The following is a 72,089-nucleotide window of genomic DNA, read 5'->3' on the forward strand; positions in this document are numbered from 1 at the left end:
CAACTCCAGAGGTACTCTTAACTCTGTGGCAGACCCAGTTGAGATTTGAAATCAGAGTTGTCTCCAATGCTAGTCCTACTCAGAGTTGTTGTTGTTCAGTCGTTCAGTCGTGTCATGACCCCATGGACCAGAGCACGCCAGGCACGCCTATCCTTCACTGCCTCTCGCAGTTTGGCCAAACTCATGTTAGTAGCTTCGAGAATACTGTCCAACCATCTCATCCTCTGTCGTCCCCTTCTCCTTGTGCCCTCCATCTTTCCCAACATCAGGGTCTTTTCCAGGGAGTCTTCTCTTGGCATGAGGTGGCCAAAGTACTGGAGCCTCAACTTCAGGATCTGTCCTTCTAGTGAGCACTCAGGGCTGATTTCTTTAAGAATGGATAGGTTCGATCTTCTTGCAGTCCATGGGACTCTCAAGAGTCTCCTCCAGCACCAGAGTAGCACCTACTCAGAGTAGACCCATGGAAATGAATGACTTGACATTGGTCAAGTCCATTAATGTCAGTGGGACTACTCTAAGTAATGCTGGCATTGGATACAACTCATAGAATACCTCCCTACCCACTGCCACAAATCTTAATTCTACCTTTACTACATTTCCTTCCAAAGGGGTGGAGGTCGAAATCTCTAGGTCTCTTAGTTCTTAGACTACTTGGCAATCGCTCACCACCCAGGAAAATCCAACTGCTTTCCACACTGGCTGGAACTCTTGTCTTTAAGCCACAAGTAGGTGGAAAGACAAACATAGTGGTCTGTTTCCTTCAGTTTCTGCATGCAAATTGGCTTGCTCACCTCTCTCTTAAAAAAAGAAAAAAAGAAATAGCAGAGTTTTATTGCTTTACCGGGAAGGATGGGTTGGATGGGTTGGAAAGCCTGAAGGTGCACACCTCAATTAAAAAAAGCATTTTTTTATAGCCTGGTAGTATGAAGCTGAGGTAATCTGAGGTAAAAGGTGCAAACTCAAGAATCTTGCTTCCGTTCCCAACTTGATAAAGGGAATAAAGTTGTGAAGAAATCCTACATGTCCCTCTGAATTAGTGTTGTCCCTGTCCCTGTTGTTAGTCATGATAGCTCAATGGAGCTTCCAGAGACATCAACCTCCTCTTGGTAGTAGTTCGCTTACTCTGTTCTTCCCCCTCACTGATCGCAGTTCCAACTGTGAGAAGGTTATCTAATCACTGAAATATGAGCTGGTGTCTGTTTGCCACATGGAAACAGCTTGGCAAACAGTATTACCGTACAAAGGTTTTGGAAATTACTTTTACGTTTTGCCTTGAGCTACCCTTGAGCTTAGAGGCCTCTGCCCCTCTTTTGGTTGCCCAGATGCTGATATTTGATTCTGCACACATCGGGTAGATACAGAGTAAAACAAGATGACCAAAGTACACACACCCCACTACACTTACAAAATACATTTTACGGAAAAGGGTGCTTTCTCTATGGATGAAGTACGGGGCTATATATTCACATAGTTTTAGACCCAATGGTCTTATGCCTCTGGACTTTGTGATTTCAGGGGTGGGAGTTTCTCAGATGGGCTTCACTTACTGCAAACGATCCTACAGATTCCTCCCTCTTTAGATGGCAAAGTGAGATGCCCTACCTAATCATGTGGTTGCTTGTTCTGCTGTGTAGGGCCCTAGGCGTCCTTCCCCCAGATTCTTCCCTGCCAGCCCCACTGGCAAATAAAGAGTTACACATTGGGCTGAGCACTGATATCATTCATATAGTGCCTCCCCTAGAGACAATGGCTACATTTTACACATAATAATAATAAATAATAATAAATTTTTATTTGTACCCCGCCCTTCCCAGCCAAAAACCGGGCTCAGGGCGGCTAACACTAATTAAAATCACAGCAAAAACATAAACACAATCAATTTAAAATAACAGATTAAAATACAAATTTAAAAATTCAATATTAAAACTGCAGTCTCATTTTCAAATAACCCACCAATAAAAGAATGAAGCATAAGTATCAAACAGAAAACAACCCAAAGGCCAGGTGGAACAGTTCCATCTTGCAGGCCCTGCGGAAAGATGCCAAATCCCGCAGGGCCCTGGTCTCTTGTGATAGACTGTTCCACCAAGTCGGGGCCAATACTGAGAAGGCCCTGGCCCTAGTTGAGGCCAATACCCATTCTACGCATGAAAGGAACGACTCATAGCCACTTTTTACAGTAGCATTGACCATGGAGGGGCAGCGAGTAACAAAACAATCACTTTGTTCATGACTTTTAAATTTCTGGATCAGACTTGCCAATTACCAGGGGTGCTGAGTGAGGGGGATGGACAGAGGGCTAGGCTCCCCATTTCTGTTGAAAGGGCCCCTGAAAAAGTTCTGCGGTGGCCACGCACACACGCCACACACACAGCACGCAAGCTGCGGGGCATATGCCACGACATGGCAGCATGCTCCATGGCATGCGCGAGTGATGTTGCGCGGCCCCGTGGCCCCTCCAATTGCGGGGGCAAAGCGGCACGTGTGCTAATTACAAAGGAATCTGCTGATAAGTGCTGTGCCTTGGCTGTGCAATTAAGTCCAGGGTGATTAATCCCAGCTGGTTTCATAACACAGTGACACAATTCCTTGAATAAGTAAAAGAGAATTCAAACACTCCCCAAATCGCATGCGGGAGCCCGCAACACATCGCTATTATGATGCCCAGTGTACCTCATTCAGGCAAGCTCTCGGTTCAGGAATGTTTCCAAATTCATGCATAAACGGATGTGAAATGTATACATTTGCAGCAAAGAGTTGGAAGAGCAAGGAAGCCAAGACCACACTGGAAGGGAGAACAGCTTCCCGGGGGTCTTAAGGAATTTGCTGTAATTATTGGCTATAATTAAGGTTGGGACACAGTACTGTCAAGCCAACACATGCATTTAAGATAATACATTATGACTACACTGCAGATGTAGTAATGACAGATTGGGAGGGCAATTTGGATCAGGAAAATTGTGGTGCTGGGAAAGGCATTAAATGCCCCCCCCGGCTAGACTGTTTCATTTTATTATTTTTCAAAATAAATGTCTAGAGATCATTTCTGGCTTTCCTGATGTATTTTGTAGACTGGCCCTAAAACACCTCCAGGTGTGTTCTCTCATACTCCTCTCACACGGGGATAGATGGATGAATCTGTCAATTTCACCCCCCCCCCCCAGTTTCTCATTTTTCTAATCTTAAATTCTGTTCTTCACGTTTCCAAATAAGTTTGCATTTTTTTTAAAACGTCTTTTGGATGTTCAGCAGATAATTTATCCTTATATGCACACTTTGTCTTGTACATTTTTGCACACATTGCTTGGAGGGACAACCGCACTGCACAATTCAGAGAAGTGTTAATTTCGAAGGATAGTTGTGTTTAAGTTTGCTTATTGTTTCCAAAAGTGCAAATTTTGATAGATTCGGCATTCAATGCATAATGAACTGCATTTCTTCTCCATCACAATACTTGATTTCTCTTAGATACGTGCAATATGTAATGAAGAGTTCTGTGGTCAATAATTTTAATCAGCTCATTGTTATATATGCCTCAAACCACCAGCATGTTTTTCAGGACACTGAAGCTGCAATTCCAAGCACACTTACTTGGCAGTAAATCTTTTTGCGTGGACAGGCGGAGTCCCCCAACCCCCAGGCGACCCCAAGTGGAATAATGACACAAGACAACGTGCTATGGGATTAAAATTGGCCACAACTTTATTAAGATTCAGATGTAGGGAGACCTTGGCTCAGGCATGGGCGTTTATCCTTCCCAGCCCCCAGCCAGGGATCTGGGAAACTGCAGGGTTATCCAGAATGTGTGGGGATTGGGCTAGCTCTGGAGAACATATGTTCAAGCAGATAGCCCACCCCCCGTTCACCGCCACTGGTGGGGGAGAGCAATGACAACCTCTCGGCGTATGGCCAATGCCTCCCCCCAATGCCCCTTTAACGGGGAACCCTGGTATCGCCGCCTCACTGGGGGCGTGGAGTCACCCCCCCCCCCCCCCCATTTAGGAAGATGACTAAAGGATTCCGCCCAAGGCCTGAAATTGCCAAAGTTGTGACGAATTGCTACGGTAAAGGTGAAACCTGCCAATGCAGGGAAATTCCTTTCCGGCCCTTCAACAGTGAGCTTGACATAGCAGTGCCTGCGTACCTGTGGAGAACAGATTAACCTGCAAAAATTAAGTGTTAATTGAGAGAGTGGAGGGTGGGAGAAGCTCTGGAGCCCGACTGCTGCTTCCTGGTAAGCTACACCTTCTATTGTGTGGGCTAGGTAGTCCCTTCCCTTACCTGGCCAATTCCCTGGCAACGCCTCCCCCAGGCGGGATTGGGTGCTTACTGGGGTAGGCGGAGACCCCAGGTATCCCTCCTGGGGGAAGGTGCAGCCAGTCCGAACTACCAGGTGTCTCCTAGGAGCTCAAGGGGCTGAGTGCGACCACGCAAACGTTGCCCCCCATTTGATGAGGGGAGGGATCATTCCAAGCACACTTAAAGGTAAAGGGACCCCTGACCATCAGGTCCAGTCATGTCCGACTCTGTAGTTGCGACGCTCATCTCGCTCTATAGGCCGAGGGAGCCGGCGTTTGTCCGCAGACAGCTTTCAGGTCATGTGGCCAGCATGACAAAGCCGCTTCTGGCGAACCAGAGCAGCACATGGAAACGCCGTTTACCTTCCCGCTGGAGCGGTCCCTATTTATCTACTTGCACTTTGACGTGCTTTCGAATTGCTAGGTGGACACGGAGCTGGGACTGAGCAACGGGAGCTCACCCCGTGGCAGGGATTCGAACCGCCGACCTTCTGATCAGCAAGCCCTAGACTCTATGGTTTAACCCACAGCGCCACCTTGCACACTTACTTGCCAGTAAATCTTTTTCTCCTCCATGAAGCATACTTCTGAACAGAGATACATAATGTTGTGCTGCCAGGAGAACAACAGTTCCCACATCATGCACATACACTACGCAAGATTTCCACAACACCCTGCCGTGTCATCAGTTTACCTAAATCCTGCAAGCCACACCCATCTCGCAAGTTGCAGCACTGTCCAGTTTCATATAAGCTCCAAGAGGTGGCGAATTGCTTGATGCCCAGTCTGTCGCAAAACCTCAGGAGCTTCTCCTGGTGATGGCAGTGTAGCTTCTGAGTCTAGACGGATGCTTTGGCTCTTTCCAGACCCTGCCCCCCCCACATTTCATGACAACTCTGGATGCATTGTCATCAAAGACATTTGAAAATTCACAGAGGCCCAAATCCTGAGCAATGCTGGATTTTTTTTTAAATAAAGTTTTTTTTTTTAATTTTACATTTAATGTTTACATTCAGACATAAGTCATCATCAGAAAAATATAGGATTCCCTGAATCCTTGGACTTAATTCCACCCCTCTGTGAGTTCCATTGTTAGTCCCTTTCTGCTGCATCTTATATTGTCCTCCATTTTTTTTAACCTTACAAGTGTTATTACAGTCCTGCTAATGTTTTAAATCGTTTACAGTGTTCTCCAAGGTAAATTATAAATTTCCCCCCATTCCTTATCTTCCTGGTTTCTGATCTTTCCAGTCATTTTTGCCAATTCGGCATAATCCATCAACTTGATTAGTCACTCTTCTCTGGTAGGGATTTTGTCATCCTTCCTGAGCAATGCGGGATTCAGTGGGAGTCTAAGATCAGTGCAGGCAAGATGAAGCCAAGAGCTTAAGTAGCCTCAATATGTAACAATCAATTCAATCAAGATGGTTTAATCCTTCTTTGCCAGTTTCAAATTGGGCTGGCAATAGGTCCTCTATCTTCTGATGGCACTCCTGTCCTGCTTATAGGTTTCACATAACCATCTGGTTGGCCAATGTAAGAGCAGAATGCAGGACCTGATGGGTTTTTGGTCTGATCCAGCAGGCCTCCTATGTTATGTTCTGACCTTGAGCCAGTCAGAGGCGGTTTTAGGGTAGTGTGACCCACTAGTCACAGTGGGCGCCATACTACAATGCTATAGAACAGAATGCAAGAGGTGGGGAGATTGTAGCATTGCACAGGGCACCACTGAAATTTCAGAGCCCAAAGTAAATCCTGCCAGTAGAACATTGCCCACCCCTGTACTTCCATGTCAGGAAAAAGCTTCCATTGCTTTATTTCTGCTTGTCAGGTTGCTGTTACAGACCCAGGAGCATGGCCCAGTAAACAAGACAGCCAGAAAACGAACAAACCAAAAACAATGCTGGCAACCCTTAGGAATCCTAATTTCTGATGACCTCCTCCCCAGTCAACTGCATCCGATTCACAAGATTATAAAAAGCTGACTTAAAGGTAAAGGGACCCCTGACCGTTAGGTCCAGTAGCGGACAACTCTGGGGTTGTGGTGCTCATCTCGCTTTACTGGCCGAGGGAGCCGGCGTACAGCTTCCAGGTCATGTGGCCAGCATGACTAAGCCGCTTCTGGAGAACCAGAGCAGTGCATGGAAACGCCGTTTACCTTCCCGCCAGAGCGGTACCTATTTATCTACTTGCACTTGACATGCTTTAGAACTGCTAGGTTGGCAGGAGCTGGGACCGAACAATGGGAGCTCACGTCTCGCAGGGATTCAAACTGCCGACCTTCTGATCGGCAAACCCTAGGCTCTGTGGTTTAGACCACAGTGCCACCTGCGCTTACATTGGTCCATTTAACCCAAAAATGTTCACAATGACTGGCAGCAGTTCTCCAGGATTTCACCAGCCCTAACTGGAGATGCTGGGGTTTGAAGACCTTCTGCAGGAAAGCAGATGCTGTACCACTGAGCTACAGTCTTTCCCCATGTCCAGATTCCCTGCCCAGATCTGGAGGAGGAAACCACTGCATCTCCCATTCACCTTAACTTTCGTGTAACCCCCTAGTCCTCTCTTGCTTCCCAAATCTGGCAACAAAACCCAGACATTTTGCCTCATGTTGCCAGACCCCACATCTTCCAACAATGAAAACTGGGGATCTTATGTTCCAAGAAATCCTACGTTCCTATTAGCTGGGTTGTACTGGAAGTGTCTGAGTTAAATCTCCTTGGTGTGCAATAACAGCAACTATGCTTGCTTAGCACCTCCGAGCTGTTTTATGAACGTTAGCTAATGAGCTCCACCACACCCTAGATTAAGAAATGATTGTTATCTTCATGTGACAAGGCTGAGAAAAGCAGGCAATTGAAAACACTGTGACTTCCCTACAGGCAAATCTCTCTAATATGGAAAGGGTCCCTTCCCTAAAACAGGTAAATGCTACAACATATGCACCCTTACTTGGGAGGGAGAGTGATTTACTTCTGGGTAAATGTGCATAAAATCACTATGCCTCCGTGTCCCTTGCTCCTCACCCCATTCTCTCTCTCCCCCCTTTTGGAACCTGCAGTTAATGCAGCAGACAATGATGACCTTTTAAAATGAAGGATAAATCTTAAACTATGGAATTCACGGCCACAAGATGTGGTGATGGCTGCTGATTTAGATGGCTTTAGAAGGAGCTTAAACAAATTCACGGGGGATAAGGCTAGCCATTAGCCACTATCATAATATTTTGCCTCCGGTGCACCTCTAAATAGCAGTCATTGGGGAACAACATAAGGAGGGTGAAATTGTTTGTGGGCATCTGGCTTGGCCCTATGTGGGGAACAGCATGCTGGTCTAGACAGGGCTTTGGTTGGAGCCAACAGGGCTCTCATTGTTCTTACCTCCCTCCCTTTCAGTGCAACGGCTCCACTCAGATTCAGCACCCCACACCCACCCCTATGCACATAGCTGTCAACTTTTCCCTTTTCTTGCGAGGAATCCTATTCGGAATAAGGGAATTTCCCTTTAAAAAAGGGAAAAGTTGACAGCTATGCCTATGCAGTTGTCCTTAATCAAAACCACAGAAGATTCAATCCCAAAAATATTCTCTGAATAGTTTCTGAACTGATTGCACGGATCTTCTGAGAGTTATGCTTTTATTTACGTCTTACATTTATGCCTGGCCTTTCTGCCATCATGGAACTGAATGCAGTGTGTGCGCAGTTCCTTGGGTGGTCTTGCTTAACTTCAACACGCTCCTGTGCCTTTAGACTGTGCTCTGGAATTTTAAGTAATAGGGCTGAGTCTGGTTGTTGTCTAAAATTTCTGGGGGGCACCAAGTTGGTGAAGGCTGCCCTAGAGAAACACTACCAGTCCTAGTAAAGCAGTCCTGGTCTAGATAGCCCTATAGATAGATTCAGTGCTTTTTCTGGGCGTACGTAGGGGTACGCATACCCCTAAACATTATGTGAATCTAAGATTGGCCTCATTGAGGGGGCAGTATTTCAATATGAGTAGGAAAATGAGAGTACCCCTAACCTTTTTTTTTAAATAGAAAAAAAGCACTGGAATGATTCAGTATATGGGCAGAGTTCATATAGAAGCGTGTGTGGAGATGAAAGGACAACTTCCTTTATGCCTGCTGAGAAAGCAGAAGCTTGAAATTCTACTTTGGCTGATCCACCTAGATCAGAGTTGGCCAACCTGCAGCCTTAGGCCTAATTTCAAAAACCTTCTGCAAGATATCACATCAGACCTCTGGCTAGCAAGAAGGATGCTCCACCCACCTCTGGCTGCAGTCTTGCCCCTTATTGGCAAGAGGCCACTGGCAGATTACCCCTGAGGGAATGTGGCCATTGACAGACAAATGGTTGCCTACCCCTGATATAGAACATCTCAAGTGGCCCGACTTGCTAGTTGGTTGATGTGCTGGGAAAGTACATGACTATGCTTTCAGCATAGCATAGACAGACTTTTTTGTTTAACATTTCAGGCATGTTAATTTAGGATGAGAAATGAGTCCTGCCAGATAGAGATCCATCAAGGCAATGCCATTGATTCCAATCTTTGTAACCCCACGGTAAAAGCTAAACCTCATTCCCTGGAGAGTCAGATTTCTTAAGGGATAAGGAAACATCACACGCATTTTCTTTTTTTCTTTTACGTCTTAGTTCCTGTTAGGGAAACCACAGATAGAGAGATACTTCTGTCTCCCCGTCTCATATATACAGTAGACGCAATATAGCCAGACATATTAATTAGAACATTGCAATAATCCAACCGATACATGATAACAAAACCATGATGTTGAATATTTATCGCCGGGCAGATCATGGAGAAACAAAGGCAGCACGCCGTAACGGTTCGCCCACATGCCGTGCACCTGATAGCGGATCTCGGAGGCTTTCAACTAAGCAACGGCTTATTTGCAAAACTCAATGGGAGAATGGCAGCAGCCACAGCAGAGCAAAAAATCAACAGCTCTACCTCCATAAGACTACAGAAAACACCACAGAAAACCACAAAGCTGATGGGTCGGCTAACTCTCAGTCTATGGAATGTACTTCCCTTGGACCCCAACTGTGTTTAGCATCAGGGGCCAGCTAAAAACCTGCCTGTTCTGTCAGGATTATTATTTTCATTTTTAATGTAGAAGGATGGCTGGGTGGCTGGAAAACTGACCAATGCTCTGTTTTACTATATTGTTGATTTTCTTTTCTTTTTATTACTGATTGTTGCATGTGCACATTTAAAGCATTTACGAATCCACTATAAGCATAGATCTCTAAGCAATTTGCAACAAGAACAAAAAACAACAACAGAATAGCTTGCCTCATAAATGAAACAGTATAGTACTAAAAGTGACCAGATAAGTTAACATTTCAGAAATGATTTTTTTTTTTTTTGCATCCCATCAAAATCCGTTCGATGTTGGCATCTGCCTCGCCTCCACTGGGCAGGTGTTCCATCATGCAGGAGCTAGTGCGCTGAATTCTGATTATAGAGATTTGATTTCTGGAGCCAGAAACACCTCCTAAAGCTCAGCCCCTGTCAATCTCTGTGATCTAGCTAGCCTATAGGCAACAAGGCACTATGTGTTTATTCTTGCAAGTCACCCTAGGATGAAGGGCGGAATATACAAATCATGTCCCCGAAGTTCAACTGGCCTTTACCAGAGACCAAGCTTTCAGTGAGGCAGGCTCGTGGTTGTGGAACTCCTTGATAATAGAGGTTCAGCAGGAGTCATTTACCTCCCACATATAATTTCTAATCTACTAACCTCACCCTCCCATTCCCCAACACATGGAAGTATTGAAGGCTAATTGACCCATATGATCAGCCCCATCTTTTCCAAGAGCTGCGGTTTGGATTAAGCAGCCTCTTATATCTTCCTGGCTTTGCCATTTCTCCACCTCTTATATCTTCCCGGATGCCATTTCTCCACCAGGTACTGGCACATCCTTCAGGGATGCAGGAGCACAGCTGGCTGGATTCTCCGGATGGATATCTTAGGCTTCATCAGCCGGCTTCCCCACTTGGCTGCCAGACGCCACACTCGCAACCCGGCACATCAGTCAAACCAGTTTGGTGACATTGTGCCCGCCCTTCTGAGGGCTAGGTATTAAAGCATCTGCATCTTGGAGAGAAACAAGCCCTGTCACCCCAGAGGGCATCCCTCTTGCCGCTCTCTCTCAGTCCGGGGAGGATTGAGTGACAGCAGATCCGAAAACATAAGAAAAAAGAAAAACGGAATCATGGCAAGACAGCAAGGGGCACCCAGATTTGGCAACGCGGGAGCTCTGCTGCTGGTTTTGGCTACCCTGATGATGCAAAGAGGGATCTGCAAGCAGTGGCATTATGGATATAATTCTTGTGATGATGACCAGCAGATGATACCCGACAGAGGTAAGCGTTAGAAGTTCCCATTGCATTCATTTAGGCCACTTTTATTTCAACAATTTATATACTGTTTAAACAGCATACAACAAGCTCAACAAATGCAAGAAAGATAAAAAAAACACCAGGTAATAACTATCAGATCAGAAATGCCTTAAAGTGCTCTATGGGGAAGGACCATAGCTCAGTGGTAGAGCACCTGCCTTGCGAGCAGAAGGTCCCGGGTTCAATCCTCCACATCTCCAGGTGGGGCTGGCAAGAGACCTGCCTGAAATCCTGGATAGCTGCTGCCAGTCAGTGTAAACAGTACTGAGCTAGGTGGATCAATGGTCTGACTTGGTGTGAGGTAGTCTTCTATTTGCCTATGCTTGCTGAAATAAAAGAAAGCCTTCAGTAGGTGCCAGAAGTTTAACAGAGAGGGTCCCCCTGTCTGATCCCATTTGGAAGAGAGCTCCACCAAAGACTGTGGGAGCGAGACAGCTAAGAGTGGGTCTAGGATCCAGGATTCCTGAATCCTTTCACCAGAGCTGGGGGGGGGGGGAAGTGGTACGTTGGGTCGGGTGTGGTGAGTTTGGGAGGCAAAACACCTGAGGCTTGTAGGGGCAAACATTCAAGATCTGTGGAACAGTGATCCTTTAGCCAGCTCCGTTTTTATTATTGTTAATGAACAGAGTGATTAAATGATCATGAAAAATGGTATTTCTGTCCTTCCAGTGCATGGTTAGGGCCAAAGAATGAATTCTAAGCTATGATTTTTAGTACAGAACCAGTGGTTGCCAAATGATTCTGGAATAAGTACAGTAGGTTAGTGTGGCCAAGCTGTGTGTGTTTTTTTTTTTTGGGGGGGGAGTGTGGGATACAGGAGAAAGGTCTCTTTTGACCCACTGTGGAAAGGCTCCTGCTTTACCCAATTCGACTCTATGGTAGTGATACCGAGTGGGTGTGTTGATTAGTTTTCTTTTTATTTATATTTCACTTTTCTATTAAAATAATAACCAAAGCACATTACAAAAAAGAATACACACACGCGCGCGCAAACACACACACACACACATACATAGTAAAAGTGTGCAATGGTACAACATTAAAATAAAACAACAGTAGAAGACCACGGAGGAAAACATCAAGAGGCAGAAAAGCTAAAATTAGACTTAACAATTAACAATAATTATACATTTAGTTTTTCTGCCTCTTGATGTTAATTGCTGCTTGAAATATTATTGCTAGACACTGGACAGATTTACTAGGGGCCACTCTTCCAGTGTGGCATAGCAAGGTATGAGAAGCAGATTTACTAGGAAACTCACTCACAAGCTAAGTAGCAAGAGGACAAAGCAAGACATCCCCCCCCAACATGGTATGGTTTTATTCAATATGTAAAAGAAGACTCTTGCAATCTGAGTCCACATCCAACTTTTCAAAGTATATGGCTATCCTGGGACAATGCAATAGACCATTCTGTACCTCTCTCCTCTCCCACACACTCTCAATGCACATTGCTGTATGGGTTTGTAATGTGACTTTTTTTTAGCTTTTATCATCTTGAGAATTCTGTAAAGATACTCCTGACAGTATCCTCTTTCTCCTCCCCTCCCCACCCAATTATTCTTTTTATTGATAGTTCCTTGTTTATGCTTGCATTTATCTTTGTTACTTATCTCTGTATCCTATTTTGAAACAAAGTGCCTCCTCGAGATATGCAAGCCTGTAAAAATATGTTTTTTTAAAATAAATTTCTATTTTTTAAACAACCAATAAAAACTATTGATATAAAAACTAAACTAAACTAAAACTATATTGAGAATAGGGAACGCCTTTCAACATTTTAGTGCTAATTTATGCTACCATAACACACTTTTGTGTGCAATTTTGCCTAATACACACATTTCTTTGCAAAGCAACTTTGCCCCATATGCATTGTGTATGTTATTTGCACTAATATTTGCATTCATATGCACACCTGCATTTCTGTGCACATTACTGGGCTTGAGAACTGCATTGTAAAAAAATAAAAATAAAAGATGGGGAAATGCTAATTTAAAAGTATGGCTGTTCTCCAGTCCATATATTGCTTCAGAAAGTGCAAACTGGGTAGACATGCCTTTAAATACAAACTGAATCAAACCCCCCCCCCCCATTCCATCATAAAACTATCAAGTTACTGATTATGGAAGAATATAATGAAGGGGATGGTAGTCATATGGTCTTTGGAAATTCCACTGCTAGGTGAGTTGGGTGTACATGGATCGTAAGGTCCAGTCTAGTCCGACTCTGGGGTTGCGGCGCCCATCTTGTGTTACTGGCCAAGGGAGCCGGTGTACAGCTTCCGGGTCATGTGGCCAGCATGACAAAACCACTTCTGGAAAACCAGAGCAGTGCACGGAAACGCCGTTTACCTTCCCGCCGGAGCGGTACCTATTTATCTACTTGCACTTTGACATGCTTTCGAACTGCTAGGTTGGCAGGAGCTGGGACCGAGCAACAGGAGCTCACCCCATCTCACGGATTCGAACCACCGACCTTCTGATCAGCAAGCCCTAGGCTCTGTGGTTTAACCCACAGTGCCGATCATATAACAACCCTTATAATTTCCCACTGAGCATCATTCAACTACCAGATATTTAGAGGACATCTGAAGGCAGCCCTGTTTAGGGAAGCTTTTAATGTGTGATATTTTAATGTATTTGATTTTTGTTGGAAGCCGCCCAGAGTGGCTGGGGAAATCCAGCCAGATGGGAGGGGTACAAATAATAAATAAATAAATAAATAAATAAATAAATAAATAAATAAATAATTATCATCATTCTGAAGCATTGTGGGTGATTAAAAAGGGTGGCTAGACACAGCTGCCCAGTCCTGTTTGGGTCACTGCTACTGCAGCCAGGTAAGCCCACTAACAGAGGAAGGGGCCCACTAGAGGACACTTTTCCCAGGGAGTCCATCTCAAACTTTGAGCTAACCCTCTCTCCCACCCTGTGCCATCTTGCATATGGAAGGGATCTGGGACCATCGATGTCCTAACAACTGCAGTGTTTATATCTGGATGCACAGAAAGAAGAAGAGAGTGAGAAAGGGAGGTTGATACCCGAGAGCATTTCTCACAGACTAAACTCCTTTTGGTCACCATGTCTCTTTCTCCTGCAACACACCATTTAATATGTGGCTAAGCCTGCCTAGTGCTTCCTCCTTTGTTAGAAGTGGGCAGAAAGTATGTTGCCAAGTTCTGAACTGGATCCAAGAGCATCACTCCAGGAGCAGGCTTGATCAACCCCAGCTAATAGCTGATAATGCTTATCTCTACAGCCTGGGAAAGAAACAAACACCAGTTGTTGATTTCGGCATATCAAACATAAGATATGTTTCCAGGCATAGGAGCAAGCTAGGCTGGATTGGTTTCCTCATCTCTTGGCCAGTTGCCATCCTGATGTACAAATGCGAAGCTTAAGAAGGGGCCCATCCTGCCGATCCTAAAAGATGGCTGAGACGAGGAAAAGTGCTGTAGCTCAGTGGGAGATCATCAGCTTTGTGTGCAGAAGGTCCAAGATTCAACCCCTGGCATTTTCAGGTAGGGCTGTGAATGCCACCATTCCTTATTAGGTTGTCCCTAGCATCTGGTGAGAAGTGAAGAAGGCTGATCGCCGAAGAATTCATGCTTTTGAATTATGGTGCTGGAGGAGACTCTTGAGAGTCCCATGGACTGCAAGAAGATCAAACCTATCCATTCTCAAAGAAATCAGCCCTGAGTGCTCACTAGAAGGACAGATCCTGAAGTTGAGGCTCTAGTACTTTGGCCACCTCATGAGAAGAGAAGACTCCCTAGAAAAGACCCTGATGTTGGGAAAGATGGAGGGCACAAGGAGAAGGGGACGACAGAGGATGAGATGGTTGGAAAGTGTTCTCGAAGCTACTAACATGAGTTTGGCCAAACTGCGAGAGGCAGTGAAGGATAGGCGTGCCTGGTGTGCTCTGGTCCATGGGGTCACGAAGAATTGGACACAACTGAACAACAACAAAGCATCTGGTGTCCAGATTTTGCTGCTACAGAACATGGAATTTCCATGACTTTGGAGCCAGTGATAGGCCTATTTCTTACCCCTCAGAGCAAATGTTTGGAGTCACTGATGATGTGGCTGAGTTAGGGGTGGGTGGCATCACTTTGCAATAGTTCTGGTCCTACTTGGAGGGTCATTTCCAGAGGGTGATGCTTGGTCAGTGCTCTTCAGCCACATGGGGCCTTCAATATGGGTTCCCTCAGGGTTCAGTTTTATCCCCTGTGCTATTTAACATCTACATGAAACTGCTAAGAGGGACTATCTGGAGTTTTGGAGTCCATTGTCAGCAATATGCTGATGACACATGTGTAGCTTGTGAGTACTTTTGGATCCTTTGCTGTCACTTGAGGCTCAGATGGTCTTAGTGGCACAGAGTACCTTCCATCAACTTCGGTTGGTGGCCCAGCTGTGCCCCTATCTGGACAGGGTTAGCATAACTTCTGTTATCTATGCTCTGGTAACCTGTAGGCTAGATTACTGCAATGCATTATACGTTGGGCCGTATAAGATGGTTCGGAAACTTCAGCTGCTGAAGAATTCAGTGGCCAGATGGCTCACTGGGGCAGGGCAGTTTGAGAATATTACACCAATCCTGGCCGAATTGCACTTGCTGCCAATTAGTTTCTAGGCCCAATTAAAAGTGCTGGCTTTGATGTTAAATGGCTCAGGACTGCAATACCTGAAAGAACGCTTCTCCCCATATGAGATGATCCGGACCCTGCGATCATCAGCTGAGGCTCTTCATGTGCCTCCTTCATGAGCGGTCTGGAGGGTGGCAACACGAGATCAGGCCTTTTCTGGAGTGGTTCCCATTTGTGGAATACTCTCTCCAGGGGGATTCATCTGGCGCCTTCATTATACATCTTTTGGTGTTTCTCTTCTGCCAGGCCTTGGGCTGATTAGCATTCTATGTCCTTTTAAATGTATGTGTGTGAGAGAGGGGGGGGGAGATTATGGGTTTGTTTTGTTCTGGTTTTAATATGTATTTTGTGTTTTTATTTTGTATTTTTATGCTGTGAACCACCCTGAGATCTTCAGATGAAGAGCAGTGTATAAGTTGTTATAATAATAATAATTATAATAAATAATAAATAAAATATTTAGACCTGCCTAGCGCTAAAATAGAGAATTTGCTACTCTTGGTGACCCTTGCTTTCATGAATTCCCAGCTGCACACATATGGGTGGAGCTATTTGGAAAAAGAAGGGTGTGTGAGGTATCTGGGAATGTTACATGATATTCCAAAAGATTATGGGATAAGCTGTTTGAGGACTTCTTGAGTGTGCTGTGTGCCAATCTGGGTGGTGTGGCTGATTGGATTAATTATGTATGGATTGTGTGCATATGGGGTGCGGATAATGTGTCTGTGATTCTTGTCCTGAATGACTTATGCAGTGCGCTCTCTCTCTCTCTTTCTTTTTTGGTAAAAAATGAGGTGTCGGTACTCGTATCTTGATAAAAGTGTCATGGGTGTCAAAACAATATAGTTGCCATGGGCACCAAATAACAATAATAAGGAGGTGATAGTACTCTCTACTGGTGGATATCATCACCCTTTGATCTAGGACAGAATGGTTGTTGAAGAAGCTTCCAGGATAATCCTACATCCACAAATATTTTCCTGCAAAAGTTGTAGTTTGACGAGTCTGCCACTGGAGTCCCCTGGTTTCTTTCATAGAATTGTAGTTCCCAGGATTTCCCCTGGGAATGACTATCAAACCAGTTCACATATGTAGCATCAATAGGCCCACATGGAAGTGGGAGGGAGCAATAAATAAATACTTGGGAATAAAATTTTCATTGTATTTATTGCTACAGTTGTCTGCAAATTATCATATGATGCAGGCTTCCTTGTTGTGAAACTCCACTACGAAGTCTTCAAGCTAAAACCTTTATGCTGAATAAATGGATGGTTAATTAGCTAATCATGATTTCCATAATTAGATCTGATATAACTTTATTTGTTAGCTTGCTCCTCTATGGCAGGTTAAATAGCTCCGTGACCACATGATTGACAAGCTGTAATTTAATCCTGAGGTTGGGAGCGTGGTTTTTAAACATTCCATGGCATCAGTTTAATGAATTCAAAGTCTGGCACTAATTGAACTAATGAATATTGAACACCAAGCTAATTGCACTAGATACATTTGCTCTTCAACTCATCTGACATAATGGTGCCAAAGTTCAAGTGAAGATTCCACTTTGCTCGAGTTTAGTTTAAATATAGTGTTTAAATAATTTGCTCCCACTTAGCACATCTTATGCTTTCTTTCTTCTTCTGTTGTCCTCCTCATGAGAAAAATGAAACTGTAAGCTCCTTGGGGGAGGGATCAGTCATTCTGACTTGTGTTATTCTACTACAATGTGTTGCATTTGTGTGGTATGCATATACCATATAAATAATAAAGGGTTTGAAGTTTGCTTTTTCTAGACAAATCAAAGTTAAAGCTAAGCATGGTTTATTCTTGGATGAGTGAAATGTCAAACTGTGATTACATTTGCAGATGGTTTTGCTCTTGTGCTTGTGACCATGCCAGAGGAGGAGCAGGGGAGTGGGAAAGGGGAGATCTGGGAGCCTGAGACTCATTTATGTAGCACTAATCTATCTGTGGCTTTGCCATGGGTTGGGAAATCACTAATTTCACAGAACGACACACCCTCATTTCTCCCACTGTAACAAAGCAAAGAAAGCAAATAAAGATTGGGAAAGATGGAGGGCACAAGGAGAAGGGGACAACAGAGGATGAGATGGTTGGACAGTGCTCTCGAAGTGACTAGCATGAGTTTGGCCAAGCTGCGGGAGGCAGTGAAAGATAGGCGTGCCTGGCATGGTCTGGTCCATGGGGTCACGAAGAGTCGGACACGACTGAACGGCTGAACAAGAAAAATCCAGGGGTAGCCAATGTTGTAATCTCCAGAGGCTGTTGGACTACATCTCCCACAAGCCGCTGTCAGCATGGCCAATGGACAGGGATGATGGGAGTTGCAGTCCAAACACAGCTGGACTGCCCCTGTACAAAGCAATTGATAAAGGTGTATGCACATATCCACCCTCTTTCACCCCTTCTTCTCTCCCCGCCCCCCGCCTGAAGGAATTGCATGCTAGTGCATGCCACAGCCCAAACCTCCAAGGGATGTGGCGCTCCCAAGTTCTATATATGGTAACCTTCCAACTTTTCTGTTGCTTGGGAGATTTTGTTAGCAGCTTGTGAATCACCTTAGTCATCCTTTCTTTGGATGTGACTGCACGCCTCACCCTTTCCCATCTTGTATCTGTGGCTTTGCCATGGGTTGGGAAATCACTAATCTCACAGAACGGCACACCCTCATTTCTCCCACTGTAACAAAGCAAAAAAAGCAAACTGGAAAACAAAAAACCTAAATCAAGATTCAATTTGTATTGAGAAAGATAGTTCTGGCTGACGAATGGATTAGGATGACGTGAAATCAGGAATATTAAGATTGTGGGTTTTGACTCTGCATGTGTGAGATATATTAGAGCTGCTGTCTGGTTAGGAATCTCAGTCAATTAATTACATGGCTTTTAGTTTACTAATCTTAACTGAATGAAGCTGCATATATTGCACATCAGAAAAAAAATATGCGTATACTACTGAGAATAGCATACAAAACTACATAATATTCTGGAAAGCTGTGCAAAACTATGTTTATCGGGCAGAATTACATATAAAACTGTGTATAGTAGGATAAATTTGCACTAAAATGCTGATGAATTTTCACAAACTGTTGCAGAAATTTGGAGTACTGAACAATGAAAAAATGAGAAACTGAATCTGACAAATTTGCAGTGCTCATTCAAAACATTGTCTCTAAAGGAGTCCTGTTCAAAGTAGATCCCTGCGATTCATGTGCCTCAGTTAGCAATGTACAACTTAAATCTTTTTCCTAGCTTCAGGCATCCTACCTGTAATTTATTTGTCAGATTTGGCATTCATGTAGCCTGGCAGAATTTGACATGGAAGTAGGCTTACTTGATGGTTATGGGCAAACTGCGCACATCTTTCCTGGGCCTGACTGTGGGTTAGTAGCCAAGCCTTAGAAATGCATATTCTTGCTAGTTAGCATGAGATGGGGATAAGTCCATGGAGCTGTATTGCTGATAGGAAGATACTCAGACCATAGAAATGCAATTGGCAGAGAGGGCTCTGTGTAGGGCTGCCATATTTCAAAAAGTAAAAATCCAGACACAAAGGTTTTTGACCTTTTTTTCAGCAAAGTTGTTGAACTTTTCTTTTTGAGTTTTTTTTTTAGTTTTTGATAAAATCTCAACAATATATATATATAGAGAGAGAGAGAGAGCGCAAATTTTTAAATGAAAATCACCAACATCTACCCTACTGACTTGGGCTGCCATATGTCGGAATTTCCCAGACATTTCAGTGATTTTCACCTGGATGCTGCCTAAGGGGGCTGAATACCAGCTATGTCTGGAAAATTCTGGACGTATTGCAACTCTAGCTCTGTGCATATAGTATTTTGCCTGTATAGTTTTTACTGCTACTGTTTCTGCGAACTGAAACTGAGAAACTGTAAACTGTCCTGGTGGTAAAGTAAAGGACCCCTGACCATTAGGTCCAGTCGTGTCCGACTCTGGGGTTGCAGCGCTCATCTCGCGTTAATGGCTGAGGGAGCCGGCGTACAGCTTCTGGGTCATGTGGCCAGCATGACTAAGCTGCTTCTGGTGAACCAGAGCAGCACACGGAAATACCATTTACCTTCCCGCCAGAGCGGTCCCTATTTATCTACTTGCACTTTGACATGCTTTCGAACTGCTAGGTGGGCTGGAGCAGGGACCGAGCAACGGGAGCTCACCCCATCACGGGGATTCAAACCGCCGACCTTCTGATCAGCAAGCCCTAGGCTCTGTGGTTTAACCCACAGCGCCACCCGCGTCCCTGTCCTGGTGGTAGAAGGAGTAAAGCACATAACTCTCCTACCTGAATCCTTGGCTTCCTTTCTAATGTAAAACAAAATACATTATACCAGACAATCAATGGTGATTACATGTTATAATAAATTGATTAGGATTGATTACATTTTTGGTTATGTCAGACATATGAGATTAGTTAAGATATGTTATATAAATACTGTATATTCTGGCATATAAGACTACTTTTTAATCCAGAAAATCTTCTCAAAAGTTGGGGGTCGTCTTATACGCCAGGTGGAGAAACTGCAGTTGAGTATATCTCAAACTCTATTTTAACTGGAAAAGTTGGGGGTCGTCTTATACGCCCAGTCGTCTTATACGCCGAAAAATACAGTATATATATATATATTTTAAAAGCAATTACATTTGATTTGGAATGAATTAGATTGTGTGCATTTCTTGTAATCAGAAATTACCACAATGATTGGATGTAACTGGGATATATGTATTTAGAGAGAGAAAGGTTGTACATGCTATACTGAAAATGAAAGGTTTTCTAGCACTGGATTTTTTTTTAGCTTGAAATGTGTACAATTGATTGGCGTATTTCAGATCCCTAATGGAAATCAGGTAAGTGCCTAATTTTCTGGGAGAGGAAGATCTCCAAACCAGCTATTGTTTCAGGAATTCCAAGAATAAACTTCGAGGCAAAGATTTGCAATTCAAATCTATTGTGATGTCATCAGACTCACTGTGTGATCCCTGACAGGGTGGACTAATTCAGGGTGACTAATTCAGGAAACACTGCCCTGCACCTCAGTTGTCCTCATTTGCCCTCAGTGATGTCAGTGCATAGCTAAATCTGTTTAGCTATGTAATTGTGCTGCGCCTCAGTCAAACCAAATTTAATATCCTATATACTGCTTGATGTAACAAAAACTCTAAGTGGTTCACACAAGTTGCAATCATAAAACTGCAAGCAAAAAAAATAAAGTCAGTACACAATATTGAAATGCAATAAATATCCAGTAAAGCATTGATCAAAACGTTAAAACAAAAACACTGAAATTGCATGTGCACTGTTACCGTGCTTTGGAAAAAGACATGGTGACCCACAACCCTGAAGCATCTCTGACAGTGAAGGAAAAACTGGGCAAGATGGACAAAGCATCTTCTGTCAAGGCAGCGCCATGTGTTCCTTTTGTGACATCATTAGATGACATTGATATATCCACAAACTTAAGGAGTGCCCTCCTTTCTTTTAGTAGGAAACTCTTCCCATGAAATACTGTGCAGCAAAAAAACAGTTCAGTTATTAGATCAGCTGTGCTCTCCTCCAACAGTGCATTGGTCGATGCCATTCACATTCAATTGACATCTTATTGGCCAGCATCTTCTGCTCCCATTGCTTGTCCTTGTCTGAGAGCTGCAAGATGGAGATCCTGTCTCCTCCTGTCCATTTCACACCAAGGCTTAGGTACAAGGTTTAAGCACAGTGCCTGGGGAGGTGGGAGAGATTTTAAAAAGCAGTCTCAGCATCAGGAGCTGGGGAGAATATTTGGGGCAATCCAATCCTTCCCCCAATTAATTTCTTCTTCTTGGAATAAAAATCCTGTGATTACTTCTGGTTTTTGATTGTGTATCTTTAGCTTTGAATCTTGGGTCACAGTTGTCCCTGTTGATTCCTCCTCTTTCTGCTGCAGGTTATCAGATGACCCGTTCCCATTGGGGTAAGTTTTTATCATCAGACTTTTATGCTGGGTTCTGGGGATAAGCAACCTGTGGCCCTCCAGATGTTGCCGGTGTGGGCAATGGTCAGGTATCATGGGAACTGGAATCCAACAACTGGAATCCAACAATGGCAACAGGTTGTCCATCCATGTCTTATGCATTCCTGGGGACCCCACTAAGCAACACAAATATGGACACCCACATCCTGCTTCGGTAATACAGATGCATAACTTAGACCCTGGGTTTAGAGCTCACCTATGACAAGGATAAAAGTGCAGCTCTTTCCAGTGGGATGCAACAAATTCCCTATGAACACAGGCAACCCAGGACTCAGCTATACAGCTACAAATAAAATGTTTTAAGTGTTCTGTAAAGTGCATTATACAAATGTGACACTAGATGGCGATGGTGAGCTATGGCAAATTCAATATATTTTTCAAAACGTTAAAAAAGTATTTTCACATTTTTTTTTGTATATGTGTCTAGATTCCACCCCCATTACTTCTTAAAAGTTGCTTTAGCATGGAATTTGGTCTCCGTAGTTGGGGTAGATGGTTTCAATACCTTTCATCTCTTAGTATAAGGCAGCTTCCTATGTTCAAAACATGGGAGAGGTCTTGGTCTCCCCCTTGTTGTTCCCACCAAGGTTGTCTTTTCAGTTAGGGCAACATCAGTCCCTTACACCTGTTAAATTTGAAGTTTGATGCAAAATTCAGAAAGCTGAGAATCTTGTTGTGTCTTTAAAAGCAAGCTTACGAGGTCTCACGGATGAAACAAAATGAATCTGAAAATGAAACATAGTAAGGTGACATAGTTCAGTGCTCTGTGTTATCCTTTCTCCCTCTTTGTGCCTATAAGAAATAGAATAAGACTCCAATCCCTTTACACACTTGCCTGTGTTTAAGCCCTCTTGTCAGTGGAACTTGCTTTCCAGTTCATAGGCTGCACCACACATTAGACACGTGCCAAATCTACTTCCTTTGCAAAATGCATTGTCTAGGCTTTGGAAAAACTGGAAATAAAACCAGTATCCCTCTACAAATTTTCCATTCCCCACTCCTCCATGAGTGATTTTACACTTCTGGTCACACAAGAAGGCTTCCATTGAAAATATCACCATTCCAATCTCTGAAAGGCTTTCAGTATCATCACCAGCACTTGAATTAGGCTCAGAAACAAACTGGAACCCAGTGCCATTGCCTTAGCAAGAGAAGGGCATGTACCCAGCAGGTGGGCCCCTACTAACAATTGGCCCGCTGCAATTCTAGACCTTTTGGAGTTCTTGGAAACTTTTCAAAGGCAACCCCAAATGGAACACGACAGTAATCTAGGCATGATGCAACTAAGGCATCAGATGATCACACGGAGAACAGGATGCTGGGCCAGATTTGGCCTATTGTCGGATCCAGCACGGCTGCTCCCCTGTTCTTAAGGACTGTGTTGACTTTGCCAGATGTGCAGTGTGCAGAACAGATCGCTCCCAGTGTTGAGTCTAACCCCATCCACCTCTTTCGTTTCCTAGTATGTGGGCGACAATTTGCCCTGAATAGAAATGTCGGGGGTGAGGACTCTGTGGAAGGTGAATGGCCATGGCAGGTCAGTGTGAAGAAGATGGGCAAGCATATCTGTGGAGGGGCTTTGATAACCCATGACTGGATTGTGACCGCAGCACATTGCTTCCCACCGTGAGTAACCTAGAAATGGATCTTTCCCTCCCACCTGCAGTCCACTGAGCCAAAGACTCTTTACAAGTCATGTGGGAGACTATCCTATAAATGCACACCCCCCCACTGAAAAGGCCCTGTTCTCTGTGTCATCCATGGCATCTCAGATGTTGTTGGAACTTTAAGGAAAGCCCAGAAGATATAGGCTGTTCTCAATATATAGATAGGTTCACCTGAAGAAGTGTCATCCTTTGGATATCCTGGCCTAAGCCCTGCAGGTCTATGTGTTAGACTACAGTCTTGGGGGTAATGCAGATTATGTCCAAGGCAAAGAATCCAGTTGTCTATACACTACAACCCTGGTCATCTATCTTTCAAAATAATCTCTGCTGAATTTCTCTCCTGACCATTGTAATTCCCCACTCAGCATTCTCATTCTTTGGAAACCAGGTTGCGTATTTTAATTTATACATCCATTGCAATCCTGTTTCTAAAAATAAACTGAAGGCAAAGATTATGAAGCAGTTTCATATTGCTTTAATGTTTCACAGTATGTTAAAGCTTATAAGGTTCTGCAAATTCTGCTTTCCAGACCCAGGTTTAAGAATCAAGTATTCAATTTCAGCACCAGTTATTTTGATTAGTTTGCAAAAGAGCTGAGATATGGACACATGTTTCTATTAAAGTGCCTTAATAAAAGGTATTTTCAGGGTTTTTTTTCCAGCTGGAACTCATCGCAACTCAGTTCCAGCATCTCTCAGGTGGGTGCCATTGCCATTCTAAGAGAATGAGGGAGGTGTTCATGATTAGTTCCAGCACCTCTTTTTTTTGAGAAACATAGCACTGGGTATCTTAATGAACTTCCCAAGGACATGAAATTAACAAGGAGCTCTGATCCAATCTGTTAGTTCAACTGCTGCAAGGCTTATTTTAATTAGCTAAAATAACTGTTTGGCAAGATGATTTGTTTTGCTCTGGTAAACTTTGCTCTTGGCAAACTTCCCAGCTGTAAAACGCTTCAGATAAAGTGTACCCAGAACAAAGGCAGAATGGGAAATCAGAATTGGAATGCCCATGGGACCATCTCAGGCTTAACGTGCAGGTTTGCCCAATGTTGACTCTATCTATCTATCTATCTATCTATCTATCTGCAATGTCCCCCCCCCCTTTTTTTGCAAATTTGAGATAGTCTGAATGCTTCCATGGGTCTAATAGCATTCCAAAGCCTCCTTATCCCAGCCAAGTAAATTGTATGCAATTGCAACAATGTTCCTCATAGCAATTTTTCATCCATCCCCTTGCAGAGAAGGTGATCTTTCCCAATACTCCGTGCTGCTAGGGGCCAACAAACTGGAGAATTCCTGGCCCCACAAACAGTCCATAGGAGTTGGAGACATAATCAGAAATCCCCGCTATGCAGGGGAGGCCACAAGCGGAGACATTGCCTTGGTGAAGCTGATCTTCCCAGTGAGATTCACCAAATACATCATCCCAATCTGTGTGCCTGCACCCAACGTGGACTTTCCTGCAGGCATGATGTGCTGGGTCACTGGCTGGGGAGATATCAGTGAAGGACGTGAGTACTGGGAGAGGGGAAAATGTTAGAACTGGTCAAGGTTTCCTTTCTTGTCCAGGAAAATGCAAAATAATAATGATGCACCCTTCCTGCTCTAGAAAGCCTGTTTCCAAGATCTGTGTCCCAACTTTCCTTTTCCCTGGAATGGGATTTGCTGAGAATACGTATGAATGCTTTGAAAAATACTGTGATCAGTGGGTATTGGTCATGATGGCTGTATGCTAATTCTGGGATCAGAGGTAGTAGGCTGCTGCCCTTGTGTCTTGCTTGTAGGCTGCTGCCCTTGTGTCTTGCTTGTAGGCATCTGATTGGCTAGTGGGGGAAGCAAAGTGCTGGAGGGGAAAGGCTGAAGCTCAGTGCTAGAGCACATGCTTTGCTCTCCAGCATCTCCAATATATTACAAACACCCAGCCTGCTTGAAGAAAACTTGACTTACATCTGGAACCTGGTAGGTATGCTAGAAGTAAAGGTTGGTCTTGCATGTTACCCAACAATTGGAAACTACTAAAAACTTTGTTCCAGCTGATTGCCTCTATACCCTAAAGGTATACTTGCCTGACCTTCTTGCTTGTCTGTTTACAGCGTGCCTTCCAACTCACAAATTGCTTGTGCAAGTGGTAAAGGAAATATAATAAAATGATAACCGTGTCTCCATGTTTCTGCTTCACTGTCCCATGTTCTTCACTTCAGAGGATCTGCCTTCTCCAAAGAAGCTCCAGAAGCTTCAGGTGCCCATAATAGATCTTCAGACCTGCCGACGGCTCTATAGTATTGACATGGGACCAAACCTGCCCCAGAAACCCATCCAGGATGACATGATGTGTGCCGGGTATGCTGAGGGTATGAAGGACACGTGTAAGGTGAGGGATTTCTCTCATCAAGACCTGCCTTCAGTTCCACATGGATAAGGTCCTTCCTGTCTCACTTGCTATCCAATTCTATTATTCTTTTAGACATTTGATATTCAGCCTCGCCATTGAAAAGAGACTGCACGAGATGGCATACATTAACTGTCCAAAGGTCCTTTACCTTTTACCTTGTGGGTCCTGCTTGTGGGCTTTCCTGGGGCATCTGCTTGGCCCCTGGAAGAACAGGATGCTGGACTAGATCGGCCTTTGGCCTGATTCAACAGAGCTCTTCTCATGTTCTCATCCCCTCCCCACAAAAAAACCTATGCATTCCCAAACATCTTGTCCACCCTCAACATATGTTTCTTATGCATTTTGCTTTGGTTTCTAAGCTGAGAACTGCACTGTTGGGAAGTATGAGAAGGTTTCCCCACCCCCTTACAACCACGCCACACTGAATCATCAATGCATCTAACACCCATCTTTGTGTTGGCCTAGGGTGATTCTGGGGGCCCACTGATGTGCAAGATGAACCAGGAATGGCTCTTGGCTGGTATTGTCAGCTGGGGAGAAGGCTGCGCTGAGAAGAACCGCCCTGGCGTGTACATCCGCCTTACCGCATACCACGACTGGATTCACAGGATTGTCCCCAATTTGGAATTCGTTGAACCTAGGAGGGGTTACAACACCAGGATCAGGAATCAAGGCACTTCTGGAGCTGATGGCGGGGGACAGGCCTTCATAACTGCTCTGCTCCAGGTTTTGGTGTGGACCCTTATTCATATCTTGCCATAGGATCTATGGGCAAAAGAAGTTACAAGTGGTCAAGTGCTGCGGGGTTACCTCTCATCTCATCTTTCTCCCATTTCTTGGTCACTCCTAACTTCATCTGCCCAGGATTCTAATAACTACTATCCACTTGGCCATGAGCAGCACTTGCACAAGGAGATACAAATGCAGTGAGGGCATGGGTGTCTCTGCAGACGTAGAGATGGTTTGGTGCTTCCTTCTCAACAGGGGGATGCAACACCCTTTCTCATGACCCCTACTAGCCACTGTCTCTTTCCTTTCTTGCCACAAAACTTTTACATATGTATGGTGCAATCAGAAATCATGGGTAGATGGGACTGGGGGGGGGGGCTAGTGGTCTCTGGAATCATCATGTGCCTGTTGTTGGGTGATGCTTTAAGGCAGGGGTGCCCAAACATTTTTCAAAGAGGGCCAGATTTGATGAAGTGAACATGCGTTAGGGCTGACCAAAGTTGTTCAGTGCTCCCCCCCCCAATTTTACCCCACAGTTGTTGAGCTTTTTTTTAGGATTGAAGTTGCTGAGCTTTCTTTCTTCTTTTTTTTTGGCCCCAGGACATATACTGCCACAGGGGCAGGATTAAATCAACCAGCAGACTGAATTAGGCCCGCGAAACAGACTTTGGATATGCCTGCTTTAAGGGACAGAGTTGGACCTCTGAGGCAAATTAATTGAGGCTCAAACTACAGAAAACACTCAGCTTTCTGATTCCCCAGCTTTGTAAACTGTCTTAAACTGTCTTAAACTTGATTGGACTCTTTTGTTTGTCCCACACCGTAAGTTAAAACACATGACTTCTTCCACATAATCCTGGGACTGTAGTTTTGTTTTTTTTAAAGGGTGATGGGAATTTTATATCTATGAGGGGAAAACTACAGTTCCCAGGTTTCTTTGTGGGAGGAGGGGGTCCTGTGGTTTAAATCTGTGTTGAATACATATTAAATGTGTGGTGTGGTTTTCAGCAGACAAATGTCCATACAGGAAAGCGTCAAGCAGCTCTTCCTACTGCCAATTGCAGTTTCCGAGCCAGTTTTGCATCAAGCAAGCAAACCACTGCTGGGAAAGCACCATGTTATGGGACCTCACTTAATTTAATGGTCAGGAAAGCCGAACCTATCCCTTAACATGCCACCTAAGAGCCACCAGAGCCTCACTATTTAATGTCAACAGGCATTCCCCCAAAGCACCTTTCTCACCCATGTGTGAGACACACACACACAAGAGAAAGAAGGCTGGACCAATTCATTTTGTTCCCTGAGGCACAGCAGCAAATGACACCTCCCTCTCCAGTCAACATGCACAGAACCAAGGGCCAAGCAATTTATTTTGACACTTGAGGCCTCTGCCCTTCTCTGGTAGCAAAAAAATAAAAAATAAAATAAAATAAAATTATACAGCAATAAATTCAGTAATTAACAATTTGATGCCCTTTCATGACACTGAAAATCAGCTGCCTGAGTCATGGTAAATGCCAATTCCTACCTCTGATACCGAACTTGCTTTTTACTGGATCAAAGTTGAAAAGCAAAGCCATCAATGTATTTTGATACATTTGAATTTCTAAAGGTCAGCCTTATTTCCACCTCACCCGCCCCCCACCCCAGGTCAGTGTATCACAATATGCATTAAAAAAAAAAGTTTCAACTTTAGGATGCTAGTGTTATGACTATTTTAAAAGTCCATATTTCAGTCTAATACAAAACTGTCTGTTTGGAATACGTATGTTTGAAACAGGTTTGTGTAAGAGTTGCTACAAGGAATCCTTAGCTTCACTCCCCCTTTATCTACTTCTATCTGCCCACATCACTCTATGTTTCCATGTATACCCGAAATACAAAATTATAGTGATTTTATGACAATTTCATTGTCATGGCATCCTGGGAGTTGCAGTTTGGGAATAATGGTCTGCTAGGCACCTACAGTGTTTCCTCACAGATCTGCAATTCTCAGGAGGAAAGAATGACCTTCAAAGTAATTAAAAACTGTGATGTAGATGTGCCCTTCATGAATCACATGCACTGTTCCTCAGCTGGCCATGACACTAAGCAACAACCATTATCCTGTCTTCTATGGGTTTAACTATTTCCCATTACACCAACCGAATTATTAGCAATCATGTAGTGGGTTTCGGAGAAAATTGAAGATGAGGCATAGACACGCTGATGGTGATTGGCACCACAGTACAAGGGCAAGGGAGACCTAAGTCTTCCCTCGACAACTGTGATTTGCTAAATATCATCTCCCATACAGGAGTTAGCATTAAGGAAAAACACTCCAATTGGCAGCAATACTCCCCACCCCTCTAATGTTATCTGCTGGACTGGGGTAGGGAATATTTTTACTGAGACCAGAGTTGGGGAGGGATGACTTAACCCTCCCCTCCCTCACATGCTGCAGTGGTGATTACAGCTGCTCCGCCCCTGCAGCCAGGTATTTAATTAAAACAAATTCATGACATGATAGCTAATCACATTGCTAGCACAATGTGTAGTTAGGGGCCTTACATTTTGCTTCCTTTATGGAGTCCAGAGCCAGATGCCCTGAGACTTTAGCTCTCAAAATATTCTCAAGAATCTTGTAAATGAATGAAAAGTGGGAAAAATTAAAGGGGTGGAAAAGTGGAAAAAAAAATGAGGGGTGGAAAAATTAAAGGGGGAGTGTTCAAAGTGTTGGCCACTGGAGTGTATGGTTTGTGTGATTTGCAAAGCATCACATATTAATAAAACACTTTGCTTAATAAAATCCTTTGTTGGTGTTCAAGGCTCTTTAATGGTGTATTGAAGTAGCTGGAATAAACAGCAGCACTGATGAAAGATTAAAGCAGAAGGGGGAAATAATGTAATGCACATTGGATGAAAACAGCCAAGAAAAACAGCCAGATGTCACTTATCAGCTTTCAGAATATCCCTTCTCTGCCCAAGGTGGAGCAATTAATATAAGCTATGAACACCTTTCGGTAGCTGTACGAGGTGCAATAATGTTAACATGTTGTTTCAACAAGTGGGCGGAACGAAACCCAGGTGCCATGGCTGCCAAATCTAGGCCACAAGGGCAGAGCAGGAGCAGAAAAACAGAAAGACATACTGTTTTCAAAAACACACCATAGAATGGCAATTATGGCCACAACCCCAGCATCAATTACACCACCAGCAGCATCTCTCTGTCATGGCTCACTGCAGTGACAACCTACCCCCACCACCCAATGCTCAGGCATGTAGGGAGCCAGTACATTGGTGCTGGCAGGCACCTCCAGCCACTGACCCACCTAAATAGTAAGTTGCCTTGTGACTGCTTTTAGTGGAAGAAATCAAACACGAACATACCTAAATAATAATACCCTCCATTCTGTGACACCACAGCACCTCCATGCTGGGAGACCTTGCTCCTCTGAGATGCCAGGTAGCCTGGAAGGGAGAGCTGGGGTAAGACATTTTTCTGCCTGAGGTAGAGCAATGAATAGCACATCCCACACACACAAGTCTAGGTGCATAGGATCTAAGGTTGGTCAAGTTGGACACCTGAGGCAGAAAACCCCCACAAGCAACTCTCCCTGACCCTGGCAATCAAAATGGATTGGGCCAGATTAAACGAACCCGATGTGCTAGTGAAAGACAGCACAAGGACTCCCATGAGTGTAATGGGGCTTCCCTCATGCTTCTCGGCCACATGCCCCCACATCTCCCCCAAATCTGCTCTGGGGAATCAGGAGAACTCCCAGAACAGCACACAGAGGGAGGGAAAGGGAGACAAACACCAGAATGCTGTTGCTACCCAGACAGCCCCCGTCCTCCTGCCAACCTTCCCCCAATTGTCCTGAATTCTATTGTGTAGGTAAGGGGAACTTGTGGTTCTCCAAGTCCCATCCTCCCCAGCTAGCATGACCAATGCTCAGGGTTGATGGGAGTCATAGTGCAAAATATATGGAGGGCACAGTTGTCTCCCTAGCATCTGTTATGTGGAGACTTTTTGAAATACGGCAACCATACTTCAGATATAAAATGTGAGTTTTCATATAACAGTGTCCTGGAATGGGTTTTCCAATGCTTTCCAGAAATAAGCCTTCAACAATCTCTTTAAGAAATGGAGCAGCAGTCAGAGCATGATGATGATGATGATGATGATGATGATGATATTAATAATGGATTTCCCCAGCCACTCTGGGCGGCTGCCAACAGATTAAAAACAGAATAAAACATCAAACATTAAAAACTTCCTTAAACAGGGCTGCCTTCAGATGTTTTCTAAAAGTCAGATAGTTGCTTATTTCCTTGACATCTGAGGAGTTTGAAATCCATTGCTTTTTTTTCCTTGTTGCTGTTCTTTCACCTTAGCTATATGTACTCATATGTTCCCTGCTTCCCTAAAATGCACACTTTAACAAAATCAATGGATGCTGTGTTCTACAAAGCTGGAAGGACACAGCTATAGACATTTCGAAACACGCCTCAGGGCTTCCCTGTCCCAGTGCTGAAGAACATTCCCTTTTCCTCTAGTACAGCAATTGTGCACTTGGTAGTGATGAAAGAGGCTGCATATTAATCTGCCAAGTTGCAAAAATATATATGAAGAAGTGGTAAATGCAGCCTCCTCACAATCTTGACATTGTTTAACACTGATGAAAGCAGGGTTGTGAAAGTCTAGATTATTTATTAGCATCTGCAGAGCCAGTCAAATAATATTATTAAATATATATTGCAGGATGCACAAGACTCCTACAAATCAAGGTCAAAAGGTAGACTAAGGTTGCAGCACTATTATACACTTACCTGGGAGTAAATCCCATTGAACTTATTAGGGTTTACTTCAGGTAGACATGTATAAGTTTGTACTGTTAAAAAATAAATACCCTATACTATGTATCAGACTCTCCGAACCTGGTTGTGCATTGGCCAAAACCTTTTGTACAGCAGGCTAGTTTCTTCATACTCTCACATCCCTCTTTACCCCACCCCCCCCAATTCAGGCAGACAAAAATCTGAGTTCAAGGACACAGCCCAGCCAGGTAAAAACTCTCAAGGAAGGTACAAAGCAGGGCCAATAAGTGGTGAGATTCAAGAGGGTGTGTGGCTATGGGGAAAGTCCTGAGAGGCAGACAAAGAGACTCCTGGGCCTGAGGTTCCCCCATCTCTGAAGCCGATGGCCAGCTTGTTAAACAAAAAAAAAGAGAGTCAAGGTTGCATTTTTAGCTAGTGCATTCCTCTTACAAGTGTGATGTAGACTAGCTTATACAAACCTCATTAAACGGTAAGTTTTACAAGTCCTTGGAGGCTGCATCCCCAGAGTGTGATTGGCGGCTTGTCAGCTTTAGACTGTGTTGCAAATGAGAATTTATGAGATGACAGAACATGACAGAAGAGAAGAAAGCAAAGGCCTGTCTCTTAACATGGAGGCTACTCTGATCAGTGCCTCTGAAATCCCCAGCTCTACAAATATTTGTAGTTCTTTAAACCTGTTTTGCACAAGCTACATCAGTTCCCAGGCCAATGGGCTGCTAGGGATGTTAGATATCTGGGAGGCTTTCTTAAGTTTGTGGTTTTTTTTTTAAACCTTAATTTCAGAGATGAAAAACACATGGCACCCAGTTTATTGGCGGTGGGTGGAGATGGAATTCTGAAGCAAGAGCTATTCTCATGAAATGCCCTATTTGTGGTCCTCACCACTGTTTAGTTTGTTCTTTGGATGGAGTTTTTGTTTATATTATTTATTGAACTTGGGTTTTTTAAATGGATACTGCAAGTTTTGTATATTTGTATCTTTCTTTTCCTGTATATTTATATTCTTTTATTGCACTGTTCCCTGCTCTGGGATTGAAACATTTGGCGAAGAGTGGGTTATAGATATTAGGGTTAGGCACTGGATTTGGCTGAGTCCTGAGCATAGCTGTCAACTTTCCTCCTTTTTAAAAGGGAAATTCCCTTATTCCGAATAGGATTCCTCGCAAGAAAAGGGAAAAGTTGACAGCTACGGTCCTGAGGCAAATTGGGTTTATTTGGGCATCAGCCAAGTTGGGTCGAGACAGCCACAGGATCGCTGAGGGTCTGTGTCCTGCCATTTTTGGAAGTGGGTCCCACATTATTTGCTGCAGGACAGCTGCTGCCTAATGCTCCTCTTTGTTATTTTAGTATGTGCTGTGCTGCTCTGCTTTGCCTTCTCCACTCCCTCAGTGCCAACAGGAAGAGGTGAAACAGCACACAAACAGTGCACACTCAACAATCATGGAAGTACAAAAAGGTTAGATTGCTCTGAGAATTTCTTTTCCCATGGGAGAAGAATTTGAGAAGCAGCTCATGGATTTCAAGAAGAGCTGCTGAAAGGGAGACGCGAGTAAGATGTATAGGCTCCATAGTTTCCCTTTAGACAAACTTTTATCCAGTATTCCAAATGAAGTTTTTAACTTGGGTAAATTGAAAAGCTCCTAAAAGAAAATGTGAGATAGAAATATAATGATATATGCATTTCCTGCTTACGAAACACAATGTGTTCCTGGAAATCATTCATTAGGCAAGTGTTTGCATAGGAAGTCCATAATTTCCATTATTTCCTATGGAAACATTTCTAATCAGGGATTTGCCCAATCCCCATCCCCACATGATTTCTTCCTGAAATGGCTGCAACCAATCAGTAAAAGAGAGACAAAGGCAAAACTTGATTTGTCCAGTTCCCTTGGTCTCTGATTCATCTGTTCAGGTATCTGAATTTGCCTAGTGTATAGTGAGGTTTGGGCATAATTCTTTATGCTTGAATATGTAAATTTTCAAATAGTGAGGGGGCGGATAGTGGGACCTCTGTGTTGATTGATAAATGAGATTTATCTGTGCTGACTACTATAAATATTCTGCTCTGCATATTTGCAGCTCTAGATGATAAACTAAAACAAAGGTTGCAGGTTCTTATTTTTTTCTGTGTTTTCTTCTTATTAGCTCTTCCCTATTGTTCAGTTCAGGTCTCCATAATATAATGTAACACTTTGGTGAAAAGATGCACCCTAGCACCCCAGCACTAGAGGCTAAGATAGAAAAGATCTCCACTGCAATCATGTATTTTCCTTTGGTGCTCAGGTAGGACGGAATAAAAGACAGCCAAACACTGCAAAAGACCAACATGCTGAAAGTGATAAACTTGGCTTCATTGAAACTGTCGGGTAACTTCCTGGCAAGGAAAGCCACTGTGAAACTGATAATGGCCAGGAAGCCCATGTAGCCAAGAACAGAGTAAAACAGAGTCACAGACCCCTCGTTACATTCCAATATGATTTCATCTGTTACAGAGTACATGTCCACATCTGGGAAAGGGGGAGAGGTTGCCAGCCACACCATACAGATACCTACCTGAACCAAGGAGCAGGACAGAACAATGGAGCTGGCTAGTCTTTTCCCCACCCACACCCTCATCTGGGATCCTGGCCTGGTGGCCATGAAAGCTAGAACCACAGTGATTGTTTTCGCCAAGACACAAGAAACAGCCGCTGAAAAGACGATGCCAAAAGCAGTTTGTCGGAGGAGACAGGTCACCTTCTCAGGTCGGCCAATGAATAGCAGTGTACAAAGGAAGCAGAGGAAGAGGGAGATGAGGAGAGTGTAGGTGAGGTTGCGGTTGTTGGCTTTGACAATGGGGGTGTTGTGGTGCTTCAGAAATGCTCCTAGGATCAGAACTGTGATCAAAGCAAAGGACAGAGAAAAACAAGCTAAATTGATCCCTAATGGTTCTTCATAAGACAAGAAGTTTACAGTCTTGGGAATACAGAAATCCTGGTTTTTGTTTGGATAGTTCCCATCTGTGCATTTCTGGCAGTCGTTCATATCTGCAACATGAAATGATTTGGTCAAGCCATTAAGCTTTCTGGCACCAGTTTGAAGAAGATGCCAGAACTCCAAAGCTACTAAACGTTCTCTATTTACAATTAGTGCAGATATGATGAAATGAGGAAGAGGCTGAGTGGTTAAATTATTTTTAATGGCCAGCTATTCACTGGTTTTTTTAAAATTAAATAACAGGTCACAGACACACTCCAGATACACACTCCAGATTATTTTGTCTCTGGTAGCTTCCCCACAGCCTCTCCTTACCAAACTGTTCAATCATGCCTCCTAAGAAAAGTATTGCTGTATACCTATTCCTCTTAATTACATTTGAAATATATTTCTTACCATTCTTGTTCGAAATCTTCCCTTGTGGACATGGGATACAATCATAACAGCAGAATAGCTGACCCTCCTTCACTATCTTGCTGTAACCAGGAGCACAACTCTCGCTACATATTGAAAGGGGTCGTGCCTAATCCATACATGAAAGAGAATAAACATGTTCAGACTAAAGAGTTTGGGTTCCTTAAGTCTCTAGGGCTTTTCCATATGCATTTGAAATGACAAGACAATTCGGCAATGTACGAATGGGATCTATACTTCTTTTATTTCCCCCTTTTATAACAATAAAAATGGCACGACATTGGGGTTCTCACCAATCTACATGGATTGGTGTGAGCCACAATGTTGTACCATGGTCGACGGTATGAAAAGCCAATGAGGGATCAAAATGCAGGAGCAGGGTCACACACCCCACCACATTCTTGGCAAAGGTCATCCACCAGGGTAAGCAAGGCCAATTCTATTATTTGGCCATTCCTGAACCCAGGTTGGGACTGGATCTAAGTAATCTGTGTCTTCCAAGGATGCCTGCAGCTGCCATGACAGGGCCCTCTCTGCCACCTTCCCCCCAAAGAGGATACTTACAACTGGCCAATAGTTGCTCCAAACTAAAGGGTCCAGAGTTGGTTTCTGCAGGAGCAGTCTCCCCACTGCCTCTTTCAATGCAACACTTGCAATGGGGACCACCCTCTCATGCAGTGAAGTGTTAACCACACACTGGACCCAACCAGCCAGCCCCTGGCCCTCTTGCTATAAGCCAGGAGGGATGGAGCACATGTAATGGCCTCAAGTTGCAGGTCTGCTTCAGTTAGCTGCCACCTACAGATTAATATTTTAGTTATAAAAGGTCTAGCCCACCCTCCAACATTTAGTAAACTCAGGGCAGGTTAAAAATACATCATTCAACATTTGAATAATTCCCTACTTGTTTAGAATTGGATCCTACCTGGTTAAACCAGTTGTGCCATGTTATGTCATCCTCACTGATTGTGAATGCTTGGTCTGCAGGACTCTCAGGATCAACTTTCCCAACTTTCACAGAATGAAATGATTGGTTCAAGGAAAAAATCCAGTTGACAATGTCCAATCCAGCTACTACCGCCCCATTCTGGTTGAAGGATATTTTGTCCCCCACACTGTTGTTAAATGTGATAACTCTAAGGAATTGATGGAGCTAAATAGAAACATAAAAGGCAAGACTAGAAAAAGGCTCCATTTAGACGATGCTTTACATTTGAGTGGGAAAAGTATGATGCAAAATATCCCCATTCTTTATATCCCAGAGAAGACCACAAAGAGTGAAACAGGATGTCTGATTGGAATAAAGGCTATTGTGTCCTTTCTAGGTGGAAGGGAAAGGAAGGAAGAGGAAAATGTTAGCACAGTAAGAATTGGGAGAGAAAAACATCCAATATACAGTGTGATGCCAAATGAAGGATTTTGAATCCAGTACCTGCCACAGCTGTTGATTTTGAAGCTTTGGTCCTCTTTCATCCACCATTCCTCTCCGTTTGGGTACAGATGAGGACATGTCATGTAACGCATGGGCCACAGCATAGACAGCATTGTAGATGCTGTAGCTATGACCAGTCATGGATAATTCAAAATAAGTTCCAGGAAGGCTCTCCATCTTCTCCTGCCCTGTACAAATGTCTCCACTCACATTATCCACAACCGCATTAGGGAACGTGCAGCCAAATGCCTGTTGCCAGAATGGCATTATAAAACTATCTCCTCTTCTGTTGGATGGGATTCTGCTTGCAACAAATTGAAGGAAACCTGGTATATTACTGGAGTGAATTTTGAAGGACAGTGTGCCATGGAATGATTCGGTTTCCCACGTTCTTTGATAGACCAATGAAGTGAACTCCACTTGTGCTGTCATTATCCATACTGTACCTTTTGGATTCTCGCTCATGTGTTCGAGTTCTGATACATATGGAAACCACCTGAAAATGGTCATGGAATATGATTCTCCATAGGCTACTACTACATTGGCTTTGCTGGCAGTTATGGTATCATGAATTTTTGCTCCCATTTCAAGCATATCATTAATTCCACTGACAAAATTAAAATTGGGGATTCTTTCTAGGAAAGCAAAGCAGATACCATTCTTGGAAAACAGTGGAACTACAATATGTGCAAATCTTTCTCCATTGTCATTATCCATAACAACTAGCCCAATCCATGTCCATCTAAAATGCAGCAGCAAAGAGAGAATCCCCATGTATTGTTGGCCTTCCTGAGGTGCCATTTGGTAGAAGGAAAGGCCTGGAGTTTTATCATTCATCACTGGAGCAGAACCATAAATGAGCTAAGGAAGTATTAACAACAGGGGAGAAAGACAATAATAAAAATGCCATTTTCAAATGTTGAAAAAAAAACCCAATCCACATTCAATTCATAGTTAGAAGAACCCTCTAAGAAAGGAAAATTTTATTGTTCCCGTGACACAGAAAGGAATCTGATATTCAGGAAATGGGAGCCAGTCTGTTATCATCTAGTGAGTTCAATGACTTAATGGATAACTGCTGTTGACGCTAGTGAAAAGAAATAGACTTGAACTCAAATACCTTTGCTAGGACATCTCATCCACCTCAAAAATGGCTGTTTTATTGATGGGGAAAGCTATATTCTAAGGTGTTTTATGAACCTGGAAGCAAGTACTCTCCCATCTGAAAGTCAGACATATTTTGCACTACTCTGAAGACCCTGAAAGCCACTCACCTTTTTATGAGAAGGGAAGTCTGGTGAAAGTATGTGTGTAGGTCTGTCTGTATAAGCCCCTGTCCTACTCCACAGCCTATATTTTGATATCAAATGCAATTGGCTCTGAGAGCAAGAAGTATGAGGCAGTGAGATGGTTGGTTTCATGCCCAACATGTCCAGGTTCATAATAAATATAGACTCCCCTCCCACACTGTAGCCAAAGGGGTGAGCACTTTTTATTTTTAGTTGAACCTTTACACATGTTCAGTTTGGCTCTCAGAGTGTGGACCTTGGCATGCAGATAAAAAGTTAATCCTTATCTGATTAGCTGCAACATTCAGCTTCAATGAATGCTCATGAAGAATGTCTTTCTCAGCCAGCACAAGACAGTCATAAATAAATATAAGATCTGTGTGATTATTTCATGTGCACCCATTTCTGACCCCAATCAATGAAATGAAAGCAGAAAGAAAGAAAATGGATTCCAATACTCCACAAATAACCTACCTGTGGAATCTTATAGATATCCAAGATGGTTGCAACGTAAAGGGATACTTCAGAGTCCAGTCCCCCAATGACTGCTGTCAGACTATTCTGGACACCACATCTGAAATTGGGGACAAACCTGTCTAGAGTGGATTGAAATAGCAGAGTGGCATGATAGGTCCACTTTGCACTTAAATAGCTGTCATAGATGTGGAAACCCAAGGTGACATTGGGTAAGAGCTGTGAGTTTTCATTGATTTCATTTACTGCATACTCCAAGGCCAGGATGTGTTGGTAGTTCTTAGGCACAATGCTAGAATGAGAGATGGATTCTGTATCAGAAGGGTTTCCCTTATGTAGGTAAAAAAAGAGATGAATGGAAGAAAGAAGTGGAAGAAAATGTAAAGAAGAAGAAGAAGAAGAAGAAGAAGAAGAAGAAGAAGAAGAAGAGGAGGAAAGTTAGCTTTGAAAAGTGTGACTATGTGGAATAAAGGGAGCTTCTTTTCTTCAGTGTCCTCTTTACCATTATATCATTTTTACAGCTCAAATGAATAACCCAGAGTTTTGCAACTCCAATACTTCATCATATTCTGATTATTCTTGTGGAATAAAGGAAGAAAGAAAAGTTCTTACACAAGCTCTTCCAGTAATGCTGGAGGGGGTTCTTTAGTGAAGGTGAATGAGCTGGAGATGAAGCGAGCCTGAGAGACAATTCCACCAATGATAAGATCTCCTGGGTGATGGTACTTTTGAGGCGGAGGGTGAGGACTATGGACCCCGCATTGAACGTTGCAAACTTTGCATACCATGTGAGGAAGAAATACCAGCTGCAAGACCACTAAAATCAACATCATGAGTACAAGGGAAATATTCCTTCTACACCCAGATTCTCTTACTTTGTTTTACCACAGGAAAATTGGGCTTTCTGTGATGATAAGTGTCTGCTAGTTTGGTCTGCTGATAGGCCAGAAGCCAGGATTATCAGAGTTCAAACAACAGGATGGAAACTATAGAATGAAAAGCAGAGGTGTGCAGAAGATAGGTCAGAATCTACTAATACATGGTATTATGAGCTCAGTTCTGGTACTGAAAAGAAATTCCAGGGCTGAGCATGTGGTCAAAGGTATCCTGTTCCCTAATCCTTAGGATATGTTGTCTCCCTGATGCTATCTGATACCTGGCTCAGTTTGGCTGGTGGTTCTTGGGCTTCCATCATAAAACAAATGAGATTTTGCAAGCCTGAAATCTGCCTGCTCCTGATGCAAAGTATCCAAGTCCTCTCCTTGGTTCTCAATGGTACTGGCTATACTTATGACATTGTTCACCGCCTTAGCTATAAATTTTGCTCATGATCCCTGTCTAGGATTTTTGAGAAGCAGCCGAGTTATAATTAGAGTTCTTTTGATAATGAGAGAAGCGGGCTATTATGGTCAGAATTGGGTATTCCTGTGGGTTTTGAGATTGCAGCAGAATTAATCACCACCATTTTGGTCATTAAATAGGAAGTTAATCACCATCTTAAATCTGGGGAATTGCTGAAGAAATCTTGTTTTTCACATCTGAACTATAGTTTTCTCTACTATTAATAGAGTAGGACTTGGAATGACAGAGAACAAGAAAACGATACCAAGAAAGCTTGCCATACTTTTGTGACATTATTTTGGTACTTCCCAAGGCAAGGCATTTCTCAAATGTAGATTCCAGCAATAATAGACTGGTGTGGGAGCAGAGAAGTAATGATTATACTTGTTGATGCAGCTGACCTTCTTGAGAATATGCCAAATAAAAGGCGTTTGCTCAATAATCCTTTTTGAATTTTGAAATAATATTGTAAACCCCCCCCCCCCCATCCCAACCCTGTGTTATTCTTGGTTTTTGCAACCTGGGCAAGCCTCTGTTACAGGGGGAGAGCCAGTGTGGTGTACTGGTTAGGAGCGGTAGACTCGTAATCTGGTGAAGAAGAAGAGAAGAAGAGTTTGGATTTGATATCCCGCTTTTCACTACCCGAAGGAGTCTCAAAGCGGCTAACATTCTCCTTTCCCTTCCTCCCCCACAACAAACACTCTGTGAGGTGAGTGGGGCTGAGAGACTTCAGAGAAGTGTGACTAGCCCAAGGTCACCCAGCAGCTGCATGTGGAAGAGCGGGGACGCGAACCCGGTTCACCAGATTACGAGTCTGCCGCTCTTAACCACTACACCGGGTCTCCGCTCCGTGGTCAAAATCCAAGGTGATACTTATTTTCCATAAAAGCATTTAGCCCCATAGAACACCAAGGAGGTGGATTTGTGCCCACAGTGAAATTGTTGGTGAAAGTTCCCATTGGTTGGAATTTTCAAGCTGAGGAAAATAGCCATAATGACATTATTCTCCTTTGGACTGAAACACCCACACCCACACACTTTTGGATACTAGACACTATCCCAGGACAGATATTTCCAATGTGTGACTTATTTGATTTCATTACAATTAAAAATTCAGAATAAATTGACACTTACATTAGCACTTAACCTGAACAGCACAAGAAAACTGACAATGTCCAAGAAGCCCATGTAGCCAAGAACAGAGTAAACCAGAGTCAAAGACCCCTCATTACATTCCAAGACCATTTCTTCAGTCATTGGGTGCCTGTCAGAATCTGGGAATGGGAGAGAGGTTGCCAGCCAAACAGTACAAATGCCTGCTTGAATAACAGAGCAGAAACAGAACAACGGAGTTAGCCAGTCTTTCCCCCACCCAGTTCCTCATCCTGAATCCTGGTGGCCATGAATGCAAAATCCACTGTGATGGGTTTCTCCCAATACACAAGAAACAGTCACAAAGAATACAGTTCATATCTATATCTATAATTTTATTAGTTTTTCACAATACAGAAGATAACAGCTACAAAAATTACGAGCAGAACAAGTAGAATACAGTGTCCTTTCCTAGAGGCAATTCTAAGCCCCCACCAGCTAAAGAGGGTAGCAGTCTCTCCCAGCAACCATCCGTTTCCCTCCCAGCCTCTCACCGTGGAGGACCCACCCAAGGTCCTCCATCAAACATCCATCACTCCCACGAATACTTAATCTCTGAACTTTAACAAAGGTCCTAAACATAGGACTTCAAAACAAAAATGAAATGGAAAGAAAGAAAGAAAGAAGGAAAGAGAGATAGAGAAGAAGAGGAGGAGGAGGAAGAAGAAGAAAGGAAAGAAGGAGAGAACAAGAAGATAAAGAAAAAGACAAAAGGAAAAGAAACACAAAAGACAGATAAAAAGGGCTTCCAATTTTCCATCTCCCAGTTACATTAAAAAAGGATTATTTAAACATCCAGTCCATGTTAACATTAATCTTTCTGTTTACACTTTCTGTTAGACAATATTTCTTTTAAGTCAAAGTGTCTCAGAATAATTTATTTATCTTCCCCATGAAAAGTCCAAGAGGGATTCCCAATTTGTTATTGTTTTTTGTAATTAACATTACCTCCATTAATTCCCATCACTATTCTTATGTATTGAGTAATAATAAATTCTTCCATGCATATCCATGTTAAAATTTCTCCACTGTGATCACATATTGGATTAATATTCCATATTTTCCCTCATTATATCTCCTTTAATTCATGACCAGTTCTGTATGTTCAGGTTCCATTTCCTGCTGTGTTTCCATTTTCCGCTGTGTTATGACAGTATTCTGATCTCCTCCTCTAGGTCCTTACATTATCAGGTTTCCCCCCCCCCCCCCAGTCTTTCCCATCCCTTTCCAGAGGCAAGGTTCCTGAGAAGGTGGTTGCTGTCCAGATCCAGGCTTTATTGGATGAGATCAGTTTTTAAAATCCATTTCAATCAAGTTCACTTTTGGCACAGAAACTACCTTGGCCACCCTGCATGGGAATCTTTGTTGAAAGTGAGACAGAGCTCATTTCAATACAACACACTACAAACAACAATAAAGAAAAACAACATCAACACAATATATTATCATAAATTCACTTACATCTTCTATTACATTGTCTTGGCGACTTCCTCACACCCTCTCCTACGTACACTGTATCACATCTGTAGTAATTCCCTATCCTCATATTATAAAAAAATACTACTAAACTTATTCTTATAATTCTATATATACAATTCCAAACTGTAGCCTATTTCTTCTATCTGCTCTTTTCTTAAATCTTTATTTTTGCGTGCGTTCTGAAATATTCCTTAAATTTCTTCCAATCTTGCTCCACTGCGTCGTCCCTCTGGTCTCGGATTTTCCCGGTCAGTTTTGCGAGCTCCATATAGTCGATCATTTTCGTCTGCCATTCTTCCACTGTCGGTATCACTTCAGTCTTCCAATTCTTCGCTAATAATATCCTAGCTGCTGTCGTGGCATACAAAAAGATTACTCTATCTTTTACTGGGATTTCCTGGTTCACAATGCCCAGTAAAAAGGCCTTTGGTTTTTTAGTAAATGTATTTTTCAACACCTTCTTAAGTTCAATGGGCTTCTGTCTGCCCTGCTTCTTTATCCCGGGAAAGCCTGAATTTCCTGCAGATTGCTTGAAATATACTTGGAGTCAAGTGGGAATTTCATGCTCTTTATTCAGCTCATAGTAGTGAGGACATGCAGGTCCCCCAAAACATCTGCTTTATATACACTATTTACACAATGGGCCCCACGTGATTGGCTAATTCCGGGATACTCCTGTATGCCAATCAGGTTGTGGATTCACTTTCACCTGGAGCTGGATTGGGTGGCTCCTGTGGACAAATCAGACTGCTGCATTCTGGATCCTATTGTTCTAGGACCAATCAGACTGCTGCATTTTGGATCCTATTCAACTCAGTACATAACATTGCTGTTCCGATTTAGCGCGAAAGAGTGGGTTTTCTGCAGGAAAGCTGTGGGGCATTTTGGAGACCTGTAGAAGAGACTAACATAAGACAACTGCCAATAAATTATTATTGTTGTTTACAAATAGTCAACTTCATACGCATGCATGTACATGCTTGTGCACGAGTACACACACATAGACAGACTTATTGATTATAATCTATATCAAATACATATTTCTTCATTTTTTAATTCTTATTAGCTGTTTCCTGTTATTTAGCTCAGGTCTCAACAAAATAATGTAGCATTTGGGGGAAAAGATGCAACTCAGCAATCCAGCACCAGAGGCTAAGATAGAGAAGATCTCCACAGCAACCATGTATTTCCCCTTGGTACTCAGATAGGACGGAATAAATGATAACCAAACACTGCAAAAGAGCAACATGCTGAAAGTGATGAACTTGGCTTCATTGAAACTGTCAGGTAACTTTCTGGCAAGAAAAGCCACAGTGAAACTCACAATTGCCAGGAAGCCCATGTAGCCAAGAACACAGTAAAACATAGTCACAGACCCCTCATTACATTCTAGTATAATAAGTTCAGTCACTGAGTGCATGTCAACATCTGGGAATGGGGGAGATGTTGCTAGCCAGACAATACATATGCCTATTTGAAGAAGGGAGCATGAAAAAACAATGGAACTGGTCAGCCTTTTCCCCACCCACTTCCTCATTCTGGATCCTGGTTTGGTGGTCATGAAAGCCAGAACCACAGTGATGGTTTTTGCCAGCACACAGGAAAGAGCAACTGAGAAGATGATTCCAAAAGCAATTTGCCGAAGGAGACAAGTCACATTCTCAGGTTGGCCAATGAACAATAATGCACAAAGGAAGCAGAGCAGAAGGTTGATGAGGAGTATGTAGGTGAGGATTCGGTTGTTGGCTTTGACAATGGGTGTGTTGTGGTTCTTCAGAAATGTTAGCAATACCAGTACTGTGATCAAAGCAAAGAGAAGAGCCAGGAAGGCTAAACTGATGCCCAAAGGTTCTGCATAAGACAAGAAGTTTATGTCCTTGGGTATACACACATCCTGGTTCTCGCTAGGATAGTTTTCATCTGAGCATTTATTGCAGTCATTCATATCTGGAAAAAAAGGATGTGACTTGATGATCTGAGCTTGTCATCAATTTCAACAGCATGCTGTGACTGCTCTCCTTACACAGATCCTTTGAAATAAGATTATACAGTCAATGTGGTGTGTAGGGGTGAGTATGGCGGCTTAAGCTTTACATGGATCTAAAGTAGCTCTGACTGGGGTGAGGAATGGAAACGATGTCATCAGCTATCTGGGATCAAAAACATATGCTAAATGTGGTAGTGATGTTATTCTCTAGGAAACTGCAATAGCTGTTTCCATAATCATTCAGTAACTAAAACATTTAAAAAATTAGCACTTGAAGCTGCATAATTTGGTGTGCATATTCTTCTGTATTACAGCCATTATGCATTATAATTCAGTAGTCTTTGTGTTTGATCCAGACTAATTTAAATAGGCTTACATGTATTTGAGAACAATTTGTCAGACACAACTTAATTTAAATACCACTTATTCCTTTTCTCTTTTTTTTGAAAGTTTTATTGAGAATTTTCACAATACATTACAATAAAAAAACTAACTAAACAAAAAAAAACATAAAAAGAGAAAGAAATATACAAACTCCTCTCTCAGATGTAGATCTTAACTCTTATCCCATACAGAAATCCTTGTACAGAGGTCATGTCCATTTCCATGTGACCGTCTGCTTCCTTCTGTTTGATTATTTCTTGATCCAGTCCTGCCAACTTTTCATCAATTTGATCTTGGCCCTCTGTTTATTCCGTTTCCATTTTCTATGTCGTATTTCTGTGGTTCACCATCTGGCTCATTTTCTTTATCTTCTTCATCTTCATCAAATATTATTCTGATCGTTTTTAATTGTTCAGCCATCAACTGCTGAACAATATCAGCAGTTACTGGTTGATCCAGAAGTACCTTTACCATACTGGATATTTTCAATAATCTGGTTATTATTAGCCTCTCAGTCCTACTTAATGCATCCTCTATAGGATCACAGTCCCGAGCTTCCTCAGCAGTGACTGTTATCTCAAAACAAATTATTTTTCCTCACAGTTACCAATAATCACTCCACTTACCATATATTTCAAAAGAAACTAAGTACAATTAACTGGCAGCAGATCCAGGCCTCTATATATATCTCTTACCCTCTTTATTTGAAATTTTCCCCTCTGGACATGGGATGCAATTGTAGCAGCAAAATGGCTCCCCCTCCTTCACTTTCTTGCTAGATCCAGGTTGGCAACTCATAGTACATACGGAATGAGGCTGAGTCTAATGCATAAAGAGCAGAATAATGATGACGAGAACAATGATTAATTAGGGAATCCTTCTGGTTCTGGGTCATTTTGTATGGGGAGAGGGAGAATTACCTGGTATGATGTACCAGGCATTGATAAAGCAGCTTTACTTGGGCATTAGGAGAGAGTGTTGATAATATCACAAATATAGGTGGGTAGCCGTGTTGGTCTGCCATAGTCGAAACAAAATAGAAAATTATTTCCAGTAGCACCTTAGAGACCAACTGAGTTTGTTCTTGGTATGAGCTTTCGTGTGCATGCACACTTCTTCAGATTCTTCTTCAGGTATCTGAAGAAGTGTGCATGCACACGAAAGCTCATACCAAGAACAAACTCAGTTGGTCTCTAAGGTGCGACTGGAAAGAATTTTCTATTTTATCACAAATATATTCATTTCAACTAGACAAAGCATTGCCACACACTGAACACTTATAAGAACTACTTTTTGGGACTGATATTGAGGTGTTTGGGCAGTACTATAAATGCTCAAGGTCACAAACTACGGTACAAGAAAGCAAGCACAATATAATTATACACACATAACCCTTAAACAGCTCAGTACTGCAATACCTCAAGGACTGCCTCTCTCCATATGAACCTACCTGAACCCTGTGGTTGGCCAACCTTTTTGTATTAATACAAACACATTAATCTTCTTTCAATGAGAAACCAGTTTTTCATAGGTGTGTGTGATTGTCAAATTAAAGAAGTTTTAGAGGTCAAGACAGATCATCAGTGCTCATTTCGAACTAGGCATTCTTTAAAATATCTGACACAAGGGCCCTACCTGGTTAAACCAGCTGTGCCACATTATGGCATCTTCATCAATGATAAATGCTTTGTCTGGAGGAGCCTGTGAATCCATCCTTCCAACCCTCACTCTAGTAAGGGAGTTGTTGGATGAAATAATCCAGTTGATAACATCCAAACCAAACACTACCTCGCCATTTTCACTGAAGGAGACCTCATCCCCTGCAGTGTTGTTAAAGGAGACCCTTCTCAGAAAGTAGTGGAGCTAGACAGAAAGAAGATGAAAGGAGGCATTCATTGAAGACTGCACTTTGATCTTTCATACAATGATCAGATGTAGGGATGGTAAACTTGTTGCTCTGAAGGGATATTGACACAAAGGAAAACATTAAAGCCTCGTCTAATAATTAGCAAAGTCCCAAACTAATGGTGGATGGCTTGTCCTCACTTCCGCTTATTCCATGCCTAGAAAGCACAGATCAGAGTGGTTTTCTGCTTGCCCCATGCTTTCTAGGCAAGAGTGGTGATACTTGCTGTGAGAAAGGGTTTGGAGGATGTGGGGCTCTTAAAAGAATGATTCAGATGTCTCTGGCCATTATTACTGGCTCCTGGTTGTGATTAGAATGGCATCACATAAAAGCTTTGATCAACACATACTCACATTTCTGCTGGAATCTTTACATAGCCATATTCGTTTTTTTCTCTGGGAAGTGCTCACACTGACTCATACTTGAGTGCATGAAAGAGTTAACCTGAGCTCAGGTTGCCAGTGGGTGTGGCTCTCAGGAGCCTCTGCCCACACCCTATTTTCTTTCTCTCTTAGTGCTTCCTGGAACAAGCAAGAAGCTATGGAGCCATGACTCCCTGCAAGTGAACTGAATCTCTCTAAAATGAGTTTTTAAATCTTGTGTCTTTGCTACCCCAAAGACTGCATGATCCTTTTTGTAAGGAAACCAAGCCCTTTTTGTGTCATTTGGATTTTTTAAATAAAAAATCTTTGTTGTTCTGCCAGTAGATGGAAACTTGCTAACTGTAACTTCTGACATGCTGAAGAAAATATTCACTTATTTGGAAAGCTAAGTGTCTGTAATTTATTCTGGTCTAAGTATTTTTGTGGGGGACATTTGTTTAAAGGTGGATGAGGTCAGGTGTAAATCTAATCAAGTTTAATGTGCTTGGAACAATTGGCATTGTGCTAACTCTGCTACAAGACAGTAAGAATCTCTCTTCCAAACCTCTGTCTTCAACAGGTGCCATAAATGTATCACAATATATCATAAACCAACCAGGCCACCTTTAACTTCAATTCCTCCTGCCCTGTCTACAAAGTATAAATCCAGCACTGGTTTCCTCTTTCTGATACACACAAAAAAAGCTGTGAAGCCAGGCAGCAAAGACCAGGTCTGCAACACTGAGGTAGCCCAGATGTTAGAAGGAAGTAGCGGTAAGACCCAATTTCTGCCACTTGAGACTCTTCCACTCAGGAGTGCCAACTCGAATGAAATATTGTGGGGACCAAGGTAAGCCCCACCTCACATAATCAATCTCATGATGCAGTGCACATACACCATTTGAATGAGAATGCTCATAAACTTTGTGGGGCCCCAGTCCCCTCAAATATTTTATTGTGGGGACCAAAACCCCACAGTCCCTAGGAGTTGGCTCCTATGGTTCAACTCCTTACCTTCCAGAACTGTTGGCTCCAATTCTTCTGTTTCCTTTTGTGCACCAGTCCTCTGTGTCTAAGCCTACCTGCAGACATCACATGTAAAGCATAGGCCACAGCATAAACAGCATTGTAGATACTATAGCTATGACCTGTCATGCTCATTTCAAAAAAATCCCCAGGAAGGCTCTCCAGCTTCTCTTCCCCAGTGCAAATATCCCCCTCCATTTTATTATCCATGGAATCTTGGAATTCACAGCCAAAGGCCTGTTGCCAGAAGTCCCTGATAAAACCATCTCCATCTGTAATGGATGGATTTCGGCTCTTGACATATTGATGAAATCCTTCTAGGTCATTCAAATGAATTGCAAATGATAAAGTGCCATGGAACATATCTAAATTGAAATTCCTTTGAATGGTATATGCAATGAACATCATCTGGGCTGTTGTTATCCATACTTTCCCTTTTACATTCATAGTCACTTGTGTAGCGTCTTTTAGATATGGAAGCCACCTTAAAAATGCCATTGTGTAAGATTCTCCATAGAGCACCACAACATTAGCTTTACTAGCCATTATTTCATCATGTACTTTTGCCCCTTGTTCAATAATATTATATGTTTTACTGACAAAACTAACTTTTGGGATTCTTCCTATAAAAGCAAAGCAGATACCACTTTTTGTAAACATTGGGAGTACAGTTTGAACAATTCTTTCTCCATTGTCATTATCCATCACAACAACCCCAATCCATGTCCATCTGAAATGTAGAAGTAAAGAGAGGATCCCTGCAAACTGTTGGTGTTCCTGGGGGGGCCATCTGGTAGAAGGAAAATCCTGGGATTTTATCACCCATCACTGGAGCAGGCCCATATGTGAGCTAAAGAGAGATCAGAGAAAGGTGATAGAGATCCTATCAGTTTACAGCAGATTCAACTATTTACAGCCACTCACACAGGTTATTTCAGGAATTGTTTTCTAGTCTGATATCCAATTTAGTTAATCTCTCAGAGATTAACAGGTGATTAACAGGATTTAAGTTTCAGTGAGTAGAAATAATGCTGGTAAAATTTCAATCTGGTCTCAATCTACAGTTTATCCCATTCCCCCCAGTCAATACACACAACAAAATTTATGCAGATGCACTCTCACTTTATATCCCTTTCTTCATAACTCAGGTTGGGAACCTTTCTTACTGCAAAGAAAATGAGAGCTTTGCTATTTAGGGGGTGCTGATGCTTTTCTGATGTGGGCTCCATGTTTTTCAGGCGAAATCTGGTGGTTGCCACATGCCAATGAAGCTGAAGCTAAAATTCAGTAGAACTGGAGTCAAATGTGTGTTGGGCAACTCCCCAAACAAATCTCTTTGTGTCCTTCATTTTTCTCCCTCTCGCTTCCTATCACCACTCCCCTTCATGTTACACATATGAAATCAGGGCAGCTGGAGAGATATATTAGAAGTGCATTCTTGGCACCTGCAACCACTCCATCTCAGTAGTGTTTAAAAAGCAAATTACATATTTGGGTAGGTGGGAGAAGATCTGGATTAGAAAAGTGGCATATAATTGGTAGGGGGTGTTTAACCCTATTATTGCATTGTGCTCCCATTCCAAAATTAATGCACACCAAAATCTTGCATTGGGGAAAAACAATTATTTCAAAGCAAAGCAAGATCCCGAGTTTGGATAGGGACCATAGTGGTGCAAGGAGTTAAAGTCTCCCTGCGCTTCAAATCAAGGAACTGATCCAGATTAGCTGCCACAACTGTAAATTACATCAAAATGTTTATCATATTTGCCTAGAAAGCTAATCATGCAATTTCTATTTATGTAGTTGTTATCCTGACTGATTTGGATCTCACATGTATTTAAGTTATCCTATTTTTGATGGGTTATGTCAGGGGAAATCACGGTACATTTTATAATGTGCAGTTCATTCCTAGACCTACATATGTTCAGTCTGGGACTGGAATCAACCCAGAAATGCAGAATTTATTCAGAAGATACACCAGTGATTATTAAAAGGTATTCAACATGAAAAACATGCAAACAAAACACATTAACTTGGAGCATAAAAATGCTTATGGGAACGTGGTCTGTGACACTGCAGAGGTGGTGTAAATTTTCAAATCCATGACTACTTATATAAAGTTTAATATCTCTCTACTTTCCCCCCAAAGTAGCCTAGGATACAAAACCCACAAACAGTAAAACACCTAAAAAAAGTTCTAAAAGCAATTCCAATACAGATGCAGGCTTTGTAACATCTACTGAAAAGGTTTGTGTGAAGAGGACTGCCTTAGGCACTGAAACGGCAACAGGGACTGTTTCTGCCTGGTATTTAATGCCCCTTCAGGGGAAGAATAACTTGAACCAATGCAGGCAATAGATCAATTATCTGGACTTGGGGACCCCTCCCCAAGGTGCCTCCATCTCGCTAGGATTCAGAATCAGTTTGTTAGCCCTCATCTAGCACACCATTGAGTCTGGGCTTGCACAATATCTAGTGATTTAATATTGCAGCAAAATAGTGTACTGATGACTTCAAGTCCAAATCTCCTTTTGACAACACTCAATGGATTCATAGAGGTGTTAAATGACATGTGGCATTTGATGGTGCCCTGTGGCACCCCTCGCAGCACAACTGCCATGGGACTGAAAGATAATTGCCCATTGTTTTTCTCTGAAAGCAACCCTGCAGATAGGATCACAACCAGTGCCTACAATCCCAATTAACTAGGTTGATTTGGAAGGACCACATGTTAATGGTATGAAAGGTCATTGAGAAATCAAGTCAGTCACAGTCTCCTATCAACACCCTGTAAATATCATCCATCAGGACAACCAAAGATGATTCAGTTCCATAACCTGACCTGAACCCAGATTGAAATTACAGGTAGGTAGCCGTGTTGGTATGCCATAGTCAAAACAAAATAAAAAATAAAAAAAAATTCCTTCCAGTAGCACCTTAGAGACCAACTAAGTTTGTTCTTGGTATGAGCTTTCGTGTGCATGCACACTTCTTCAGATACACTGAAACCGAAGTCATTGGTCAAGATAATTGGTTTTATGGAACAGTACTTGCAATTGTTGCACATCAAACCTTTCAATCAGCTTCATTAAAATGTGATTTGTTCAACTGGGAGCTGTTTGTCACAAACCAATGAACATAAAAAAACTGTCTTATATTAAAGACCAACTAGCAGTCTGAGTTTGCCTAGTTCTGTATACCAACTATATTTTACGAACTTCCTGTTTCCAATCCCATTTTCTTCCCTCGTTTATGAATTCAAAGGAGGGCTTTTCTTAATCTGGGTATAAGAATGAAACAACAATGTTTGATCAGATTATTCCTAATGCACCCATTTTGCTTCCGATGCACAAAATAAAAAGAATAAAAGATGTATGGAAAGAGTATTGGATTCTCATGCAGAAGTGTTCTACCTGTGGAATCTTATAGACATGTGAGATGGTTGCCACATGAAGGGAGATCTCGGTGTCAAGTCCCCCAATGACAGCTGTCAGATTATTCTGGATATCACATATATAATTTGGGGCAAATTTATCCAGTGTGGATAAAAGTAGCATAGTGGCATGATAAGTCTTCCTTGCATTGTCATTGCTGTCATAGATGTGGAAGCCCAAGGTGTAGTTGGGTAAGATGTGAGGGTTTTCGTTGATCTCCTTTACTGCAAATGCCAAGGCCAGGATGTGCTGGTAAGCCTTAGGCACCACCCTAGAACAAGAATGGCAATCTATCTTCATCAAAATGATACTTCATACTGGTATGTCCTTTACATTTAAACTCAGAAGTTAATCATTTCAGTGTTATGTTGCCCTCACAAGGAACATAAAAGGAGAGAATGAGATTTCAACTTCAGAAGAGAAGCTTTCCTATTAATTCTACCCAGTGACCCCCCCTAAAAATGTACAGTGGTGCCCCGCTAGACGAAAATAATTCGTTCTGCGAGTATTTTCGTCTAGCGGGTTTTTCGTCTAGCGAAGCGGCAATGTAACCGCGGTTTTCGCTAGACGAAAAAAAAAGACGAAAATTTTTTGTCTTGCGAGGCAGCCCCATAGACTTTTTCGTCTTGCAGGGCAGCCTCCCGCTAGACGAATGCCTTCGTTTAGTGAGTTTTTCGTCTAGCGAGGCATTCGTCTAGCGGGGCACCACTGTATAGGGGTACTCTCATTTTAACTCAAGAAAATCACCATTTCATAGTTCAAATTGGAGAAAATAAATACAGTAAATGGACAAAAGTACAAAGATTCACAAAATTTTTAGGGGTATGCATACCCCTGCATACTCTCAGGAAAAAAGCACTGATTCTACCTGTTGCAGAAAGATTATAAGAATGATCTGCTCAATGGTACACAAATTTCAGGCACACAAATATAAATTCCTCCCAACAAAGTGTTATTCATTTCCTTGTGGAGCAACAGGAATGATTCCCCTATTATTTCCCCTATTAATTCTATTAATTGCCTTAACTTAACAGCACAATCTTCTGTAATAACAGTCACAAGTGGATGTGAAGGGAGTTATTCTCAAATAAACGTTTATAGGTTTGCAGCCGCAGCAGGTGTTCTGAGGCTGCTGTTCTAGGAGTAATCATTCCTGGAACAAAATATATAGAAGTAAAAAATAAAATAAAATAGCTAAGTTCTTACACAAGGTCTACAGACAACTCCGGTGAGGCTGGTTCAGTGAAGGTTGCTGGATCGGAGTAGAAGCCACCATGAGAAGCAATGCCACCAATGATAAAATCTCCTGACTGATGGTACTTATGAAGTGGCTGATGTGGAAACTGAATCCTGCAATTTTCTACGTGGACCTGACATACCTTTGGAGTAAATATTGCTAGCAGCAAGGCAGCAAAAAAGACCATCTTCCATACAAGGGCATATCTACATTCTACCACATATTCATCTAATCTCTTCCACAGCACTGTCATCATATTACATTACATTACAACTGTCTAACCTGAAAGGTTGTTTAGTTTTGGGAGTGGTGGGAATCTAGGACATCCAGGATAAGAGTAATGTACCCCATACAGTTTTTTTTTTCATAGTCATGGCTATATTTATAACATCCTCCAACAGTTTTGTTTTGTGTTTTTCCAGGGCCACTGAAAGTGCACCAAGGATTTGTGAAGCAGCAGAATTAATTACAGACTTTTTGATCATCAAACAGGAAGGTAATTATTAAGACAAAATGCTGGGTTCACTGTACAATTGATGGAGAATATTTACAACTCTCATATTACCTCCCCCCTCATTAGATTATATGGAAACAGTGATGGAGAGGGGAATTTTGAAGTTAGGAACTTATCATAACAGTCCCTGTAGCCAAAGGAGACTCCAAAATTTAAAGTGGTATATGTAGCATGTAGGAATTAGGCAATGGTTCACATCTGTGATCAGCCATGAGGCACAACAGCAATTCTGTTATTTGAGAGAGAGAGAGAGAGAGAGAGAGAGAGAGCTCCGTTGAACTCTGGATTTAATTCAGCATAGTTTTACAAATTTCAAAATGCAAACCACATTTAGTTTTAAGAAAAGATATTCAGTGAGCTAAAAGACAACCTTTTGCTTTTAATTAAAAGGACAAAAAGAGGGAGGAGACTGGGAGGAGGAAGTGTCAGAAGTGGAAGAAGTAACAGAGAGAGTGAGCAAGGAGAGTTGGTGGCAGAGAGAAGTCCAGAATCAGAATCAGAAGCTGAAGCAGGAGAGGAGGAAGGCAAAACAGCAGAAATGAGTTTGGCTGGTGAAGAAGCCAGGTGACTTCCCCTCCTGCTGCAAGAAGTCCCCCCCCCCATCTTCTTGGACCAGAAGATATAAAAAGAGGGAGGAGCAGAGACCTAACGAGAAAAGTTGCTGTGCTCATTAGGCATGGCACTTCTGAGCAGACCTTATTTCTTCTAATAATGAGTTAACTTCACTTACTTTGAGTGATTTATTCTTGACACCCGCTCCTGACAGTCCACCATCTCCCAAGCGAGCCCATTCTGCTGTCTAACAACACTTACTGTCAGAGAGTTATTCCTGATATTAGTCAGAATCTTATTTTTTTCTTTTTCTTAAAATATAATTTTTATTAGATTTTTTAGCTAAAACATACAAAACGAAAAAACACAACACACATAAAAAATACATAACAAAAACACTAACATATTACTTTTCTAAAAATGTAATCTTTCCTCACATCATCCCGGGACTTCCTCCTGTCTCCTCCTCCTGCGTCCCTTGTGAATACCTTTTATGTAACTTCCCAAATTTCTTTCTATTCTAATTTTTTACATAAAATCATTACTATCTCAAACCTCTTCACTTTACTATAACATTGCCTAATAATTAACTTATATCTTATCCTAATCCTTATCATCTTCTAATTTAATCATCTATCTTCTACTCTACAACTTATCTTACCCTCAGGTTATATCTAACTTTCAATCATACAATGGTCTTTTAAATACAATTTAAAATTCTTCCACTCTTTTTCCACTGCGTCGTCCCTCTGGTCACGGAGTTTCCCGGTCATTTCTGCAAGCTCCATATATTCCATCATTTTCAGCTGCCATTCTTCGATCGTTGGTAGTTCTTCTGTCTTCCAGTTCTTAGCTATCAAAATTCTAGCTACTGTTGTGGCATACAAAAACAAGTTCCTCTCCCTTTTGGTGTGTAGTCAGAATCTTCTTTCTTGTAACTTGAAGCCACTGGTTCGTGTACTACCCTCCAGCGTAGGATAAAACATGCTTGCTCAGCCCCCACCCACCCCAGTGCCTATGGCAGGCACAACCCTGCTCAAGCATCCACCTGGAAGCTGGAAAATGGATAAGCGCCTAATGCCTGGACCAAAGCTTACCTACATCTGTAATCAATTAAAGTTGTGGCCAATTTCAAATCCCAGAATGTTGTCATATGCCGTTTGCTTACACCTGTTCTTGGTATTGCCTTTCACCACCGGGAGGCGCTGTGAGTAGGTCCGCAATAAGAATTGCAGCTGTAGTGCATATTGGTTGTCTCTAGCAAAGAACAATCAAGCTACTGATTCTATGCAACAGGTTCAAGTCTGGCTGGCGGACAGCAGTTCTGAATACTCTCCAGAAATTGGGCTTTGCTCCTCAAGCCCTTCTAAACTTGGGCCTGGGCCAAGCAAGATCTGTGATTAGGCAAAGAATCATGGACACAGGACTGCTTGAGGTCCCCCGATTATATAATCGTAGAAAATGAGAGGTATGTTGTGGTGCTGGCAGCATACCTCTATTTTCTTGTATCAAGAAACACAAGGCCTTTACTGTAGCCAGAAGCTTGGCCTTGCTCTCGCCGGTTTTGGAAGGAGCATTTGGAAAAGTCCTGTATGCTCAGAGACTTTGCACCTGCCCATTAGGGGAAATAGGAGGCCCCAAACATTTATTTTTTAGATGTCCCTTTTATGACGAGGAATGCAGAGATACCATTGACCCCCAGCTGGCGAGGCTTGCTGACCTTCCGGATAAGTCTAAACTCAATTTTCTCCTCTTAGGCAAATACCACAATACGACTTGGATGGTCGCCAGATTCTGCGTGCAGATTTGCAGGCGCAGACCACCCCCTGAAGCAAATTAGTTCGCTAGGAAAACAGTCAAAGACGGCCTCCAGGATGTCAGGGCCAATTTGTATGGTAGCCCAAATTTTTAGGTCTTTATTTGTATATGCGCTTATCTTAGATTTTAATCTTTAAGCTGTTGTTGTACACTGCTTTACATGTATATTTTATTCTTGTGAAAGCTGTCCCAGTTGTGCTTTTCGAGCTGGTCTTTGACTGTAATAAATTATGATGATGATGACTTCAATTCCCCTCCTCCAAATTCTCAAATGCTAGAAACTGAAATCATGGTTTGTTTGGTTTTTATATCAAATATCACTTCACAAAACTTTCTTCCTGATCCCTCTTTGCTTATTCTCTCTGTAGAGAATGATACCAACCACCAATCAGGTGGGGTTGGTGATCAAAATGAATAGTCAAATCCAGATGGTTCTCCTCTATTGTTTTAACACTCAAATTAAAATTGTAAATAAAATTCAAGGTTAAAAAGAAAGTATTTTTTAACCTAGCAAAATATAAATGAAGTAAACTGTTGCAAATGTTCATCATAAACTAGTATTACAGATTAAAATGCATAAATATGTAAATAATGTGTAGTGCAAAGCAATTTGCACTTCTGTTTACAAATAATGGATACATGATTTAAATTTTTTTTTAAATATTTTTTAGCAAACCAAGGTGGAAAATACTTGGAGAGCCAGTGTGGTGTAGTGGTTAAGAGTGGTAGATTCATAATCTGGTGAACCGGGTTCGCGTCTCCACTCCTCCACATGCAGCTGCTGGGTGACCTTGGGCTAGTCACACTTCTCTGAAGTCTCTCAGCCTCACTCACCTCAGAGAGTGTTTGTTGTGGGGGAGGAAGGGAAAAGGAGATTGTTAGCCGCTTTGAGACTCCTTCGGGTAGTGATAAAGCGGGATATCAAATCCAAATTCTTCTTCTTCTTCTTCTTCTTCTTCTTCTTCTTCTTCTTCTTCTTCTTCTTCTTCTTCTTAGGTTGAATAAGTGGGTGAAAGGATATACACTTGAGAGTCTGTATTCAATAGATTGCTTTGACATCCCCACTCACATGTGAACAAATATAGAAGAGGAAGCTGAATCACACTGCAAAGTCCCACCCTCTCAGGTTTATACAACGCACCATAAGCTTTATAGTAAGGGAGGCAACTAGTGCATCATGACATGAAAAGGCTCCCCACTGCACATACAATAATTTAAAATTAAGGAGGACTGCAAATGAGCCAAAGGTGATGTACTGGAGTGGGCAGCACTTGACATGTTCCTCTCCCTAGTTTTGTTTTGTTTTGTTATTTTGACTTGGAGTAGATGGCTCTTTGGCATCTTCCACCATGACTTGTTTTATGTTTGCATGGAATTAGAAGGACTGTAGACTGAATTCTATTCTCCAAACACATTCCTCAACTGGGAGAGACTGAAGTCTTGTAGATAAAATTTCCGTTAACCAGCTGAAGAAAAGGGAACTACAAATATTGTACTGTACACAAACATTCATACAACACATCAGCATACATCAACATTCTATAACAAAGAACTCACAATGAAAACTTCAATCTTTTCTTCTGATTAGCTGTTCTCTGTTGTTCAGCTGAGGCTGAAACAAAATGATATAACACTTTGGGGAAAAGATGCAACCAAACAACCCAGCGCTGGAAGCTAAGACAGAGAAGATCTCCACGGCTACCATATATTTCCCTTTAGTGCTCAAGTAACTAGGAACAAAAGATAACCAAACGCTACAAAAGACCAACATGCTGAAAGTGATGAACTTGGCTTCATTGAAACTGTCTGGCAACTTCCTGGCAAGGAAAGCCACAGTCAAACTTACAATTGCCAGGAAGCCCATGTAGATGAGGACACAGTAAAACATAGTCACAGACCCCTCATTACATTCTAGTATAATTTCTTCAGCCATTGTGTGCATGTCAACATCTAGGAATGGGGGAGAGGTTGCCAGCCACACAATACAAATGCCTGTTTGAATAAGGGAACAGGAAAGAACAATGGAGCAGGCCAGTCTTTTCCCCACCCACTTCCTCATCCTGGAACCTGGTTTGGTGGCCATGAAAGCCAGAACGACCGTGATAGTCTTTGCTAGGACACAAGAAACAGCCACTGAGAAGATAACGCCGAAAGCAGTTTGTCGGAGGAGACATGTTACATTCTCTGGTTGGCCAATGAATAATAAAGCACAAAGAAAACAGAGCTGTAGGGAGATGAGGAGAGTGTAGGTGAGGTAGCGGTTGTTGGCTTTGACGATGGGAGTGTTGCGGTTCTTCAGAAATATTCCCAGCACCAGTGCTGTGATTAAAGCAAAGGAAAGAGAAAGGAAGGCTAAACTAATGCCTAAAGACTCTTCATAAGACAAGAAGCTTATATCCTTGGGAATGCATGTATCTTTCCTCTTGCTAGGATAGTTTTCATCTGAGCATTTATTACAGTCATTCATATCTGGAGAAAGAAAGATGTTTATTGCCATTAATTTCAACAGCATGCCATAATTGCTCTCCTTTCACATATCCATTAAAATCCAGTGAAACCGTCAGTGTTGATACTATAAAGTGTTTAGGGGTTTGATGGATATAAAGTAGCATCAGAGTGGAAATAGGCATGCTACATTGAAAATGAGGTGGTCATCCATTTGGGGCTAAATGTGGCATAAATGTTTCAATAACATCTCAATAACATTCTAAACATTCCTCTGGATAACAGAACACAGAAGCCTTTGGGTTTGATCCAAAATAACTTAAGCAAACTTACACCACTTGCATTTATTTCAATTGGAGCTGAGGGCAAGTAATGGCAAGTGGATCCAGCCCTCTATGTCTATTGCTTACCCTCCATGTTTGAAATCTTCCCGTCTGGGCATGGGATGCAATGGTAGCAACAAAAAGGCTCCCCTTCCTTCACTTTCTTGCTAAATCCAGGTTGGCAACTCACAGTACATAGAGAATGAGGCTGAACCTAATCCATAATGAAAGAGCATAATAATTATTAGGAAACCTTTCTGGTTCTGGGTACTTTTGTGTGGGGAGAGGGAGAAACTATTTGGTATGATATATCAGATATTTTTTCAAACTAGAGAAAGCATTACTCTTCACTGAAAGCCAGTACAAACACCTTCTATTTTTCACCGAAATGGAGGTGTTTGGGCAGATCACTGTATAACCAACTGCACACACCTCAGTGGGTGTGTATGATTTTCAAAGGAAAGCAGTTTTAGAAATCTGGACAGATCCCCAGTGCTCATTCAGTACTGGAACTCATTTGAAAAAAGGAGATACTTGGAGCCTACTTGGTTAAACCAGCTGTGCCATGTTATGGCATCTTCATCAAGGGAAAATGCATGATCTGGAGAAGCCTTTGGGTCCATCCTTCCAACTCTCACTCTATGAAAGGATTGGTTGGAGTAAAAAATCCAGTTGATAATGTCCAAGCCACTTAGTACCTCCCCATACTGGTTGAAGGAGACTTCATCTCCCACAGTGTTGTTAAATGTGATACTTCTTAAAAAGCGGTGGAGCTAGATTGGAAAAAACAAAACAAAGGCAGGAGTTTAGTGAAGACTGCCTTTTGATCTTTCAGACAAAGATCTATTGTAGAGATGGTGAAACTTGTTCCTATAAAGGCATGTTAACACACAGGAAAACCTTTCTCATTTAATGTTGAGTGGAGCCCAGAGTCAATGAAAGATGGTGACTGAGCCTGATATGGTGGATTTTCCAATAAATTTTCTCCCCCACACATCCTGCTTTCTTGTTATTTTTGCCACTCTCCTCTCTCTCAGGAGTGGTGTGGGATCACTTGCTCTGATCAAGCATTTGTGGAATTGGGGGTGCTAAGAAAGTGGTGCAGATGCCTCTGGCCGCCATCACTGCTTCTTCATTGTAATTGGAGTCACATCTGAATTGATTGTGTGGGATCTCACAGCCCCACCCCACCATGGGCATTTTCTGCTTGAATAAGCTCCCTACATTTGTGTAGTACCATCATTTCATACTATCTGCAAAGTATAGCTACAACACTGTTTTCCTTTTTCTCACACTCATGCAGAAAGCTGTAAATCCAGGCAGCAAAGAGCAGAGCACTGAGGAACCCCAGATGTTGGGAGGAAGAAACATGCAGAAAAAGCTTTCGACAACCCATCATGGGCTTTCTTACAGAGTGTCATTGAAGCAACCTCGATGGGAGAACAATTCACAAGGGGTATAATGGCCATATATGAGAAACAACTTGCCAGCTTAATTATCAACAATGGCAAAACAGAGAATATAATAATTGAGAAAGGAAGATACAGTCCTGTCCCTTATCCTCTTTACTATTTATATTAACTCTAGAGGTGCTAAATTTAGAGATTAAAAAAGAAGAAAATATAAAAGGGATTACAATAGGTAAAAAAGCTTTTAAATTAAAGGCATTTGCGGATGATATTATTTTGACAGTTGAAGATCCAGAAACGAGTATCCCAAGAGTAGTGGAAAAGATAACGGAATTTGGTAAAGTATCCGGATTCAAACTTAATACAGACAAAACCAAACTCATGGTAAAAAATATGTGAGACCAAGATCAAAAGGACTTGCAAGAAGTGACTGTACTAAAAATTGTAAAAAGGCAAGGTATTTAGGAATATAACTAACAATGAAAAATAGCAATCTTTTTGATAATAAGTACAACAAAATTAGGAAAGACATTAAAATGATTTTAGGAGTTGGAGCAAATTAAAGTTGCCATTCTGGGGAAGAATCTGAACAATATAGATGAATGTACTCCTCAAGATGATATTCCTCATCCAGATGACTCCTATTATAGTATAGCCAACTTGCTTTGAAGAATGGAGAAAATATTTAGTAAAATTTCTCTGGCAGGGCAAGAAACTCCATATAATATATCAGTTGCTAAGAAAAGAAAAAGACAAAGGGGCATTTGCCATGCCGAATTTACAATTGTATTATGAAGCAGAATGTTTAAATTGGCTAAAAGATTGGATAACTCTAGAAAGGACAGATATTTTAGATTTAGAAAGCTACAATAGATTCGGCTGGCACGCCTATTTAGGCTACAATAAGATCAAGGTCCATAAAGATTTTAACAATCATATAAGAAATGACCTATTTAAAGTATGGCTAAAGTATCAACCACTTCTGGAACCATTGAGACTTTGGTGGTTGTCGACACTTGAAGTGCATGCAGTTAAAAAATTGAATTCGCAAAAAGAATGGGCTACTTACAGACAACTACTGAAAGAAGATCAAGGCCAATTAAAATTAAAACAATTAATAAGATATTATCTATCGGATTGGCTTCAATACAATCAATTAAAAAGTGTTTTTAAATCAGATATAAAAAGAGGATTTGGCACAGAAGAATCAAAATTATATAATGCATTGATGAAAACCATTAAGAAAACATTATCAAAGGTTTATAATTTATTATCAGATTGGGACCTACAGGAAGAAGAAGTAAAAGAGAGGATGGTAAAATGGGCTCATGACATTGGCCATATGATTTATTTGGAGCAATGGGAAAGACTATGGTGCACAGACATTAGGTTCACCGCTTGCTACACCGTAAAAGAGAACTTTAAGAAAATGTTTTTCAGGTGGTACGTAATACCATCTAAGCTGGCCAAAATTTACAAACAGAAGTCCAATTTATGCTGGAAATGCAGAAAAGTGGAAGGAACATTGTTCCACACCTGGTGGGGCTGCAAAAAATCCAAGGCTTACTGGGGTATGATTCATGAAGAACTCAAGAAAAAATGTTAAAAACATCTATACAAAAAAAACACCAGAGGCATACCTATTAGGCTTATTGGGGAAAGATATACCACAGGAAAAGAAAGGAATTTTCTTATATGCCACAGCAGCTGCCAGGATAACATTTGCCAGCAAATGGAAGAGCGAGGCAATACTTACAAAATATGATTGGCTGTGTAAATTAAGTGAGTTCATAGAAATGGCAAAGCTGACTGCCTATATCAGAATGCAGTCCAACCAAAAACTTAGACTAGAATGGCAATGCTTCGACGAATATATGGATAAATATTGTTCCAAAAAGAATATGTTGATACGTTTAAAGGAATAAAGCAGAAAGAACAACATTATCTAGGAATGTTATAAAGAGATAAAAATTAAAAATCTAAAGAGTGCAATGATTATATTGAATTTTAAAAATAAGGAAGTCATGGTGTGGTGGAGGGAAGATGAGGGGTGTGGTGGTGGGAAGGGAATAGGGGCGGGAAGGATTTATGTTCGTGTAAATAATAGTGTATTTTTTGTGTGCTTTCTTTTCTCTTTTTGTATTATTAAAACTCAATAATAAAAAGAAACATGCTTGTGAGGTGCTATGCAAGGTGAGGAACTTTCAACCCCTTACCTTCCAAAACTGTTGCCTCGAATCCTTCTGTCTCCTTTTGTGAAACATTCCTCTGTGGTTAGATGAGGTCAACACATGCAAAGCATGGGCCACGGCATAAACAGCATTGTAGATGCTATAGCTGGGGCCTGTCATGCTCATTTCAAAGAAATCCCCAGGAAGGCTTTCCAGCTTCTCTTCCCCAGTGCAAATATCCCCCTCCATTTTATTATCCATGGAATCTGGGAATTCACAGCCAAAGGCATGTTGCCAGAAGTCCCTGAGAAATCCATCTCCATCTGTAATGGATGGATTTCTGCTCTTAACATATTGATGAAAACCTTCTAGTTCTTTCAAATGAATTGCAAAAGATATAGTGCCATGGAACATATCTAAATCCCAATTCCTTTGAAAAGTATATGAAGTGAATAACACCTGGGCTGTTGTTATCCACACTTTACCTTTTATATTCATTGTCACAGGCACTATGTTTTTTAGATAGGGAAGCCATCTTAAAAATATCATTGCATAAGATTCTCCGTAGACCAACACTGCATTAGCTTTGCTGCTCATTATTTCATCATGCAATTTTGCCCCTACTTGAATCATACCATCAGTTGCAGTGGAAAAACTAATTGTTGGAAATTTTTCTAGAAAGGCAAAGCAGATACCACTCTGTGTAAACATTGGGAGCACAGTGTGCACAAATCTTTCTCCATTGTTGTTATCCATCACAAGGACCCCAATCCATGTCCATCTGAAATGCAGAAGCAAAGAGAGAATTCCTGCAAATTGGTGGCGTTCCTGGGGGGCCATCTGGTAGAAAGAAAATCCTGGTGTTTGATCATTCATCACTGGAGCAGGGCCATATGTGAGCTAAGGAGAGATTGGAGAAATAAAATACAAAATTCCTTCCAGTAGCACCTTAGAGACCAACTAAGTTTGTTCTTGGTATGAGCTTTCGTGTGCATGCACACTTTTTCAGATACACTGAGATGGAAGTCACCAAACCCTTAAATACAGTGAGGGAGTGGGGAGGAGTATTACTCAGAAGGGTGGTAACTGGAGAAATAAATGTTAGGTTGGAAATTCTTATTGTAATAGATCAAAAGTGGCATCATATCCTTTGAATAATTATCCCTTAAAAGGGGCTATAGGTCTTCAGCTGGTATTCACCACAAACCAATGAATAAAGAGACATCAGAAGATGTGTTACACTGAATCAGACAAGTAGGTCTGGTTTGTGTCATTTTGAATCTCAGTTATAATTTGTGACTATCATTTCATTCCCCATCCTTATATATGAGGGTCTTAGTCTTGGAAGATTGAGAAGAGGAAAACCTTCTAATTCTTTCAAATGAATTGCAAAAGATATAGGGCCATCCATCCATTCCTAGTGCACCAGCTTCTGGTTCCAACCCAAACGAAACAAAATCTGGAAAGACCAAGGAAGTATGAAAATGGTATTGAATTTGAATATTCCACACACAAACAGACAGAGGTGCCCTACCTGTGGAATCTTATAGAGACGCAAGATACTTGACACATGAAGGGACGTTTCAGCGTCAAGCCCCCCAATGACAGCTGTCAGATTATTCTGGATATCACATATATAGTTGGGGACAAATTTCTCCAGTGTGGATAAAAGTAGCATTATGGCATGACAGGTCTTCCTTGCATTGACATAGCTGTCATAGATGTGGAAGCCCAAAGTGACATTTGGTAAGATGTGAGGGTTTTCGTTGATCTCCTTTACTGCAAATGCTAAGGCCAGGATATGCTGGTAACCCTTAGGCACCACCCTAGAACAAGAATGACAATCTTTATCAAAATGCTATTTCCTACTGGTAAGTACTTTACATTTAAACTCAGAAGTTAATTATTTTAGTGTGAGGTGGCCCTAACAAGGGCCATCATATGAAAGATTCAGAATTTAACTTCAGAAGAGAAGCTTTCCTATTCATTCTACCTGTTTGTGGAAAGTTTATAAGAATGCATGCCTTTCAATAAAGTGTTATACATTTCCCTGTGGAGCAATGAGAAACCCCCCCTTGGTATTCTATTAACTGCCTAAACCTAATACCACCATCCTATCTTTTTTCAGTAAGAGATGGATTTGAAGGGAATTATTCCAATATATATATATATATATAGATCTGCTGCTCAAGCAAGTGTTATGAGACTGCTGTTCTAGGACTGTTCATTTCAGTGACAAAATAAGTAGAAGTAAATAATAATAGCTAAGTTCTTACACAAGCTCTTCAGGCAACTCCGGTGGGACTTGTTCAGTGAAGGTTGCTGGATTGGAGAGGAAGCCACCATGGAAAGCAATGCCACCAATGATAAAATCTCCTGACTGATGGTACTTATGAAGTGGCTGGTGTATATACTGAACCCTGCAGTTTGCTATGTGGACCTGACATACCATTGGAGTAAATATTGCTAGCAGCAAGGCAGCAAAAAAGACCATCTTCCATACAAGGGCACATCTACCTTCTATCCACATATTCATGTACTCCCTTCTACAGGTCGTGTCCTCCATCAATGAGGGCACATGTTGCGGTGAGATCACCCAAAACTGCCTCCCTGTTGTGGGGCAGGACCATTTGGATGGGCACAATGCCCCACTGTTTGCCCCTCTGTTGCTGGGGCAGGAATTTGTTCTGTTGGGTTGGCTATTGGCTGCTGAGGGGCTATTTACGCTGCTGCACCTCGCTGGAGAATTTAACTTTCTTGCGACTTGCAGCGGATCACCCGCCCTCCTCTCCCTATATTTAGGGTTGTTCTTATGACCCTGCTATGCCTGTCTAGGGGTCGTCTGTTTTGGAGCAGGGGCTCAGTAGGAATTTTGCTATTTGGCTGATTGTCTGGTGCCACTTGGTTTTTGCCTATCGTGTAGCAAATCACCTCAACTTTGTAAGTTTGGCAGTTAGGCATTTGGTTCAACGTTTTGGGGAGGGGACCTGGTTGGCTATGCCTGCCACTGCATTGCTGCTGCTAGGGAATTCCGTTAAAGGAATTCAGGGGTTTGCCTTGCTTTTGTCTGAACCCCGTCAAGGGGCTAGGGCCACGCCAGAGCCCCTGGGAGCATCTGGGGTGAGCTGTGAGATTGAAGGAGTTCTCGCTTCCCCAGGATGCTTTTCCTGACATATGGTGGTGCCCAGTGTCAGTCCTGTTCCTTTCAATGTGCAGCTTCAGGTAGTCTGGAACCAATGCCTAAGCAACCACTCACGTGCTGCAATCAATAAAGTTATGGCCAAAATTTAATGCGAAAAACCTAAAACTAAAATCTGTGTCTATTGTGTCTTCATTTGAGGGTGGTTTTGGGGGTATTCACACACAACACTGGCATTACATTAAAACTGGCTAACCTGAAAGGTAGTTTAATTTCACTATATTTATAACATTTCCCACAAACTTTGCTTTGAGTTTTTCCAATGGCCACTGAAATTGCACTTGAGAAGCAGCAGAATTAATTATAGTCCTTTTGGTGATCAAACAGGAAGGCGATCATCAAGTCAAAATGCTGAGTTCCCTGTAGGATTGCTGGAGAATATACGCAACTCTCAGTGTAAATTCTCCTTTGTTATCAATTCCTCTTAGTGCAGAGGGGAATTCTGAAGTTAGGAATTCATCATAGTAGCCCCTGTAGCCAAAGGAGACTCCCAAGTGTAATGTGGTGTATGTAGCATGTTGGAATCTGGCCATGGAAACCTGAGTTCACATCTCTGATCAGCCATGAGGCATTACTGCAATTCTATGCATAGTAGTTATTAAAGAGAAAGCTCCATTGAACTCTGTGCTTCTTAGCATAGTTTTACAAATTTCAACATGCAAACCACATTTGGCATTAAGAACGATATTCAGTGTGCTAAAAGGCAGCCTTTAGCTTTTAATTAAAAAAATACAAAATTATTGTGAAGAAAGTTACTAGGTAATATGCTAGAGTAGAGGAGGAAGATAATCAAAACAATAGTGGCCTGGTAGAAGGGACTCAAGGAGTGCAAAAGGTCCATGGGTTAGCAAGCACAATACTTGCCTCAGGCACTGGCAACCCTCCCTACACCACTGGTGTCATCTACAAATTTTATGAGCATCCCTTCAATTCCTTCATCCAAAGAGTTTATAAATATGTTGAACAACAACAGGCCTGAGACAGAACCCTGTAGCATCAACTTGTAACTTTTTAAACCAGATGATGGGGAACCATTAATGAGCACTTTTGCAGTTCAGTCAACCAGCTACAAATCCACCTAACACTTACTATGCCCAGCCCACATTTAAGAGCTTCTCTGCAAGAATATCATGGGGGCCTTTGTCAAAAGCTTTTATGAAATCAAGATACATTATGTCCACAGCATTCCTCCGATCCACCAAGTTTGTAACTCTATCAAATAAAGAAATGAGATTTGTCCGGCATGACTTGTTTTTGAGAAATCTGTGCTGGGTCTTAGTAATCGCATCATCCTTTCCCAAGTGCTCACTTAGTGCTCATGCAGGTCGCGCCATATGAACACAATGTGTTCTCAGGAAATCATTTGTTAGGTAAATATGTGCATGAGCCAATAATTTCCATTGATTCCTATAGGAAAATTTACAATGTCTTTCTGACTATGAAATTTTGACCCTCAAATGACAAAAAAGGGAAAACCCAGGAAAACCCTCTGAAACCTTGCAAAAGGCAAAAAGGAAGGGGAAAAAACACGGTCTTATATGCTCTTTCTCTCCCGCTTCCGCCTTCCATTCTATCATGGTTTTTAGCGAAAAGGCAGCTGTGGACCAGCAAAACACAAAAAGTAATGCTTGCTTGAGGTTGCTTATGTATTTACAGTACTACATGCAGGGCCCCCATTTGGATTCCAATTTATTGTGTTTGGTTATTGAGCATAAAATGAGCGTATGAATAGTGGAAACTGCAAGTAGTTCTCTTTATAATCTTTAAAATCTAACAGACATAAAAACAAAAAAAAGTATAAGGGACTGCAATGAACAAACTTGGGATATATATATATATATATATATATATATATATATATATATATATGTCTATCTATCTATCTATCTATCTTCTATCATCTATCTATCTATCTATCTGTCTGTCTATCATCTATCTATCTATCTATCTATCTATCTATCTATCTATCTATCTATCTATCTATCTATCTACCTATCTTCTGTCTCTATCTATCTGTCTGTCTATCTGTCTGTCTGTCTGTCTATCTATCTATCATCTATCAATATCTATCTATCTATCTATCTATCTATCTATCTATCTATCTATCTATCTATCTATCATCTATATTTTGTGCTTTAAAGATGCTCTCAATTCAATATACAATGAGCCTCTTGTCCTTTTTATTGTGCATTCATGATGATTTGTTGTCATGATGCTAACAGGATGGTAACATGTGATCCTGTTTTCAATATTGTTTGTGCTTGAAAATATTTTGGAGCAGTCACACTACTTCAGTTCCAATCAGTACATATCCCACAACTTTGTGCTGAAATCTGGTATTGCTTTGGATCACACATATTCTGGGTCCCCCCCCCTTCACTCCTGTGTCAGGAAGTGATACTTTAGCACCCAGATATTTTGCTGTCAGTGTCCTGGGTTGTATGAGTTCCTTTTGGGCATTTTAAAACACGCTGTTTGAACCATGGGTCCCCAGATGTTGTTGTACTACAACTCCCATCATCTCTAACCACTGGTCCTGCTAGCTAGGAATGATGGGAGTTGCAGTCCAACAATATGTGGGGACCCAAGTTTGAGAAAGGCTGTTTTAAACCCCTCACTTACTTTCTCCTTTGCTCAGTATAATGCACTTTTCATTGCAATGTTTTAGTTCATTAATGCAGGCTGGGTTGTTTGTTTTTTCAGTTTCAGAATTTGGTTGTGTATATGCACTTACTGAAACTTAATGTTCAGGCTGATTTATGTTTTTATTGATCTTCTGTTTCACAGCTTGAAATCTTTCTTTTGTGTGTAGAAATTTAATTCCTGCCATTCCAAAAGTACAGTGGTACCTTGGTTTACAACCATAATCCGTTCTGGAGGTCCATTTGTAAACCAAAACAGGTTGTAGCCCAAGGCGCATTTTTGCCAATGGGGCCTCCAAAAGAAATTTGTTTGTAATAGAGAGAGAGAGAGAGAGAGAGAGAGAGAGAGAGAGAGAGAGAGAGAAGGGTTGTAATCCAAAAAAAGGTTGCAAATTGGGACATGCACTTCCGGATTTGACGTGTTTGTAATCCAGAACGTATGCAAACCAAGATGTATGCAAACCAAGGTACCACTGTACAGACAATGAATTATGTGTTCCATTGGTTTTAAAATTCACAGTAAAGTGGAATTAAGTAAGTGTGTATAGGGTGCATCCAGCAAAGAACAAGTTGTAAGTCAACTAAACTTCAGCATAGGGGTGGCAGGAAACTGGAATTTTGTTGGGAGTGGTGGCAAACACTTTTAAAATAATGATTTTAAGACAAAGCTAATATTACAAATTAAAATGAATAAACAGGTAAAGAATCTATATTGCAAAGCCATTTACATTTCTGTTTACATATACTGGATACATGATGATTACTATTTTTTTTAAAAACCACACCATTTTTTTTTTAGCAAACTAAGGTGAAAAATACTAAGCATGTGGGTGGTCAAATAAGTGGGTGGACCCACTTGAGAGTCTGTTTTCAATGGATTGCTTTAATAACCCTACTCACATGTAAACAAATATACAAGAGGGAGCCAAATCACACTGCAAAGCCCCACCCTCTCAGATTCATACAACGCACCATAAGCTTTATAGTAAGGGAGGCAACTCATGCATCAGGACATGAAAAGGCTCCCCACCGCACATAGTTTTCATCTGAGCATTTATTACAGTCATTCATATCTGGAGAAAGAAAGCTGTTTATTGCCATTAATTTCAATATCATGCCATGACAGCTCCCCTTTCACATATCCATTAAACTGTCTACAGTGGTGCCCCGCTAGACGAATGCCTCGCTAGACGAAAAACTCGCTAGACGAAAGGCATTCGCTAGCGGAAGGCTGTCTCACAAGACAAATTTTTGAATGGGCTTGCCTCGCAAGACGAAAAAATTTCCGATTTTTTTTTTTTTTGGTCAAACTGCTCTTCCCCCGTTGGTGCTTCACAAGACGAAATTTTCGCTATATGACAGCACTCGCAGAACGAATTAATTTCATCTTGCGAGACACCACTGTATAAGCATTTAAGGGTTACATGGATATAAAACAGTATCAGAGTGGAGGGAGTAAAGCTGCATTGAAAATGATGGTGAGTGGATCCAGCCTTCTATGTTTTTTGCTTACCCTCCATGTCTGAAATCTTCCTGTCTGGGCATGGGATGCAATGGTAGCAACAAAATGGTTCCCCTTCCTTCACCCTCTTGCTAGATCCAGGCTGGCAACTCACAGTACATAAAGAATGCGGCTGAGTCTGATCCATAACAAAGAGCATAATGAAAACAAAAAGAATCATTATTAGGAAATTTTCAGGATCTGGGTACATTTGTGTGGTGAGAGGGAGAAACTATTTGGTATGATATATCAGATATTTTTTCGAACTAGAGAAAGCATTGCTGTTCACTGAAAGCCAGTACAAACACCCTCTATTTTTCACCCAGTGATCATTCAGTACTGGAACTCATTTGAAACAGGAGATACTTGGAGCCTACTTGGTTAAACCAGCTGTGCCATACTTCCGGCGAGGACGCCATCGCGGGCGGTCGTGGGTCGCTCCGGCAGCAAAGCGACTCAGGCCGGCCCGGGGGTAGGAGCCCTGCTACCGCAAAGCGGGGCTCCGCTAAACCGCGGGTCGAGCGTCCCGCGGCATGGGCTCTCCGGCGAGCCCGCTATGGTTCTGAACCCTTCCCCCGTTCCCCCTGTAAAGGGGGAGTGGGGGTGAAGGGACCACGGAGCCGGGCTGTGGAGGCATGCCCCAACCGGACCGGCGAAGCGGCGGCCGCCGCTCGCGATGAGCGAGATCGTTCTACCTGTCAGAAGGAAAACAAAAGAAGCCCGTTGGCCGTGAGTACATGAACAATTGAACTTATCTTTGACATTTGGCGCTCCGGGAGATACGGCGGAAAGGAAGCCCGTTTTTCTCCCTTTGGTGGAAAGAAAGTAACTGCTTTGATGGCGACTGCTGTTGCAGTGATGGATACAATGTTTTGAATTTGACAAGTGAGACTGATTAGACCCCTTTTGGGGGACCTAAGTTGGTGGGAATATTTCTTCTTGAAGTGGACAGAATGTAATCTTTTCGCCCTAACTTCAGGGAAAATGGCTGTGGAGACTTGTGACTGAGATGGAAAAGTACTGTGACTAAGATGGAAAAATACTGAAACCTGATACCCTATGCCCACTTCTACCATGTTGGGTTTCGTTTTCAAGCTGGTTTTAGACTCTGGACTGACTCACGAACAAATGATTATTTTTTTGAATTTAGAATTGCTGAACCAGAAGTTAACCTTGCTGAATCAGGATGACAATTTATATCTCACAGGAAAGACCATTCAGAACATTGTTAAAATGGAAGAAAACCTTGGCAGAGAGCTTAAGGGAATTATTGAAGAACAAAGTACAATGCTTTTGCAACTCCGAGAAGATGAAAAGTCCTGTTGGGGTGAGAGGCCCAGGATTAGAAGATATTTTATATCCAATTTCTGGGGTGAGAGCCCAGGAATGATGGGGAAAAGATTTATATATTTACAATTAGAAGAGGAACGGAATTTTGAACCGGAGATGCTGGAAGGTGATGATCTGCGTACCCTGATGCTCCCTGCAAGGACTGTTGTAGACTACGTCTGGATCTGTGGACTTATAAGAAAAGAGGACATTCTGAAAAATGGTTTTGGTGTAAGATGGAGGAACGTCTGGGGGGAGACCCCGAGATGGCGAAAGAAAATGGTTAGAAAGGGGATAGGGTGAAATACATTAAGGATAAAATTAGGATGGTTTATTATGGTACCCTGAAGTCGGTGTGTTAAGATTTTAAGTTTTTGAACTAGAGAAGAGATATTTGAATTTTTCTTTATTAGCAGCAGTTTAAGTGAAAGAAGATGCATGATTTGATATAAGAACTAATTTGTTGTGTTATGTAGCAATATTATTAATTATTATGAAGTTATACTTGGAATAGATTTGATTTAAGTTAAGAAGTGATAGATTATTTTGAAGTAAAAACAAGATTTTAAGAAGTATGTTTAGTTTTGATTTTTGAATGATTTAATTTCAGAGATGAGAAGTTATTAAAGTAAAATTGGAATTGGAACCAAAGGAGAGAAAACGGGGGAAGTCACCTAGTAATGATTCGAACAAGAAAAGTTTTTTTTTGTTTTTCGAAAAAAAAATATTATTATTATTATGGTTTGATTGTTGGGTTTGTGTTTGGGTTTGTGTTGGTCTATGTGTTATGTTGTTCTTTGTTTTGTAAAAACCAATAAATTCTCTATAAAAATAAAAAATAAAATAAATAAATAAATAATAAATAATAAACCAGCTGTGCCATGTTATGGCATCTTCATCAAGGGAAAATGCACGATCTGGAGAAGCCTTTGGGTCCATCCTTCCAACTCTCACTCTATGAAAGGATTGGTTGGAGAAAAAAATCCAGTTGATAATGTCCAGGCCACTTAGTACCTCCCCATACTGGTTGAAGGAGACCTCATCTCCCACAGTGTTGTTAAATGTGATACTTCTCAAAAAGTGGTGGAGCTAGATTGGAAAAAAACCAAAGGCCTGGGTTTTGTAAAGGCTGTCTTTTGATCTTTCAGACAAAGATCTATTGTAGAGATGGTGAAACTTGTTCCTATGAAGGCATGATAACATTTTCTCCCCCACACATCCTGCTTTCTTGTTGTTTTTGCCAGTCTCCTCTCTCTCAGGAGTGGTGTGGGATCACTTGCTCTGATGAAGCATTTGTGGAATTGGGGATGCTAGGAAAGTGGTGCAGATGCCCCTGGCTGCCATCACTGCTTCCTGGCTGGAATTGGAGTCGCATCTGAATTGATTGTGTGGGATCTCACAGCCCCACCCCACCATGGACATTTTCTGCTTGAATAAGCTTATTGACTTATTCCCATTTCATCTGTGTAGTACCATCATTGTTTAGCTAAAATTTGCAAGCATTTCAATATTTCATACTAACGGCAAAGTATACAGTAGCTACAACACTGGTTTCCTTTTTCTCACGCCCATGCAGAAAGCTGTAAATCCAGGCAGCAAAGAGCAGAGCTCCAGTTGTTGGGAGGAAAAAAACATTATTTCAAGGTGCTATGCAAAAAAAACATCCCAGAACTGTGCTCTATCAGTTCCTGCCGCTGTTCACCATGACAAGAAGCATTTGGATTTCGAATTATGTATATCAAGAAATGGACACCAGAAATGACAGCAACAAACTGTTTATTAAGGTTATTAATATTGTACATTTGGAAGCAATAGGATGAGTAAAAACTGATACTTCTTGAAATAAAAATTGCCCGGTCAAATATATAGTTCAAAAGCTTTACTAACAACTTTAAAACAATAAAACTAAAAGGCATAACATTATGTGCTGATCTCAACTCAGACATCATATTCATATGAATATCTCCATCTAGAGCCGAAATCAAAGCTCTGCCTCTCCAAATAGCCTGCATTTAAGCCTGAGGCTGTCTTTCTTGGAGAGACTCAAGAGATGCTGTTGCTGACACTACCCTTTTCTGTTTTATGCTGATTTTGCCCACAGGCCAAATTGCCTAAAACTCCACCCCAGATAGATTCATTTGTAACATACTCCATCTAGTGAACACTCTTTGCTCCCGACTCCAGGGCTTCTCCATTCATACTTCTGTTGAATGTTACAGTTTAAGGTTCATTACTGTTCTACAGAAATATCTCTTTAAAAGAAAGAAGGAAATGA

The 72,089-nt window shown here is 41.8% G+C and overlaps 2 protein-coding genes and 2 pseudogenes across 2 annotated transcripts; 1 reads left to right on the forward strand and 3 right to left on the reverse strand.

The window, feature by feature from the left end:
- Positions 1-10,220: 10,220 nt before the first annotated feature.
- On the forward strand, positions 10,221-26,665 carry LOC117059407 (serine protease 27-like). Its single transcript, XM_033171142.1, has 6 exons — positions 10,221-10,682; positions 21,320-21,346; positions 22,870-23,032; positions 24,316-24,587; positions 25,278-25,447; positions 25,934-26,665. The coding sequence occupies exons 1-6, from the start codon at positions 10,532-10,534 to the stop codon at positions 26,228-26,230; spliced, it is 1,080 nt and encodes a 359-aa protein (XP_033027033.1). The 5' UTR covers positions 10,221-10,531; the 3' UTR covers positions 26,231-26,665.
- A 6,402-nt stretch (positions 26,666-33,067) lies between these two features.
- Positions 33,068-38,433, reverse strand: LOC117057556 (annotated as a pseudogene).
- Positions 38,434-42,599: 4,166 nt separating this feature from the next.
- On the reverse strand, positions 42,600-52,098 carry LOC117057557 (annotated as a pseudogene).
- A 4,264-nt stretch (positions 52,099-56,362) lies between these two features.
- On the reverse strand, positions 56,363-57,768 carry LOC117057558 (vomeronasal type-2 receptor 26-like). The gene is made up of 2 exons (XM_033168406.1): positions 57,651-57,768; positions 56,363-57,264 (listed from the first exon to the last, which is right to left on the reverse strand). Exons 1-2 carry the CDS (start codon positions 57,655-57,657, stop codon positions 56,363-56,365), a joined length of 909 nt encoding a protein of 302 aa, XP_033024297.1. The 5' UTR covers positions 57,658-57,768.
- Positions 57,769-72,089: the final 14,321 nt, after the last annotated feature.

This window comes from Lacerta agilis, chromosome 14 (assembly GCF_009819535.1).
Source record: "Lacerta agilis isolate rLacAgi1 chromosome 14, rLacAgi1.pri, whole genome shotgun sequence".
Classification (NCBI taxonomy): domain Eukaryota; kingdom Metazoa; phylum Chordata; class Lepidosauria; order Squamata; family Lacertidae; genus Lacerta; species Lacerta agilis.

Excerpts from the sequence above, each read along its gene's own strand:
- LOC117059407 (XM_033171142.1), top strand. The coding sequence starts at position 10,532 with ATGGCAAGACAGCAAGGGGCACCCAGATTTGGCAACGCGGGAGCTCTG. Across the intron at positions 10,683-21,319 it reads GCAGATGATACCCGACAGAG|GTTATCAGATGACCCGTTCC; the intron begins GTAAGCGTTAGA and ends TTTCTGCTGCAG. Across the intron at positions 25,448-25,933 it reads GTATGAAGGACACGTGTAAG|GGTGATTCTGGGGGCCCACT; the intron begins GTGAGGGATTTC and ends GTGTTGGCCTAG.